This window comes from Onychostruthus taczanowskii, unplaced genomic scaffold, assembly GCF_017590055.1.
Source record: "Onychostruthus taczanowskii isolate IOZ18803 unplaced genomic scaffold, ASM1759005v1 scaffold10, whole genome shotgun sequence".
In the NCBI taxonomy this organism is placed as follows: domain Eukaryota; kingdom Metazoa; phylum Chordata; class Aves; order Passeriformes; family Passeridae; genus Onychostruthus; species Onychostruthus taczanowskii.
Window position 1 is genome coordinate 9119707 of NW_024496526.1, and position 70898 is coordinate 9190604.

Sequence of the window (70898 nt, forward strand, 5' to 3'; positions counted from 1 at the left end):
AACAAAAAGAAAAAGTTTATTTCATGTGGCAGCTGAAGATCCCATCTTTAATGCTGCCTGACTTTATCAACCCTCAATTTTCTTTCAGACAAACTGAAAACTCAGTTTTCTTTTAGCAGTTTTTATTGGGAGCACATTAAATGAACTTCCTCCTTTCATCAGTGACTCACTCCTAGAAAGGCTATTTCACAAATAGTATGTCCATTCCAAAGGAAACAAGCTGTTCCCTCTTACATTACTCAAGTAGCTGCAGACAAACTAAAATACATTAAGTTAAAAGATTTCAAAATGCATTAGAAACATAGCTCAGAGACAGTCAGCCTTATTTCAAGTAGTTTGCTGATGTAATTGCTGCCCTTTAATGAAATCAATCAAGCCAAATATTAAAATCAACTAGAAATTCTCAGGGCCTGGCTGGAGACACTTTACAACCCATGGAGTCTGTAAGTTCATAGATGTCTCAGAGTGTTTAATAGTGGTCACATAAAATATTTAGAGTCTATGTTAATCAGAATCAGGATATAAATCAGAACAACTCCAATCTGAGATTGCTAAAAGCCAGTGAGACATCTGTTCAAGTCAACAGCTGCAGTTTTTACATATATTAGAATCTGTTTCTTGTAATGTGAATTAAAGTCTTACCCTGGAGATGTGAATAATGTGATGATATAGGTGCTTTCATTAGGAATAACTATGGATGTGTCTAGAGTTGAGCTGCTGAAGCTAATTTAATGAAAGAAAACACACTAAAGAATTTCTCAAGCAAACAGTTAAATCCCCAAATAAACAGTTGAAAGTATGTTATCTTGAAGGCATGGGTCTGAGAAACAGTCAGGCTTTCCACACAGAAGAAAACCAGAAGTATAATCATATTTTCAAACAAAGATAAAAGACAGAGATTTTATAAAAATACTAAATATCTCTCTGACAGTTTAGTATAACACAAGAAAATGCAAAATCAGCATGTTACATGTCAGTCACAGGAAGAAGGTATTTGAAAAAGACACTTTTGGCGAATATTTGTAAAAGGCAACACTCCTTAAAGCATTCAGAGGTGCAAGTGTTACAAGTGACAAGGAATCTTTCTAGCTGAAGGACAGTCCGAGAAGCTGTCTCAGATTTGACTACATCAAAGGACTGGTAATTCTCCTATTACATTGAGTGATAAAAAATAAAACATTATTAGGTCTTCTCTATGAATCTCCAAGATTGTCCTGCTGTTGGCAGTGTAAGAATTTACCTCAGGTATACTACCTGTAAATAGGCTTTCCAAGATTGTTCCATGCCAAGGAACATTTGTACTCATGACACTGTTTCTGTTACACATTGGAAGTGCAACAAATACTCAAAGGGAACAAGATAAGAGGTAGGCAAATGTTGAAATTACAAAACCAAACAAGAGCCTGGACATATGCAAGACTTTCCAGTATTAAGCTATGTATAAATAACTTTAGGTTGATCTGAGTTCTGCCTGCAGGTTAAAAAAATAACAGCTCATGTAAATAGCTATTTTTGTCTGTGTCATTGTGTCTGGATTTCTTTATTTTCAGAGGCCTGAAATCAGATTGCAAACATCACCTCACATTTGCATATTTTAACAGGGACAGACTTGTATATGTTCCCTTGTCTTAATGATAAGAGACTGTCACAACTTCTTGCATGGTCAATGTGTTCAGTCTCATCCAGTAACTTCTGCATAAAGCCAAAAAATCCAATGGTCAAACACAGGCACCTTTTTCCATCACAGATGCTCCCTTTTGGTTTTCTTTATGAATGTTTTATCAGATTTGGATTATTTTGATTTGATGAAGAGACCTTTTGGGAAAATATTTTTCATATGGGCCACTCCTGTGGTCTTAATTTTTGCTTCATCCTTTTGGGAAGCACTTTCTACCACGACCTTGTTTTAATCTAGTATATAAACTCCACCTCAGCAGTGACATTCAATCTCCAACTCCTGAAACAGGCATTCACTTCAATAATAATCATAAGCACACCAGTAATTTATTACTTCTTTCCTCAGAGTACAAGAATAGTTTTACTTCTCCCATGTGAGATGTTAGCAGTACATAGAGTAGGGAATTTTGGTGTCCTTCAGGGTACTTAAAATTCTGTTACCATGTTTTGCTAAAAAGGACATTTTCACTGTGATGTGCTATATTTACAGGGGAGCAGATAGGATCATTGTGCTTTCCCACTGCCTCCTCCCTGATAATTTTCCACAGCTTTTTGGTTATTTTTAGAGTGATTAGTATAAATTAGTAATGTCCCTCTGTCCCTCTGGGAGTCTAGAACACTCCAGAGCAATAAGCACAAACAACCTGTGGGGTCTGAGAGACTGAAAGGAGGACTGTCCACAATCAGCAAGCTGCTGTAATGCCTGAGATTAAAGACTCCTTTGTTTGCACTCTGGCAGAGCTCTTACACTCAGATCTATGAAGATATTTGGATGCTTCATTGCCAGGGGCATCAGAGGGAGACAGGACTTGAACTCTTTGCCATCTGCTCCCTCAGCATATGATGCCATCTTAAACACACAAGATTTAACAGAGAACATTTAGCAGCATTTAACAGCAGAACAAAGTAAAGGCTTTCCAAGGGAAGCAAGCTATTGTGAGGCCCTTTCTGTGTAATTCCAGCCTAGCAGGATGAAGTCTCAGGAACCAAGTTCCAATCTATCACCTTAAATATAGGACTGTGTCCATGGCAAATGTTTAATGCAATGAGAAACATCCAAACCTGAAAGGGCTAATGCAAATGGCATTGATGCCAGTGACACAATGCCCTTTGTTTTCAGCCAAGGCACATCAGAACTGAAACTCAGAACTTCTGAAGGCACTGCAGTATGTGGCTTTTGCAAAGCTAACTTTCCTTTTATCTGTCTATTGGTATAAACAGTCTTCTAAATAATACATCAGGATAATGTATCCAATAATGACTAGAAATAGCCACAATGATCAAGATGTGACCAGGAACTTGTGACCAACAGTGCTAGAGTCTCCACAGGAAATGGCAGAAAAGCAGCTTTAATGTTGATAGAGCTCCTCTGTTTACAGTTGCTTTTAGAGTGAGAGCTGCTACTCCCTTACTGCACCTTCTTTGGACCAGAAAGCACCAAGGATGACAGCCAGTATTCTCAAACAACACTGACAGAAAGAAAGAACCTATATATGTAAACATAGTCATCCTTCAGAGACTCATTTATTTCCATAAAAATGGGATCTAATCCTAAACCACTCCTTGGCTGAAGCTTCATCTTGATTGATACTAGAAGAGAAATACCAGTTTTAGGACATCAGCAGTAACAGTGTCTGGTGTTGTTATAAATAACTGGTTTGCAGATGATTAAGCAATACATCTTTTAATATAAATTAAATCAAGGTTCTAGCTTTCACAACTTCAGGAAAGGCTTTGAAACATACCTGGAGCAGAACCTGCAGCTCAGAAACTAGAAGTGAAAGAGAAAGAAGTACAGATTGGTTAAATATAATTCCAACATTCTGAATATCTGTCTTGGCTTTAAATGTCTGCATTTGGCATTACTGAGCACATTGGCTAAGATATGGGCAGCAGTTTTGCCTTTTGACACTCATTCTTAGAGCTGAAGTCATGTGAACCTCCTTTTGCCTCACTTTCTAAATGTGAACTACACCAACACACAGAAAATCTGTGTTCTCCAGACGGCTGGATCAGTTTGCATCAGCTGAAGCTTCATGGTGATACCCAGGGGTGCTATTTCAGACCTCCTCTCTTTTTTCCTGCTGGTTAATCGAGTAGTCAGGATCACTCATTATGTATGTTATCAGCCACTGTTAACTTTTAATTCTGAAGAACTAGAGTTGCACTCCAAAATGCAGGAGTCTTCAAACATGTCTCTTCTAAGGTGGCAGGTATGACTGCAGCACAAAAAAAGCTGTTTATGCTTGTTTCATCCAAGGATGATTTAAATGTGAGCACCATGAGCCTTCTTGGATGCTGGACACTGGTGTTCATGACCAGTCTGCACTGAAGCCTGTCTTTGTTACTACCAGGATTGGAACTGTTCAGGTAGCTTGGATCACTCCTCTCAGCAAGTGTGTGAGTATCAGTACCATGAATAGAAGCTCACAGCCTCTATATCACCTGCTTTTAGCAAGGCTAGAATGTGACTATACTAATTTGAGTGATAGTAAAATGATGGGTGATGCATTGGGAACAGCACTGAAATTGCTCTGGTTCCATAAACCACTATTTCCAGTGGCACAGATTAAAAAGGAAGGTTGCAAACAGGAAAACCTTGCTGGATTAGGACCTCAGCACTATGAGGCAGGTTTGAAAGACAACTCATCAGTAGGATTTTCAGCTTTTTCCAGGAGGAAGGATGCACAGAGGAAGGGTTCATCCGGGCAGCTGGACAGGTGCTTGCAGAAAGGATAAATGAATGACCAAGGTGGATTTTGCTGTCATAGCAGACACAGCTGCTTTGTTCCCTTTCTGCTCTCTACAGTGTTACTAAGCAGCTACTGCAAATTATGCTGTGCTCCAGCACAGGATGGGAATACTCCTCACATTGACACAGAGGGGTTATTAGCAGGAGTATACAGAAATCTGAGATTCTCAGGTCTGTATCCTACAGAAGGAATCAGAAGATTTTCAGTCACTAGTTCTGCTGGTGGACATAGTTCAGCAACACTTTGCAGCATTCTGACTTTCCTGTACCAGTATGGAAAACAACTATCTGTGATTGCTGACAGTACCTGCACAGGGACATCTGTTCCTGCTGTGTCACCAGAAGCAGGAAGGAGGTTGAAATGTGATGCTGCCTGCAGGGAAAGGTACTTCAGAGGCAGGGAAGCAAAAAGAGAATTGTTTGAAAGCAATTCTCTCTTGATACTTGATGTCCATTTTCAGGATAACATACAGAGAAGTAATCATGCAAATCCAAACTCAAGGGAAATAAGCCTCGGTTTCTTCATCTGGTGCTCTGAAATTCAGCCAGTAACACATACAGCCAAAATCCCTGAGGTGACACAGTGCATTGTTGTTTTGTAGGCAATGCATATTGGATTACTGGAGACTCCACACTGTGAAATTATTATAAACCAGTAATTAGCTGGTGATGGTGATAATTTGGTTCAGAATTCTGAAGCCAAATAAAATGAACTGATTAAAAATAATGCACTGTTAACTTGGTCTCTTGTGCAATTAAAAACTCATAGAAACTGACTGAAGTATTTAGAAATATAAGGGAAAACTTATGGGTAACCATTTAAAAATGTGCTCAGCTAAAAATAGGTTTGGGTCCTGAACTGGAAATTTTAATTCTTTAAAGGCAGAAGGACATGTTATTGCTCTTCACCTTGGAGAGCTCTCACTCGCCTAAACACAGTTTAACCTTTGGATGGTAAAACATGAACATGCTGGAATTAAACTTGCCTGGCACAAGTGAGAAACTCATCAGAAGATGTTTTCTGATGTACCAGTGCTTTGGAAAAATACTTCCTGCAGGTGCTCTGAAATCACCTGGAGTTTTTCAGGAGCTGCTTGATTTAATTTTCAAGTCCCTGCTGTGGTCATACAGATATCATCTGGTAGGTCCCTCACGACCAATTACCTTCTGCAGGTGTTAAGTGGTAAAGATAGCCCTGTCAGATGTGCCTGGCTTCTTTTTTGGCAAAATTCAGCTTTCTTGCAGGACACAGAGGAACACAGCCAATGAATGGCTCAGTATAGCAATATTTATGGGAGACTTCTGACCAATTCCAGCTTTGGAGAAATGATAGATTATTTGAGAGGTCCATAAAAATGAAGACTCAGAAGACAATTTTGACCAAGTCCTTCAGTCTGTGGGAGTGGTATGAATGGAACTGCATTCCTGGGAATGACAGGAGGTCCTTCTCAGCAGCTCAAGAGACCCTGCTACTGACAATATCCCAAACCACAAGGCCCAGAGGAGGATTGTGTGACTGTAGCACTGTACTCCTGATGGATCTCCAGGCCCCACAGCAAAGCAGCTACCACCGACCGCACTCTGGCAGCAGGCAGAACTGGAGGATGTCAAGGAGGTTGCTCAGGCTGGAAGAGCTGATTCCATAGAAGACCAAACAGCTGCAGACACTGGTCACTGCTTAGATTCCTGTCTGAAGGCTTTTTATACTTCAGGAAAAAAATCCCAAAACAACAAAAATATTTTGAAGAAAAGAACTTATGCCAAGCAACTAGTGCTGGTACCCCGTGCACACACAGACTGACAACAGGAGAAGAAGAAAACAGAGGAGAAAACCACCAAATTTTAAACGAATTCTGCCTTAAAATAACTTCTATACAAAGCCTAGGTACATCAGTGAGAACTGTGATTTTCAAAGATCATAGAAGCCCTCACATGGGCTGTTTGTGTCTCTAAAGGAACCATAAGAATTATGCACTCACAGATTACAGAGCTGCACTTTACAATTACATTTGCAGAGAAATTTACCCACAGTTGTACACAGAGAAGTCCTTATTCTCTACCTTTATCCAGCCTCCTAAGGAAATGACCCCACTTGCCTATTACCCCATAAATTATAAACCTGTCTGCTGTTTTCAACTAAATGGAAAGAGCAAGAGAGGGCTCAGCAAGAGCTAAAAGTCTCCATGGCTAAACAGCTGGAGAGAAGCATCTGAGGTGTACCCATAAGGCAAAGGATGCAGTGTGAGCATAGACAGAAGAAAACCTGCAGAAAAAAGACCAGATGACAAAAAACCCTTCACCTGGACCTCAGAATAACTGAACCCTGCATTACAAATTCAAAGGTAACAGGGTTTCTTTAGTTTATTAAATATTCTTGTGAGCTGAGTATATAATTTTACCCATTTCTTTACATTGGACACATTGCTGTTTTTCTCCCAGCCTTCTAATAAAATATAATTAATTTGCATTTTAAAGACCTTGATGGGTTTTCTCATCATGGAACAGTAAATGAGATTAATAATCCTGTTACTGAGCACTTAAATTCATGGATCATTTCCACAGTAGCATTTTCTTAATTTTTAAAACATACCTTTTATTTGATTTAGAGGTTAGTGCTAATTTATGTAATAAGAGGGAGAAAAGCTGAAGAGTGAGTCAGTGTTTATTAACCTTGCTAATAGGACAGGTTTTTTCAGGCAAAATGGATATATCTCAATTAGTGAAACGGTTGCATTGTCATTTAGCCAATTAATCCTTTCCAAACAAGGGAAGCAGTAGCAATTTTACTTGAAGTGAATGGAAATAAACTTCTCTGCACATTCTGCACATCAATTTACACATTTTAACTTTCCCACTTGCATCAGTAAAAATGCAGCCCTTAGATTACCCAAATAAGGCATATTTTCCATTATATCACTCCTTCTTCTTCCAATTAATTTTCTGCAACATCTCACTCCTTTTCATCAAACACTGAACACAGAACTATGTAAAGCCACAAACTGCAGGTTATAATTCTTAAGGTTCATGTCCCATTTCTGGAAGTGTTCAGTAGTCAACCAGGGGTTGACTTAAGTGGTCTTATGAAAACCTAAGACTTCAGATAATTTAGCCAAATTTCATGTTTTTAGACACAGCTGGGCTGGCTCTGATGGTTTATCACCTCCATATCCTGGAGAGATATAAAGCAGACATCTGCACATTACCATCAGTCCCTTTGAATTTTAGGAAGATTTTAGTGCAAGGTAATGGATTTTCTTACCTTCTCTGCACACTGAAACTTGGCCCCTAAAAACCTTAAAATATAGAAAGGAGGATCACTTCTACAGAAAGGGAGTTGATTTCTTTGAAGGCTGGTGTCTATCGCTGGAGAATGGAGAAGCATGATTAATTTCCATTGGGATGACCAGGAAACTGTTCTGGAGAAGGGAGGCAGGGTGATACTGCTGTAAGAAAAAGAGATTAAGTTTGTTTAATCACTATTGTTTCTGGACACTTATTCCATCTGTACTAGACTAGATATTTAGCTGATAGATAACAGTTCCAAAGAATTATCTATGTTTGATTTACCTAAGCAGTGAATTATGAACTGTGAATGCTTTCACTGTAAACTCTGCTCATGTTTTTGATCATGTTAAAAGACATATTCAACTCTTAGCTCATCTCTTAAAAGATCAACTGCTTCCCTCAGGACTCCTAGAAGAAAAAAAACCCAATGTGTACAAGTTCAGGCAGTTGTTTGTAGTTAGAGAAATCTGCAGATATCCAGACCTGCATTCTGAACAATCCCTTGTCAATTAGACAGTTAGCAGAAACTTAGCCGCTTTTTGTTTCTTCTAAATGAGCAGAGATAGTTTGTAGCTAGTATAATACATGCTATTCTACAGTTTTTCACCCCGTTTTCTCATTGTCTGTCTCCCTGAGGTTTTTACAAGTTGTCTACACAGATCACTCTCTGAAATAAACTTCTTTTCTTAGGCATTTTAAGTATATCTGGAAAGAAGTATGGCTCCTAGGAATGTAGTGTGTATTGTTGCAACTTCCATGCCTTTTAGTACAGAAGATTTGTGCTTTTCAGCACAAACAGCCTGGATCACTCTGTAAAATGAGCAATCAATTCATTATGGATAAAAACAATTTTGTCTGAAGTCCAGCCTGCTGACAAGAAAGTAGGAGACATCTCAGCTGCAAGATGATATGCTGAGAAATCTCCTTTCCTAGGAAATACACCCAGAGCATTATAGGTTTCTCATGAGGCTCTGCTGTTCATTCACTCAACCCATGCATGCTTTTGCCAAGACCTGTGCACTTACTGAGTGAAATCCCTGAACAGCTATTGAGACTTGTTTGGACATTGTCTTTGTAGACAGTAATGGTGTCCAAGGCTTCCTTTTCCTTAAAAATATCAAATGTATGATTTACTGTAAAGTCTGAGATTTAGCAACTTACCTGCAAAAATTCAAGGACAGGTCATAACTAAAAAAAAACAAAATCAGAAGATTGTGGTCATGAGGTCTTTTCACATTTTATTTGAAAACTGTGGGCTGTAAACTAATTACCAAACTATTTACATGGTAGTACTGAGGTTTTCTGATCCTTCACACCATAAGAAAATAAGCAAGTGCAAGGCTGAGGTTTCTCACTGGAGTAAACTTTGTGTTTGGGATAGTGAGCACAGTGAGAGTCCTTGACAGAGGTGGCATTACTGGTGGTTCTCTTCTCTCTGCAGATGAAGTTGCTGACCTCACTGAACAAAAGTAGCTGAGGCAGGGGAGGCCTCATACATTAACAGGATAAGCAGGGCCAGGCCATGAACTTTGTAAAATTACTCTTATCCCAGAATAAGGGTTTTATTAACTGCTTTCAGCTTCAATGTCTCCAGATGTTTTCGAATCTTCTCTCCCATCTCACTGTTCTGGAGTTGAAAATGTCCATCTGGACCATTGTGTGGGTCTCTGCAAGAAATTTAAAGCATCATTTGTATTTATAATAATCAGGAATACTACTTAGGAATGTCTTTAAAATCCAGAGAAAGAGACACTCGCAATTTCTTTTCTCATAATGAACACAGGGTATTCCATCACTGATGCCGAACTGAAAAGGGAGTGAAACTATGGAAAGAAAACTTAACTCTTGGCTTGGCCAGTCAGGAAAGTTAACCATCTGACAGGTCAACACAAACTGACTATTACATTTTATCCATGTAGGGACACATGCTGTGATTGCCAGAGCAAGGGCAGCCACATTTGTCCTGGTTTGCCTTAAGGACAGAAATGCTGAAACTGCTGTAGAGGAGCAGTATGTTCTCTGTCACCCAGTGAAACACCACCACCTCAATAACAACAAAGAACCTTTCAGTGACAACATAAAGGATTGGGACTTCATTGTTTGCTGAGAAATTTTTGCTTCCCTCTTTACAAACCCAAAATAATAGAGAAGATTTCAACAAGTAAATATCAATACCCAGAGTTGTCTAATACTAAAAATTATTTTAATTTTTTTTTCTGAAAACGTCTAAGATTTAAGAAAAAAAGAAACTTAAGGTTATAAAATGACTCACCCAGGAACAGCACTGTCCAGCACTGTATCACTGTGGAGAAAAAAGGCCACTCTTTAGTTACTCAAGTTGTCCCAAATCCCCATGTTCTGTCAACCAGTGTCATAAAATGTAAAAACCAGTACTGAGTGCAACACATCTGCATTTTTATAGCAAATTCTTTTCAATCAGTGCTGTAGTAATCACTAGACAGCAATCAGTGTTTTGTCAGAGACCTCACAAAAGCGGTACTGTTTTAAATTTTAATAGCTGACAGCTGAATGGGATTTCAATGCCAATCAAATTACTCCCCTCTAATAGTAAAGCAGACATTCAAATCTCTTGATAGCTCTCAAAGATGAGGTTATCTTGAACATCCTGGTATCTAAGCCACATCATGACCACTTTAAAGAGGGGAGAACTGTTGGACAGAAAAGAATTCACTTGCCCCAAGGTTAAAACTCAGCGCTTTCACCTGTGGTGCTCTGTACTCACTGTCACCCACACTGCCTGCTGTGATGTGTGTTGGGGGAGTGTGAAGCTCAAGCAGAGCAAACATGAAACTCATAAGAAAAGCCAGAGAAAAAAGCACCATGCCAAAGGGAAATTCTAAGGGCCCTTTTCTCTGCCAGCATTAATAAATATCTAACCAAAAGGGTCAATGAAAAGCAAAAGTCACTGCTCCAAGAATGCTGAACATCTCTAAGAAAGCAAGCAAACCGCCTCAAGTGTTAGATCATGCTGATATAACCAAAATCAGAGATTCAGGCCAATGTATGACATTCACAGCCGCCTTCTGAAGTAAAACCCAGAGACTGAATTTGCAGTGCAAATTTGCTCAAAGTACTAGATCTGCTTTCCACTTGTGATGGAGTCCCTAGAGCATCTCAGTATGACTTTCTATGCAATTCTGAAAGGGATGCTTGACTTTAGATTCCATTTCTCTCTCCTAATTTCAAAATATACCTACCTTTCTATTTTTGCTGATTGTTCTTCATCTTCTTCTGAGAGTGCCCCCCCAATCTGTGGAAATTCAGCTTTCACCATCTCTGGAGTAAGAATCATGTTGAACTCAGCTTCATCTGTCTCACTGAAAATTAGTAAGATGATGAACAATTTGCCTTTGTCCTTTTGAAAGTATTTTTTTAGCCAACAAGAACAAAAGTATGTTTTATGCAAAAGACACTTTGTGCTTTTGCTTTTGAGGATCTCTTGGGACAGGTTTTGACACATCCGTACAAGTGGTTTACACAGATTCAATAACAGCATATACAGAACAGAGAAGAAACTTACAGGTCAATTATGTTCTCTTTGTCTCTCTCAGGTAAGTCATTCAGCAGTGGTGGTACATCTGCTGGAAGCATATCTGAACTGTAAGGGTCCCTGTGATGGAAATAGTATTAGTTTAATGTATTAATACTAATGGCATTTTCATATTTTGAAGCTTCACAGCAGTTGCAGTTACAATGAAGATGATGTACTTTTAAATATTTGTGGAAAATCTGGCTGCACCAGAAACTGCTGTGATATGAGGGAATGTGAGCCTGAGAGATGTTGTCTACCACTGGCTGCAAGTGTCCATAAATTAAAGGTTTTACAGACAGATAGAGTTGGTATCTCCTGGTGTCTTCTAGGACTGAGTCAACAAGCTTTCAGGAGAGATGTTATTGAAAGCCCAGACTGGAATTCTCCTTCCTGGGATAGGCATTTCTTTTAATGATACTGCTCTTAATCCACCCTTCTAGGAGCTCAGTTTCTGTTGGTTTTGGATTTCTGAGCAGCAATTAATTCCACCTCTAGGCCCACTTTCATTTGTGGGACTAGTGACTGATCAATTTAGTTACAGGCAGCAGAAACTAGTACAGGACAGAAGATTGGTATTTTCAAATTCTTTCTTACCTAATTGCTGTATTTGTCAGTGTGGGAATGTTAGAAAAAGTGGAATACTCCAGTGGTGAGAATTTTCTCCATTCCATTACACCACAAATCACTTCCTGAAATGACAATTGATATACAATCAGACCTCTAATACATAATGCTATAGGGAGAGAGGCTTGCAGGACAGAGCATCATGGCTGAGAATTGAATCTGGGGAGCTGAATATTTCGAAGATCCTCCCAAGGACATGAAAACACAACAGTGAACACATGGGAAGAGCAAAGAAACGAACGAAGGCATAAGAGACATGGATAAAGCCTAAGTAGAATTAGTCATCCTGACCTATGTCCTGACTATTTAGGTGCATGCATAATTTATATTTGAAAATATTTTCTATCTAGAATGACTCCACCTTCCATTTTGATTCCTTAGAGCAAGTTCTCAGGAAGAACATACCCAAGACACGTACCCATACAATAAACCCAAAAGGCCATACCTTGTGATCCAGAAACTTCTTTTGTGTGACTGGAATACTGGATCCTTTGGGGCATTCCTTGGTAACAATATATTTTGGATGAGGACAAAGATGATATTCAATATTTGATTCACAATAGGCCAAAGGAAGTAAAAATGGAACTAATCCTGGAGTGGGGTTCTAAAAACAATGAAGAGATTATTTTAATAAATTGTTCTGAGTACCATAACAAATCTAATTAATGAAAATTCAGTTCTTACAACTAATGTTGTACTCCCCAGATTCACAGTTTTGTCTTATTGTGACTGCTCTGTTTGGTATGATCCTTCACTTTCTGTACCTTACCCTCAGCCTACAATGTTGTCTGATTTATTCATGCTCCCTACTGTCTAAAATACAGCAATTTAGCTGTTGTCTCAAAGTCTGGAAGAAAAAACTATTGCCTAATTATTCTGAAATCCATTGATGATTCTCTGAATAGTTCAGAATCCAAGAAGAGAAAATGGACTTGCTGTGGTGGAAGGCACAGCACACATGGCTTCACATTTTGCTATCCATTTCCCTGCATTAGCATCTGTTTCTGGATAAAGCCCAGTGCTGGGTAGTGTGGGATCAAGCTGTGCCTGGCTCTCACACTGCTATGACAGAGGGATGAAAGAGATGCACAGAGGATCTCATCAGCACGTCCACCGGAGTCCTGGCTGCGTGTGAGGAGGACGAGTCTACATCCTAGATGTTATGCCAAGGTCACCAGACCAGCACAGTGGGCAGGGCTGGGAGCCAGAGCCACCCACAGCAGGCACAGTGCCATGCTGGTGGGAGATCTGCCTGTGCCCATGCACAGCCCTGCACTGAGCCCTGCAGCTGTCTCTGCCTGCTCAGAGGCACCTTGGGGTCTCCAGGCTGTGCTGCACTGTGGGAAATACCTCCTGCAGCTGGTGACACCCAGCACAATCTACATGACAACAGTAACAGAAAACCCTCCCATGCAAGTGGCAGTGATTTTTTGAATCTCTGTGCCTAACAACTTGGAAATGTGGTTTGGGATGCTGCGAGAACTCTTAGAAACTGTAAGGCAGCAGGATGCAATGTGAGCAGAATTTGACTTCACTTCTCTGTTTACCCAAGGATTAGGCAGATCTGTAGTCACCCAGCTGAACAGGAGGAAAACACTGCACCTATCCCACCTACCTGGGCAAGAATGTGAGGTTACAGATGGACTGAGATGCCAAGATCGTGGCCTTTCCTCTAATGTCCAAATGGGGAAACAAATGGAGAAGAAGAGAGGGATTCCATGGTGTTCCCAGAAACACCATGATCAATGATCATTTGTGGACTGTCAGACTGGAAGAGTCTCCAGTTCTCTGCTTTCTCTGCAATTTTGTCTTATCATCCCTCCCCTGAACTGATCAAAACCCACTCTAAACTGAAATGGTGCCTCTCTCAGTGGGATGAACTCTGTGATTCCTATCTACCAAAGCTTGCACCATGAAGGATTAGTCTCACTCTGGATAGTTTTAAAACCAGTCTGAGTAAGAAAACTTCCCACATATTCCACATCAGGCTTCTGATGAAACAAGCATGCTTCTGCTTCTTTCTTAAGTTCTTTATGGAAGCAAACTCCTACTTACAAAAATGCGAAGTGGGTTGCTCTCTCTTGGGTGGAATAAAGCTTGGGGAGGAACCAGGTGTAACAGGCTGATATCCCCTTCTGCTGCTTCTTTGCCAAAATCTCTCCTCTGAGAGGGCTGCCCCTCAGGAGAAGGAGCTACTTGAATCAATTCATCCTTGAAAAATACAGACATCAAAGATTTTTAGAGTGTAGTAAATCTTTCAGTATAAAACACTGAGACAAAATTAATCAAATAATTGTGGAAACGTAGGGTTGGGAGTGACTTTGTTACCTGGGCTCCCTGCCTCAGTGGTCGGGAAAGTTTTACAGGTTTGTAACTTGTAGCTGCATAGTGTGTACAAACTGGCTGATACTTCATAATGTTGCAATGCTGAGGAACCTAAGTGCAAAGAAAAAAGATGTGCTGCAGAAAGTGACAATAATCACTTTCAGTTAACTCATAAATGGAGTGGAACGCTTGGCTTTATCATGGACACATCATATCTCCATGGTAAAAGACACTTGGAGCGCTCTCCCAGGACAAGATACATAACCAAAACTTTAAGAAGCCATACTTCACCAGAACTTTGAGATACAATAATTTCAGCTGAGGTCTGGAGAGAGGGGAATATTGCTGGCTGTAAACTGGGTACTTATGGAAACTGGTGAGCTTTGGTTTTAATAAAAGCATGCTAATCATACAGCCTTATTAAGGCAACATTTTTACTGGGCTGTGCAAAGGCCATTTAACTGCACAGGTAAGAGAAACATGGGGGAGCTGTACTGACTCACCTTCAAGTCATAAAAAGGAAGAACATGTTCGACTTTCACGTCTGCAGATTCAATAGGAACTGGGCCAAGAGCATCAGGTGCCTGAAACAGAACAGTATTTAAAACCAGTAATATGGTGGGCATTTTGTTTTGTACTGGCAACAATCCATGAGCACAGCTAATTGAAAACATATGGAAATAATTATGCAAATATTTGTTTTATACAGTTTGATATTTCTGTTGTTCTTTCTTGGACTCCAGCATTTCAGTTATTTTTTTTTCTTTTGCTTCTGAAAAATGGGTGTTAACCTGAGCATTAATGTATTGTTCACAATTTTAGGATACAATTAAGAAAATGAAAAGATTTTTTTACTGTTTTCAGCAGAACCCTTAGTAAATCTGAAGTCCTGAATTAATTTGCCAGAACCCTGGAACACCAGTCACACTGTGAAATTTTAATAAAAGGACTATCAATCCTGGGGCCAATGTCTACAACAAAATTCTGTCTAGAGTGCTGACTAATATTTGAGTTACTGTACCTACCAAATAACTGTGTAGTTCATGGGACCTGTAAAAGGGGAATTCAAAAGGCAATATACGATCTTCAGATATTCTGGAAGAAAAGTCCTTATGTTCTTCACTCTTCTCTCCTTTGCTGAAACTCCTGCTTTCTGTCATGAGTGGAAACCAAATATTAAGATTTTGTAATGTATCTTAATACACTGTTTCAGAATAGAATCAAGCCACAAAATGTATTTAACATTTTCCTAAACCAGGATGTCTAGTAATTTAAATGTAAAAAGTAAGGTAATACTTCCTAAAGACTTCAAATGTCACATCTATAAGATATGGGCATAATACCTTGAATAGCAGACAGATTTAATTTCCTCTTTCCTAAAAAGACATCACAGCCCATTCCTTCCAACATGATTCATAGCAAGGCTGAGACAAGTTAGAGGCTTCTTCTCTCTTACACTACATGTCATTATACCTTCTATTTGCAGCATTCCTGCATCTCCTGCATCCTGGGCATTAAAAGTGCCTATCTGCAGAAGCACCTTAGGAAAAGGCCTAATACGGAACAGTGTGTCTCAGGAGCTGTCAAATTGTGTGTGTCTACAAGGGAGTGAGAAATAGGAGGCTCAAATTCTTCTCTGTCTCCTATTTACCCAACTGTGACTCCCATCCAAAGCCAGTTTTCTTCTATGATGTTAAATAACAAGTCACTTTTCCAGACCAGCACGTTAATTTCAGTGTAAAAAAAAATGCAATTGATTAAAAACTTCTGTGAGAAAACAATGAGGACAAAAACTCAACCCAGTACTGGCCACCTGGCAATGTGTCTCATGGTTTCTACTGCTCATTTCACTGAGTTCAGACATCTTGCCTTCATCACATTCAGGTGTCTTTCCCCCTTCCATCCCCCCTGCAGTAAGCTCCTCTCATCCTGGGACTCTCACCTCTTGGGCTCCACCTGATCTGTTCATCTCCCTGTCTCTCACACAGTCCCATCTGTCCTTTCATTGCTCCTCAGGCCTACACACAGAACCACAGAATGGTTTGGGTTAGAAGGAACCTTTAAAAACCACCTAGTCCAACCCTTCTGCCAGGGGCAGGGACATCTATCACTACATCAGGTTGCCCAAAGCCCCACCCAACCTGGCCTTGAACAGCTCCAATGATGGATGACCCACAGCTTCTGCCCTGTTATTAAGTAGATAAACTGCAAGGTTTCTAAGAATATTTAATCACATTTCTTAAACATGGTAAATAATGTGTATGGAAAATAGATGTATCTTGACTACAGCCATTTCCACCCCTTAGCAGGGCCTGTTGCCATAGGATAAGTGGCAATGGTTTTGAACTAAAATAAGGTCGTTTCAGACTAGATATAAGGAAGAAATTTTTTTGCAACAAGGATGGTAAAACACTGGAACAAGTTGCCCAAAGAGGTGATGGATGTCCCATCCCTGACAACATTTAAGGTCAGGCTGGACAGGGCTCTGAGCAACCTGCTCTCATTGAAGATGTCCCTGCCTATTGCAGGGAGGTTGGACAGGATGGCCTTTAAAAGCCATCCAATCCAAATCACTCTATGCCTCTACCTTGTCACACTTCTATTTCTTTCTGGAAAACTCCTTTCTAAGGACTCTATGTTTATACGTAATGCATCTGACACACTGCAACACAACCTGAATTATCATAGGCCATGGCCAAAATATCAACTTGTTCTTCTAATCCTTACCAGACACAGATCCTTCCTCCAGACCTCCAGCCTCCCTGGGCAGTCCACGGAACAGAAGCAATAAACGTTTTAGACGAATCTGAACCAAAATCTGAAAGAATGGTTTTTAAATTCAAGTCAAACACCCTAAGATTTACAGCCATAGAAATACTGTATATGTTGCACCTGTAGTTATTCTCCAGAGCTCACTCAGACACCTCTGCTTGAGAATTTTAATATAGTTTTCTGTTCAGAGAAAATGGGAAAGAAAGATGTAGAATGCATCTCAACTCTATAATGACATTTCACAATAAATACAGTTAAATTTTTAAATTTAGTCTTACAGGTTAATCAGACTTTCTTTTTTTTTTTTTTTTTTCTAGGTCCTAATCTTTCAGCTGTGTTTACTGGCATATACAGATGAAACAGAGGGTGAACAGTCAGTCAAGCAGGGCCATATGAATATTTGTAGCTCTGAGAATGAGGATAGCAAACAGTAACCTGCACTGTGGTTTTGCCCATACCCCACAGGGTAAAAATGAAGAATCCTAGGTTTTAATACCAGATGGGACCATTTGGTTGCCTCTTTATTTGTACAATAAAAAAGAGCATTTAATTTCAAGACCTCAGTATTATAAATAGATTGAAGAATATCCAAACTGGACACTAGAAGAGCAGGACATTTACATCTTTCTTGCTACATTAAGATTTACTGAAGAAAAAGTGTGGTCATGTAAGATAATATTTAAACCAAATGAAGTAAATTATTTTAGTGATTAGTTTTTAGCTTCCAGATCTCTACCTCTGTTATTTGAATTTCTACCTGTTGTTTCCACGTTCTCATCATGTACCATGGCTAAGATCCTCCATCATCAGTAACCTCAGAGGAGCTGGAAGGTGCTGTTCTCTCCCTCTACTTTCCCTCTCCAGATTAAATGACTCCTTACAGAGTAAGTGCTCTAAGCCCTGAACATCTTGGTGGCTCTACACAGAACTCACTCCACCTTATTAAAGTCTTTCTTGTGCTAGGAGCCCAAAACTGGTTGCAGTATTCTGTATGCATTTTCAAAGCTCTTTTGTACAGAAGTATTTTTTACTTTTAAAAAAATCTGAATTTATCTGCATTTGTTTAGTATCAATTGCAATACGAAAGATGAGTTGAATAGAAAACTTACTCCAGATCCTTATTTCCTGTGAGGTAGGGGCATATTTATCAAACTACCAAATCCCTAGCTAGCTGTGAACAGTTCTCACATGCTGGTTGCATGTTCTTTTGTGCTGTTTCCCAGGTGTCATGCCCTCACACTGCATTCTGGTTGTTTACTTTACCTTGTATGCTGCTTGTTGGAATTTTCTGAACATCCTCTTTCTGCTGTCCCAAGGGTCATTATGGAGCAAGTCGAATGTGGGATGGACACTTGGTTGCTGCACAGTGTATTTTTAAAAAAGGGAACAGAAAAGAAAAAGGACAACCCTTTTTACAACTAGATAAGGTAGAACTTTTCTCCATCCCAAGTCATACTTTGGCCTGAATTCGTATGTTATTTCTAAATACTGAAATTGGGCCAGTGAAAATATTTGCAGCATTGGCATTTAACCAGAAGCCTTCACTGCAAGGCTTAATGGGAGGTAATCACCAAGTTTGTGCAGATATAGTACAGAGAATGCAGAGATAATGTGGCATGGTCTGCATCCACACAAATTACCAGCACAGACTGGGACTTCAGTGCACTCCACGGGTATTTGGACAGCAGAGAGAATGGACAGGGGCTCTACCAAATACACAATTTATCTTGCATAGACATGAAGTTGAAACAGCTGTAAGGACTCAAATCAGGCACCCAGCAAAACAAGTATCCTTTCTCCAATAATAGCACATACCCAAAGAAGAGTGAAAGACACCAAAGAGAAGGGCAAAAACATCTAAGTACCAGAAAGGATCCTGTCAATCTGACCTGCAGGTAAAGGTTGGAAATCTTGTGATATGCTTAACTTTACAATGAGGAAGGAGAAAGCTTCTCCTGAGAGATCTTTCAAAAACAAGCAATGAAATCTCAGGTTAGGCCTGCAGATTTTCACTTGACTCTCATATTAGATCAAAACATTAGAAGATGAGTTGTGCATGTAGCATGGTGTTTGCCCTACCTAAAAGTAAAATGAGAAATAAGGCACTGACACAGAAATAGAAATATCAGGAGGAAAAGTATTCAGTGTCAAACATCTATGGCTATTTGTTAGCTTGGGAGGTGATAATTTAGTATGCACATAGCAGGCTCTAAAAACATATGAACAAACCTGGTCGACGTGCCGGGTAACACGTCTGAAGGAAACTTCTACTTCACCCCTCTGAAACTCCTGTTCTATGACAGGATCTCCTCTTTGGAGCTAATTTAAAGAAAAATCACATTAGCACAAAGCATCCAGTGAATTATTTCCTCCATTACAATTAGGGAAATACACCATGTAACACTCTGGAGGGGTTTAACAAAACACAGACTTCATTCCCTTTTAGGGTGTGATTATTGCAATGCTTAAGCAAGTCAAACAAAGTAAAGTAATGTCTTTTCAGGTCTGAGTTTCAATCAAATCTCTGTCCTAATGAAACATGGTTTGCTTTTCATAGCCAAATCAGCAGGATAGGAAATAAGTGCATCTAAAACTAATTCAGTAATACATCAATCTCACAATTTAGATTCTTTTCCACCCATTTCCTTCTTCTTAGTATTAACTATAATGTTTTATATTGTCTAATTCAGTGTACAAATCAAGCCTCTACCCTATGTATAAATAATTTCACTCCCACAAACAGCTGGAAGTCAGTGGGATGCCTGACTACTTGAATACCCAGGAGGCAGGATAAGAGGGACAGGCCCCACTTGTCCCTGAGGGCTGTGCCACACTGGGAAAAATATTTCCTGCCACCAAGTATTGCTTATTGCTCTTGTCACCTCTGTGGAAGAGGACCTGCAGTGACTGGAAGAAATCAAAGACAGAGAGGGTGAAAATGCAGAAGTACAACCTGATGAATTATCTCCCCATGGTTCTGTGTGGGAGTACTGACTGGATCTAGCTCTTTGAATGCAAGCCATTGAGCACAGCAGCTCCTCAGAGGTACAATACAAACAGAATGCTGGATGTGGCCTTGGTGCTGACAGGATTATGCTGGAATGTGGCACTCTGATGAGACTGGGTGGCTGGGTAGAAATCTGCTCACTTGGGCAAATGTTGTTACATTTCTGGTAACACCCTACTCTTCTCTCTGTCTACCTTCAAGATAAAAACACCCCCGAAACAGTGATGCACAGGCACAATAAAGATATGACTGCAGTTACAAGCACAACTAGCACAGGTTTGCATAATGAAGAAAAACTGAAGATGTAGAGAGCTCGATACAATTCACAGTGCACTACATAATCTTAAAGTATAAGATTTTAAATTTACAGAAAAACAATAAAAGGCTAACCTTGTATTGCTCTTCTTCCCTTTGACGGCTTTCAATAATCTCTTTTTTAAACTCCACAGAGATTGGATCACTTCCCTTATGAACTTGCCTGCATTTACAGTGGAGACAAGAAAAATGCTTTACTTAATGCACAGTTTGCTTCATTCAAAGGCTAACAGACTTACTCCCCTCTTCCTGAGGTGCCTAGGAGTCCATGACATTCCATGTATGAGATGACCTGTGGATTTCAAATGAAACCATCATGTGCTTGAAGATCCAACTGTGTTCTGCTTTGCACCACTTGATGTACAACAGAATAATGAAATCATTAAGGCTGGAAAAATCCTCTAAAATCTTTGAGTCCAGCCATTAACCCAACACTGCCTAACACTTCACTAAACTATGTCCACATCTATCAGCACTACATCTACATGTTTTTTGAACACTTTCAAGAGTAATTCTGCTCTTACTCCATTATTCATTTTAGCCTCAATTTATTGACAGCCATGACAAAATCTTCCTTTGGCCTTAAGGGCACAAGATGAGATGCCTGAGAACAAGGTAAGGCAAACCAGGTTTTCAGGAGGTTTCTTTTTGTATGGAACAATAAGGCAATCAAAGTCCTCATAGGGTACTACTATGGATTACTACTGAGTCTGCTCTTAGCAGGAGAGAAAAAAAAATAAAACAACAGTAATTTAGGCTTAAACCAAATATATTGAGACACAAAATGGCAGCATTCTGCACTAGTGAACATTGCATACATCATTCATAGAGGCCTTGGTTAAGCAAATCCCAGTCTTGTTATCATGGTTAATTAACATGGTTAACTAACACTTACCACTTTAGATGATTTGCTTCCTCTTCCTGAACATTTTGTTTAACTTTTAGTTGAAATACAGCATCCTTCATCTGTCTTGTTTTTTTCCCTTTGCCTTGGGACACGGCTGCAGGAACATCAGAAACCCAAATCACACCTTGGTCTAGATTGGATTTTTAATTGTGAAAAACATCCATTAAGATAACTGTACCCATTAATACATAAAGCTAAGGAGAGAGTTCTCACAGAAACAACAGTCACATCACATCAGCAATTCTGAAGCCAAGCTCCTCATCAGAGCTACAAATAATGCTAAGACCAAATTTATGCTGCTTAATTACTCTACCTTCTTTTATGTCCTTTAACTTCAATTTGCCTGGTTCCTGAATCAAAACAGTAGCTACAGCATACGGATTTGACAAGTCTGTGGGGAATCTGAGGTTCTGGTATTCAATTTCCTATGAGATATAAATTAATAGGAAGAAACTGAAACATGGAAGAGTTCCAGCCCAGAAAAGTACTTGTAAATATTATCTTTTCACACCTTTAGTTTTTGAGCAGGCTTCGACTGTAGTTGGCTGAACCGGTCTCTTCTCCACAACACAGGTTTTCTAGACACAGCTTTTTTCTCTGGATGACTTTGTTGTTCATCAAAATATTCTTTTCTAGATGTCAGAAGGACACATATTCCTTTCATAAGTATTCTCTAAATGGCAGATAAGTCAAAATTTTCCACAAAAAAAATTAAGTACAGTCCAAAAGGCTCAACCCCCCTGGCCCAGCATCTTGCAAGGCCTCAACAATAAGAATAATGAGTGGGAATGACAGAAGCTGAGGATGCTCAACATTTCTTTAGGGAAATGTAACTTCTCATTATATTTATTGTGTTTGTTACATTTCATGTAAATTAAGGATGTTCTAATCAAACTGTGTAAAAAAGCAGGTACATGTATCAATAGTAGAATTACTTCAGTGCATGGTAAGTCTCCAAAGAAACCAATGCTTAAAAAGATCATAGCAAAATTGTATGAAATCTTATTACATGAATATCTTTTAGAACTGGGCAAAACCACTCCAAGACCAGTCAGCCACACATACATCAGAGCCCCATGTGGTATTGATGTTCCTGTGAATACACACACATAGGGTTTTGAGTGAAACTCTGAAATCCGTAACTGCATTGCCATTTGTGCTGTTCCATACTCAAGTGGGGAATACTTCACAGTTACTTTGACTTTTCCATTGGCTGGAATGATTCCTGTGATTAGAGGAGAAAAACAGTAAGAGTCCATATCAGCCCACTTAAGTGTACTGGAACTCATTCTGGGCTACTTTTTTTTAAACAACTTAATTGTTTGAATGGATGGTAGTAGGCATGGAAAATCTTTCTGGTCTCAAAGCATCTTTCAAAAACTATGTCTTGCTGCCAGATAATAGAAGGTATTTTGCAATAGCAGAGAGATTTGACAGTAGGGCTATAATATTTCATACTGCTGTGAAAATGACTGCCTGTTTATATGTAGAAATTCTGCACCTGCATCTGCTGGTCTTAACTCTTTGGCACTTTCTGCTTTCATGGGCAAAGCATTTATAAACATATTCCTCTGTGCTTTTCCAAGCTAGGGGACTCATCTGGATTTGATGCATTACCTGTCTCTGCTTGACCTTATTTCCTTACTACCTATTCCATTATTTTCTCAAACACTTTAACCACTATTCACATCCCTAAACATTCAGGGCCTTTCCCAACCTAAGTGATTCTATGATACTGTGATTACTCTGAGCACAGTGGCTTTGAGTAGGAGCTGAGACTTTTTAGTGCTTTTCAGATGACCTTCAGCCATAGTTTCAGGTTACCAAAATTTCTGACTTAAGTTTTACTGGTATAACCCTATTTCAGGGCTATTCTTCTGGGAAAATAAAGGCTGCATGGACCATTTGGAACATCCCATATTTTGTCAAAGCTGGGCATTACCTAAAGAAACTTACAGCCAAGATGGCTATTTGGCACGAGGCTGAAAATGACTGGCAGCATTTACCTGCAAAAGCTTTGCCTGAGGCAACGATTTTTTTCTGTACAGCACTGAATACAATGTCACAAGTAACTACACTTAATAGATACAGATTTAACATTTACAATTTTAAAGAATTCAATCTACCAAATGTCGGCTGGACAGTGAAGGCTCTGTGAGGCTGAATAATATCAATGTGGAATTCAAAATCTATGGGACAGCTGCACTGCAGTGGGATAACATACTCCTTACTGAAAAGAGAGAAAGGAAAAATTATGTTAATCAAAGTACAGTTGGTCATCAATTACAAGCTGGGAAATTGTATTATACACACCATGCACTAAATTACCTGCATTCAGGGGGCTGGGTTACTTATTAATGTGAAAATCATAATTTCTCACTGTGCCAAAAGAGCGAAATATTTCAGATCTTTCATCCTCCCAGGAAATAAGAGCTAAATCTTGATTTGAATGCTGGACATTACTTTCTCCTACCCATACAAAATTTGCTTATATAAAAATTTTAAAAATTACTTTTTGGAAGTTATTTATGCAAATCCTCAAATTCCTACAGACTGTAATATCTAGCAAGTACAAACAATGCAAACTAGAGCAACAATGAGTACAGAACCAGAAATCAGCCTTTTCCCATGGCCCTCCTCATGAAAGACAACAAGAAAAGGAAGTGTTGAAAACTCCAACACATCAGAATGACTGAACTTTAACCATTGTAGAAATAATGGTGCTGGGGCTGAATTTTCAGAATAGTCTCATGCAGGTTATGTGAGGAGTATTAGCACACATCTTTTCAACCTGTCTTGCCTTTGCATGCAAGTGTTTTCACAGACCAAACTAAACACAAAAGCATTGGTGCACCACCATTCATCACCCTGCAAATCAAGATCCATTTACGCAGGCTTATTTCTGTTTTTTATCAGTTCTCTGAAATCCTACCCTGCTGATTAGCAAAGAATGCATGTTACACAGTGTTCCTCTGGAAAACACATTTTAAAATGCCTAAAGAAATAAGCAATAATAGCCACGTTCTTTTTTCTCTGCCTCACTATGGCCTGTTCACAAAGAAGATGCAATGGCAGACTGGGCAGGCAATTGGTTTTAGGGGATACTGCAGCTTGAACAGCAACCAAAGTGCCTTAAAAACAAGCCAAATATGCCACCTGTTACCTAATAAATCTTCTGTACCTAAGGAGAATGGTGGGTGGTAGAATATCGATTTTATCTTACATTTATGGAAGTAAAAGGCAGTTTTTCCACTGAATTCATGGGCTATGAATTGAGCCCAAATTTTATTGGGTTCTGTAAAGTACCAGCTACATCAGAAAGCTTTCATTTTAGAAACTTCTTCATAGTTTACTGCTGAAAAATACTGGTAAAAATTAAGGTTTGAAACGACAAGTTTTGTTTTCAGGAATTATTCCAAATTTCCTCAGGAGTATTTTTGGGCATCCCTGCTGTGTTAAAAAAAAATTCACATTATTTAAAATTATATTTTATTCTCTTTCTAATATCTTCTCTGTACTCTGAGAGATGAAAATTCTGTATACTCCAGCACTAAAATGGAGCAAATAACAGAATCCAATCATGCCTAGAGGCCCCAGAATATCAGGAGTTATGTTCAGTCCTGTGAAAAACTCGCAATGTTATGATTCACTGAAGTTCAACAGACTAAAGGGCATTAGAAAAACAAACAAACAAAAAGACACAAATGTTATTCTGCAGTGCTTGGCTCATTTTTACTACAGAATTTTGCATGTTTCTTGTATGTGCCTTTCCTATTAATATTTCTGTGCTTCAGTAAAATTCATGAGTCACTATCAACTCATAGGCTAAGACAAAACCACCTACTAAGACTTTTAGTTCCTAGAATTCACTCAAATCTTTACACTAACACAAATCACCATAACTACAACTAACATAGCAAATATACTGCACAACCGGGCCCTAATAAACAGAATCTGCCTTCTTTTCCCCTTCTCAGTTCCTATTAACAGCTATTATTGATTAGTTCAAGAGAACAGCCAGTGTTGTATCCATGCAATAGACAAAGTAAAATGAAGTCTACCTCATTAAATACTTTTAAATACAAGAAGCAAAAATAACCAGCCCCATCTTCATATATATTTAGTTCCCAGTTCCTATTAACAGCTATTATTGATTAGTTCAAGAGAACAGCCAGTGTTGTATCCATGCAATAGACAAAGTAAAATGAAGTCTAGCTCATTAAATACTTTTAAATACAAGAAGCAAAAATAACCAGCCCCATCTTCATATATATTTAGTATTTATGTTATGGTGAATGTGCACCTGAAACTGTTCATATACAGAATTATTTTGCAGTCCAGACGGTAGCTGAGTTTCTTAAAGGCTTTCAACATTATGTTTTATGAATAGAGGAAAATGGGATTGGGCATGTCTTGCAAAATGCAGACAAATGTCTGTCCTTAACTCACCTCTGACCAATTGATACATCAGACAGATTTATAAATGATGGAAATTCTACAACATTCACAGCAGGGTAAGCATGCATGGGAACAACAAAGGTATCATCTCCCTACAAACAAACAAGCAAACAAACAAGCAAACAAGTGCAAATATTTATATCTTACAATAAGTAAATCATAGAATCATATAATGTTAAGGGTTGGAAGGAAGCTTAAGGATCATCCAGTCCCAACACCCCCTGCCATTGGCAGGAACTCCTCACACTAGACTGGGCTGACCAAGGCCTTATCCAACCTGGCCTGGAACACTGCCAGGCTTGGGGCATCCCCATCTTCCTGGGCAACTGTTCCAGTGTCTCACCACCCTCACAGTAAAGAATTTCTTCCTAATATCTAACCTAAATTTCCTGTCTTTCAGATTTTACCCATTACTCCTTGTTCTATTACTACAGTTCCTGATGAAGAGTCCCTCTCCAGCTTCCTTGTAGTCCCTTTCAGATATTGGAAGGCTGCTATGAGGCCTCCATCCAACCTTCTCTTCCCCAGGCTGAACAGGCCCAACTTTCTCAGCCTGGTATGGAAATAAAAAGTTTCTCTAGTAGTTGGCCAGTAAGTGGGCATAAAGCATTTTCAAAATTATCACTGTGTTGTACCTCAGAACATTGATATTCTACTTGCTTTCAGTATCTTTCTGTCTTTCCATATTTTATGCAACTTTCTAGAGTTCTTCAGAGCTGCTCAGCTAAGTCATTACATCAGTGTGGCACAAAGACTGATCTACTGGCAAAGAACAGCAGAATCTATCACTATAGTTCCTGATGAAGAGTCCCTCTCCAGCTTCCTTGTAGTCCCTTTCAGATATTGGAAGGCTGCTATGAGGCCTCCATCCAACCTTCTCTTCCCCAGGCTGAACAGGCCCAACTTTCTCAGCCTGGTATGGAAATAAAAAGTTTCTCTAGTAGTTGGCCAGTAAGTGGGCATAAAGCATTTTCAAAATTATCACTGTGTTGTACCTCAGAACATTGATATTCTACTTGCTTTCAGTATCTTTCTGTCTTTCCATATTTTATGCAACTTTCTAGAGCTCTTCAGAGCTGCTCAGCTAAGTCATTACATCAGTGTGGCACAAAGACTGATCTACTGGCAAAGAACAGCAGAATAAGTCATATAATCTTGCCTACTGCTCTGGGATGTTTACAGAGAAAAATTTTTAATGCCTTAAGTTAAATATTCCAATCAAGACTCATTGGGAATAAATCTGTGTGACTCTAGAAGATTAACTATACCTTTATCATTATCATCATACTTGTTTTATTCTGTTACATCTCTGTGTTTTGCAATGAATCCTCACCTCACAGTGAATTCGGATGCAGTCATAGTAATACCTCCATTCATCAGGGCAAAAGTCAACAGTAACCACAAGGGACAGACCAGGGACAAGCCGGTGCTAGCAAATGACCCAAAACAAGACAGAAGCCATGTAAAAGCTGCTTATATGGCACAAAGCCTGTGCTGCATGCAAAGAGCAGCGTGAAGACTTTCTGGCACTTACTGTTTTGTTGTATTTGATCTGAAAATATATCGTCTGGGGTGGTATTATGTTAAGGTTTACTGCCTTGGTAGAAATATTTATCAGCTTCTGCAGAACAAAAGAAAACAAAAACCACAAAACACTTTACAATATAATAGGTCAGTTAAGAATGCCAACTATATTTTTTGTAAAACCTTCCATAGCAAGAAGTAATAATTTTTACTTTAGTAGACATAATTCTAAATATGGTCTGAATTTAAAATAAAATTATGCAAAACTTACATCCTGCATTTTTATTCTTTGGAAACAAGTCACAATTTTTAACCAAGGAATAACAGTTAGTCGTGCTACAAAGATGCTGCTATCAAATCAATTTCTGATGCTGTTTCGCTTATGTGCAAAAGGAACAAATATTTTATTTGGAACAAACAATTTATTGATCACTTTTAGGGACATCTGAAACAACAAGAATTAATAATACTTCATGGTTCTGTTTTGGTGTATAATCAACAGACTTTTGGACAGTGACAGTTCAGCCTGCAAAGCCTCCTGCATTTGTTTACTTTCATTACATTCAGAGAACCTAGTCCAATATAACTACCAACCTCTGTCTCAATACACTTAAAATATGAATAACAAAGGCACACAAAGGGAAAGCAGAGAGTAGAAAAGGAAATACCCAAACCATTCACAAGGAAAGGCAATCAAATCTATGCACAGAATTTCCTTTCTCAGAATAAATTGTTCTTGGCAAAAGACCAGAGGTGCTTTCAAAACTTTCCCACCAGTGAACATGTTTGCAGACACAGTGACAGTCCAAGGACATTTTGAAAACAAGTCTCTTGTGGAGTTAAAGGCCAAATCCTTCATTCATGATGTGCAAGTCACACACCACAAACACTGATGCAGACAAGGGAAACAGGGAGTATAAAGGATGGTGATGCTCACAGCCTGGTACTCATCTCTTTAGTTACCACAGGGCCACTGAATTTAAGTGCTGCTTTTTAGAGCACTCCACAGGGCAAAGGCCTCAAGACCACAAGGAGTCAACTCAGATTCTGCAGTCCTTTTATGAGCCCCAAGGGGATCTCTGCTCCAGAGCTTACCAGCATCTGTTGGTGATGTTTTCCAACTTCATACCCTCCATAGTGTAATACAGCAGGCTCAGCCTGTACAACCCCGCTCCTCTGACATTCTGAATAAATCTCTACAGATCACAAAACAGGGAGAAAAAGAGAGCAGAAGCACACATGAGTAGTACTTACATTGAAGCAATCTAGTTATGCTGTACTGATTTATTATCAACAAAAAATATATATATATATTATTTCTCCATTTAAGCAGGCATGAATTTATAAACGGAAAGTTATGGCACCATCCACTACCCAAGCAGATCCATGACCCTGCCACCAGCTCATCTCTTGGCATCATGGCTTCAACAAGCCACCCAAAGCTTTAGGGTCAGCCAGGATCAGCACAGCCACTATTTCTTTCCTGACTACCCCTCCCATGATTTAAGCTCTCAGGAAGCTGCAATTTAAGCAACAGGATGGGAGTTGCAAAGAAAATAACAGCCAAGTGTGTCCTAGTATTGCCACGAGGTTGGGAACAGTCAGGGAGCAGGAACTTACTTGATTCCAGCAGGTGACTGGGGACAGGTCTTTTTTTAGGTTCCTCCACGAGGCTGCTGAGGAGACTGGGTACTTTCTTCAAGGACCCCCGTGTGACAGTGATGTCTGGGGAGGCTGACTGAACCAGGTCCATGTTAGGACAGAAACAGGCTCTCACTGGCACTAAAATTCCTCAGTGCCTGTGGCCAAATGAAAACAACATAACAATCAAAATATCTTCTTTCACACTGGTACTACCTGTTGCCTAAAACTGCCTAAAAGCATTTAGGAGAGGGAGCTACTTTTTTTCCCCTGCTGAAGTAGATTACTCTGTGTGTGCAAAGTACAAGGAGAGAAGGATTCCAGAAAACCTCACTCCCACTGCAAGGCTCAGCACTTTGGGCATCTGTTCTAAGGCTTGCTGGGGACATTTGCTTTTCAGGTCTGTGTATAACACCTCTGTTCTCCTTCATGTCCCCCAGCAAAGAGGAAGAGAGCAGGTTCTGTTATTTCCACTATCTGAACTGATTTCTGCAGACATGTTCTTTCAATCTCTCCTAGGTGTTTGAGTTGTTAACTTGCAGATTAATTTTTAATTTTTAAATATTAATATGAGGCATAAGAAATCAGGCATTTGAATATTTTGTTTGGATAGCATCATCTGGGTCATTTGTTCAGTGAAGATAACTGTAAACACAAAAAGCCATGGGCATTACAGGTCCTGTGTTAAGTTATGCAGTTATCAGAATATAAACTTCTCTAATGACAAGTGCAAATTTTACATAATAAAGACACCAGGCATGAACTATCCACCAGAAATTATCTTCATAAATAGAGCACACAGAGCCCTTGGCTCTTTTAGGAAATGGAGAACTGCATGGAGACAAAGATACAATACTTTTGGAACAAATACTGAATTCAAAAGCCATGCTGGGATTTTCAGCCCTCAAGCAGGCAGCACTCAACAGTTTCAAAGCTGAACCATTACTCCACCTCCTCCATTACATTTTATGGTCTCATCTCTGGTATTTGTCTGATTTTCCAGTCTGCTTTAGATCTTTCAGGCACAACTTGAGAGGTGCTTCAAGCTCATAAAGTGCTGTTCTGATTTATGGTTTTGTGCAGTATTAAATAATAAATAAGCAAGAAGCTTAAAATAATGTGCTACCAGGACCCTGGCCTTCATAATATTTTCCACTCAATAACACCAAGCACAAATTTTCCACTCACAACAGAAAACCTGTAAGAGGAGCTGCATTATTGTGCACAAGAGTAAATTTCTTCTGATGTAGCAAGACCAAACTCAGACAAAAAACACTGCAAAAAAAATTCTAAACATAAGGATAAGGCTTACATTTTTTCCACTTGTGTTCTTCAACTTTAATTTATATCACTGCCACCCTCTTCCTCCTGGTCAGCATTCCACATCAGGAATGCAAGGTTGGAAAAGGTGTAGGCAGACATAAGTCTCCTCAAAGGATTCCTGGTATAACCTTTTCAGTAATTTACAGTGATGATGCCATCATGGCTCACCAACTTCAATAACACGCTGCGTGCTGCTCAAAGGGCTAATACAGGACAAATCCTTAAGGTCCTGGAATGTCAGAATACCTGATGTTCTTAAATTTTCCAGACAGCTGTGTCTATGGAGAATTCGTGCGCGTGTGTGAAGCCACCAACAGAGCTGTGAAACCCTGGGAGCCCGTGGCGAAACTCACCCCAAGCGCCCTCAGACCAGCTTATCGCCCTTCTCCTTCCTTGCCAGCGCTCGGGCTTTCTAATCCCTTCTAGCGCCTCGGAACTTCTCGCACACTTCACCACAACGAAGGGTGAGCTGCAAAGCCATCACAGCTGCGAGAGGCTGGAAAAGGCATCGCTGTGCACAACCCGTACCTGCCGCGGCCACAGCCCGAGAGAGATCCGGCACAGCCCGGTTGCCCCGGTCAGCCCTCCCGGAGCCCCGGCACAGCCCGGTTGCCTCTGTCAGCCCTACCGGAGCCCCGGCACAGCCCGGTTGCCTCTGTCAGCCCTCTCCGAGCCCCGCGGCCCGGCCCGGCCCGGCCCTCACGGCGGCCCCGCGGCGGTCGCTCGGCAACGGGGCAGCCGCGCTGGGCCGTACTATTCAGCGGCTGGGCAGGATCCCAACAGCGGCACTCCGGATCCTCTGCCGGCGAAAAGTACAAAAAAAGAATAAAAAACACCCCCCACTTTTTTTTTTTTTTTTTTTTTTTTTTTTTTTTTTTTTTTTTTTTCCCCAATAAGCATCATTTTCAGTACTCCCAGTGTGGCCTCAGACAGAGCACAGGCACTTCTTTCCCTTTAAAAACTGTCATCTGTTAACAACTCAGTTGTACTTACTTGGTTTAAAACAGATTTTGAAAGGTTTATTGCAATATTATTTTAAAAAATACACCATCTTTTTCTCTTTCCTTCCCCTCACCTTTCCCCACTTTGATGTTCTTGCTTTCAGGATTAAAGGACCATCCCTTGGAAAGAACTCCTGGAAACCTTTCTTCAGTGTATTTTTATATTACCCACAAATTATGAAGATTTTTTCCTAAATGGATACAGGGGAGAAGAGAAAGCAAAGAAAGCAAAGTTTTCTTCCTTCCCCCCCGCCCTTAAGACAGGTGATCTGGACTAAGAATAAAATAATTCACTTTCAGTTTTTCTAACACAGGGTAAAATGTGTCCAAAAGTAGTGCAACATTCATTTTGGATAAAAATGTAAGCAAGAAAAGCTTCAGATAAAATTCAGATCCCAGAACATAGTTCCCATACTTAGCAAGATGTAATTGCTTGTGGTTAGAAAAAACTATTCCTAACCCTTGACATGATGTCTTAAATATAGGCTTAATATAGAAAGCCAGAATTATTTCCACGAGTTTTTTCCTTACAAATTCTAAAAATGAAATTGTTCACTTTCAGTTTTTCTAACATAGAGGTAAAATAGAGTATATTTCTCCTCACAATTCACAAGTACATTTGTCTGTTCAGACAGCGAGAGCTGAGTGCAAACCAAAAACCATGTCTGCTTCCACATCAGAGGGTCTAAACATGATGCACCTCTGGAGAAGCACTCTGTAAAGTTTCCTGGGAACAGCAAATGAGTGGAAAAGGTAGGTGAAAAGAGTGCCAACAAACCTGCAGATTTCCTTGGGAAGGCTGATATAAATAAAGAATGTTAACCAGGGTTTAAATAGGTGATTCTTGCCTCAATTTTATCTCTATTCCAAATGTCAGATGAAAAATGTTCGGACTGATTGTCAAGCTGTAGTAAAGTCATTGCAAACAATTTAATTATTTAGCAAAGGGAGGAGAAAATTTAGTTGTTTCAAGCACTAATGGAATTTTTAAGTATTAATAAAGAAATATTTACAATCAAAGTTGGTTAGTGTTTGATAAGTAAACAATCAGAATAGTACAAAGCAATTTCTTCTATTTACTCCTAAAGTTAAAGTGAAAAGTCTTTTGAAATGGTGTGAACAAAGTCAGATGTTTCTTTCCTGGTTTAGATATCAGACTTGAAAGAAATTCCAGCTGTGACAAATTTACAAGGGGTATACATAGCAGGTATAAAAGCAAATGCACACAGCTATTGCTTAATTAAACAAACATATAATTTGGGGCTCTGTGAATTCTTGGTAGTAATTCTTTGTAGTCTGCTGCTGCTGTTAGGTTTCCCAGCTCTCTCTGTCTGTCCCGCTGGGCTGACATCTGCTGTGAGTAAACCAATGGTTTGCACAGGTGAGAATCTCCCAGGTTTAATTTTGCATACATCTTTCAAACAGCCTGCATGTGAATAAAATGGGAGGATCACAAAATATTAATCCACACCGTTGGCATTTAAATCCAACGTTGACGCTCCAGACTCCTGGGCCTGTTTCGGAAAAAGCGCCACACTCCAAAGTACATTCAGAAGCAAAGCTCTCTCAATTACATAAATGAAAGAAAGAGTGCTGGCTTTCAGGGGAAGATGCTGCAATATGAATGGAATAATAAAATATTCCTTCAGCCAAAGGAAGAGAGAGAAGGACTTGGCGCCCCACCGAGATGATGCAGCGTTGTCAGTGTGGTTTCTTCAGACTACTACAGCGACCATTGTCTGTCTGCCTCTCAGACCCCCTCTCAACAGTTTGTTTAACCCTTTGATATTTTCAACCAAACTCTGTGGGGAAGCAGACGTCTTCAAGAAATGAAAATCACTACAAGTTTAGTGTGGACTGGGGCAAGGAAGACTGAAGCATTTGCCATTTGAGGGGGAAAGGAAGCTGTGTGAGTGTGCTGGATGAGCAGGACAGAGCCAGTGTGGGGTTAAGCAAATGCTGCTGCTTTCCTGACTGCTGCTCTGGGACTGTGGGGAGAGATGAGGGTGGCGTGCAGGGAAAGAGGGAGCATTGCAACTCAGTGATCTTCATGAGCACATATAGAGGTGAGCTGGAGTCAGGGTGGGCATGGAAAGGGCAGCACTTGCTAGGCAACCCAAATTCCTTCATTGTGCTGCTCAGTGGATAACTTGTTTAATCCAATTGCAGGATTTTCAGTGCACAGGCAATTAGCCATATATTTTTTCCTAGTCATTGACTTTACTAGTAAACCTGGAGCTCATCTGTGTTCTGGGCAGCCATTGATTAAATTTGACCTGTCTGATGATGGAAAATTGGAATAGGTGGTAAAAGATATTTTGAGACAAGCTGAGGACTGCCGTGCTTTGAGAAAGAGCATTGGTCTACAGTGCAAACTTTGGCTCTTTTTTGAAGCTGTATTCAGCTTGTTCTAGAAGTGAATGTGACCATCAAGGGCTTGGAGTGCTTGCCTTGGCAGCTGGGAGCTCACACCCAGCTAAGCACACAGTCCCTTTACAATAGTTTTGCCTCAGAAACAAAACCAGGAACACCAAAGAGTGCTCTGCTGACAGGCGAGGGGACTGCCAAGGAACTGTCTTTGGGAAATCCCAGATGTCTGAAATCTACAATCCAGCAACAAGGTACCAGTGGGATCCAAATGCAATGACACCTTGCAGCCTATAGCATTTGGATGAAATGCAGACTGGCTGTTTCTTCAGATGCTGGATAAGAGGATGAAATCTAGGGAGTACTTGGAGTCCTCTCTGGAAGGGAAGAGCAGATTCCCTGTTTATCCCAGACTAGAAGTTGTCTTTGGGTCTGACAGCTGTGCTCAGCTGGGCTTGGTGGGACATGCAGGCAGCTGGCTCACCTGCAGCAGACTCTGCCAGCTTACTGATTTCTGCCTCTCAGGGATGTGTGCTCCCTGTGGGAAGCATGTGCAGAGCTATCAAGAGCCGAAGCAGTGCAGGCAGCCTGAAGCACATTCCTCCAACTCGGTTTCTCAGCAGAGCACTTATTCCAGGGCTCTACTTCCCCTTGATTGTTTGCTCCTGCCATTGTGGAGCTGACATCTTACAGGGGAGTCCTGCTTGGTCCCTTATCGTGGGAGCATGAGGAATGATCATTGCCCAGCGACACCCATCGATAACAGTGAATAATAGCCAGGAAGGGAGGCAGACAACAGTAGGAACATGCTCAAGAGAGGGGCTGTAATTCTTGGGACAGGGCACTTCTGCAGAGGAGGAGAAGAGTTGCAGCGTGGACGGGAGGGGGGGGTCCTGTCACTGTTGATGCTGTCTAGAGCTCAGCAGCTGGAGAGAAACATTGGCTAAGGATGGTCAAAGCTGGGAAGGGAAAAAGGCAAGGAGGGAAAAGGATGAAGTGAAAAGAGCTAGGAGCCACGCTGGAGAGCATACAAACAGCCTGCTGACCTGTGATGCATGAGGGATGAAGAAAACAGACCGTGATTGACTATGTGGACCATCTGGGTGATCTTCTGGATTTCAACTGTCCCGGTAGGTGCTGAGATCTATTTATTCGCGTTTGCATGGAATCACATGTTATCTGAGTAATGCTGAGCACCTCTATTCCATGAAGTTGTGGTGTCTCTGTTTAAAAATACCTGTGTAGAACCTGAGATATTTAAATTTTCTTCTTGCTTCTGCTGCTTCCTGCACTAATTGACAGTGGCCAGATGACTAGATGCTGGATGCCTCAGTTTCCCCACCTTTATAAAGACAGAAGTGTTACTAACCCACTTTGACAAACGCAGCAGGTGCTGTAATGAAGGAGAAAAAATTTAACTCAATTCAGAGAAGTTTTACTGATTTACACAGCAATCAAGCCCTTAAGGGGCAATGCCCACAAACAGCAGTGCCTCCCAGGACTCATTGAAGGAATGTGAAGCGATGTTTATACCACAATGTTTGTCTTATTTTTTTTTAGCTTTATCACTTTACTGAGATTTATGTGGCAGATTGTCACTGCTGAGCTCCAGGTGCTTGGATCAGTCAGAAAGGGGAGTGGAACCTGGGCTGTGATCTCCAGGTGCTGCTCAGGTTATTCAGATTTTGAATGCATATAAAACAAGGGGTGAAATGTGTCTAGCTTGGGTGTGAGAAGTTAGGAAAGGATCAAATCATTGTTTCATTGCAACAAATGGAAAAATCAAGTTATTTGTCCTAGTAGGGAATTTGGCTCCAGCTGTGAGAAAACCTGAGCTCTGCCTAGACATTTTAATTGCAGAGTGAATGCAATCTTCAAACCTTTTGCCTTTTGATTGTCTGCAATAAAAAATGTGACTGTGACGGTTTTCTTGTAATTTTGGTTTCTTATTCTTAGTACTACCTAAAGGACTCTGTAAATAGATGTCATTGCTCAGTGTGTTCCCAAGAGCATCTATTTCTATTGTTTCTTCTAATCTTTCAAAATACCTGTCTTGATTTTGCCAGGCATCTTTTGCTCCTTAAATCCTCTCATTACACTAAATCCACTTATTTTAAAATGAAATGGCTTTGAATTCTGGATAATGTTTAGATCCACTCATTTCACACTTTAAAAACTGTTTTGGCTGTTGCTGTCAATATTGCAGCATTTTTCCCATTCTGGAGATCTATTTATAACAGTTATCTCTGTTTGGAATGGGATTGGTATCTTGTCTTTAAACAAAATATGAGGATGTCTTTCTCTCTGTCCTGGATGCAGTTGGGATAGCGTTAATTATCCTTTTAGTAGCTGGTGAAGTGTCGAGAAGATCACAACTGTTTCAGGAAACTGTTTAGGAATAGACATAGAAACAGCACGTAGAGGAGCCCCTTTTGCTCCTTGTTCTCAAGCAGCAGGGGCAGGCTGTTTGCTCCCACTTGTGGATGGTAAACACGAGTGAGACTGAGCACAGCTGGTGGCAGAGTGGGGTTATCCGGCCGCGCCATGGGAAGCGGATTTCGCCTTGCTCCGCAAACATCCCAGCGCTCACACCCAGCCTGCTCCCTTGGATGCCTGTGTTGGCACAGACTGGCTCAGGGACAGGGTTGGTAGAAAACAAGGTCTTTAAAACCCGCACCTGGAAGCTCTCGGCTTTCCCTGGGCTTAAATTCCTGTTAGTTGCACATCTGTTCCCAGGAAGTGGTATCCAGCTGATTAGAAGAGTAGGGTGGACATCACTTTGTGGGGCAAAATAGTAATTGTAAGGCACTACCTATGCTTGAAGAACACATTTAGTGTAAGAAAGTAATGCTGTATCAGATCAACAGGATGGTCTTCACAACTGGGTGTGCTAAAAGTGTGTGGCCTCACTCTAGCCATAAAGAAATAACACAGAATTTAAATCTTTGTAAAACAAAAACTTTCTTAGGACCCACATTTCTTAAAGGAAAACAGTGCCCACACAATGTAGAGGCTTTTTTAAGATGGAGTATTCCCCTGTTTCTGAGATCATTGTTAACATGTTTCCTAGTATTTATTTTTACCTATGTTCAGTATCATCTTAACAACTCAGCCTGGTTATGTTGGCCACTTCAAATGCTCGGCATCCAAATCCTGGCATCAGAAGAGAGTTTCTTTCATATAAAGTCTTTGCATGTGTGATTCCAGAAAATTTATTACATTGTGCAAAACCGGGTGATTTCTAGTTCATTTATTTCATGATACACAAAGGCAAGGGAGAAGGATACTGAAATTAAACACAAGTTTACACACTAAACCAATTAGATGAGGTATGATACACTGCTGAAAACATCAAACTTTGTTCAGAAATACAATACTCAAAAAATTTCCAGCCAAAACAGTGGGAATATGGTCTTTAATGTCTGGTATGCTAAAATTTAATTGTAGAAAAGTAATAGTTCTCATTACAAGGTTTTAAGGGATTGTTCTTTCTCCCAAATCTAATCTGAAAGTGATCAGCAATCCTACAAGATTTATTAGGTTGAGCAGTAATGTGATGCTACTGATTTAACTTTCTTGAACAAAGAACATAAACAAATTCTATCTGATATTTTTCAACTAATAGAGCCTGATGACTGGCTTCTAATCTCTTCATTATGTGTGTACATACATATGCATTTTTATATATGTACATAAAGGTTCCATGGTGAGAATTTATAGAGATTTTGTGTTTATCCAATAGAGAGAAATTATCTAATTCATTATAATGGGCAGCCACTTATATTCAGGTTTCTTATGTCAAAAATAACAGACACTGGTAAAAATAACTTTTACCCTGCAAAGGGTAAAAATACTTTTTTTCTGAACAACATAATTGTAAAGACCTTGTCCTGCAAATAATTTTGTAATTATTTTCAATATTTGTCATTTTAATGGCCCATAAATGTTTGGTTTTTTCACTGATTTTGGTCCAGCTGCATAAAACATAAACACACATTTAATTGCTACATCAGAATTGAGTGAACATTAACATTTCCACATGGTTTTATGAGAAAGCTGGCTGGGAAGATGAGAAAATGACCTTAGGACAAATTCACATCTAGGTTCTCACGAAAATCTGGGTGAGATTCTGCTTTCAGGTGGGCTCCTGCAGCTACCAGATGGTAGCAGGGAAACAGGCTTGGGTGGTCTGCAACCAGTGGGCATATTTGGATCACTTGTGCTCAGGAAAATGACCTGCCAGGTGTATGATTTAACACAGCCATGGGTGAGTGATTGATTCTCTGTTACTCTAGGAGACTCCAGCAGTGTCCTGGATGTTTCTGCAGTCTTTTGGAAGAGCATCCTGTTCATGTACTTAATTTAGCAGAATAACACATTTTTCTCAATGTCAGTAATGTCAGCAAAAGGGAGAAGACATAAACTCAGTCTGTGCTTGCCTGCTGCTACTACAAAAATGCAGACTTAGCTGGGAAAACTGTCTGTATTTAAAGAAAATATTGCCCACAATCAAGTGATAGATTTACATGGGTAATATGAGCATAAAAAGGATAGATTCTGTTGAGATTTTATAAGTTTTAAGAGGAAAAGTGATTCCACTGCTTTTAAAATTTGTAGATCAAAGCTATTCCACCTGTCTGTGACCTTCTGAGCGTCCTGAAAAGGGAGGAAGAAAAGTGTGTGGAGACTCTGTCCCTGGAGGCAAGGAACAGAACGACTGAAAATTATCTGCTCCTGAGCTCAGGTAAAGGCTGCACAAATGCACATGATAAAAGCTGCTCTCACATGAACTGGGTGCCTCAAATTCAGACACCCCAGCATCCCTTCCCGTAGGAGGTATGCACTTAGAATACATCTCTCCTTTAGGAGCAGAAAAACAGGTAAGATCTGTTACAAGTCTTTGAGAGTGGGATTTTGACCTTGCTGTGACAGGAAGAGTTGTGGAAACCTTCTAACCCAGTTGCTTGACTGCAATCCTCACAACTAGGGAACACACCAGCAACAAAATCTTGCAAATTGCAATCATGTCTTCTTGTAAAAGGATAATTTAAAAAGTCACCCCAGCAACTGCAAATTTACTTAACTATATTTACCTTAAAAATCAATGAAGACCAGCAGCCAACATTTAAATCACATGACTTGAAGGTCTTCATTGCTTCCTCCTTGTTCCAAGTTACTGTCACCTCACAAGAGTTCTTGAATTTCAGCGAGGATTTATCATCATACAAAGGAGCTTTTTGGCCTGGGAAAGTTGTGGTACTGAGTCCTCATCATGTAGACAGCTTTGCTTTCACAGCTGAGCAACTGGGGTCACGTGCAAGAGATTATTAAACCTTGCCTGTGAACTGTGTGTTATTTCCCCCATGCAGCTGCTGGGTCAGCATCTCAGAGAGAACACTGGGTGTAGGCAACACATGTGACTATTTTTAGTGCGTGACCAACCATCACCACTAAGGATGGGGTTGTGTCATTCACAGCATCTCACAGACTGAACTGATTCCGGGTGACTTTTGTGCACTGTAATATGGGCAAGGTTCTTACCAGCATGAGAAGGGAAGGAGCTCCCATAGATGTGCTGTGTGCAGTCTATCCTGGCCACAGATAGGCTACCATGTGGAGCTGGAGTTAAGGTGTTTGCTTAGTTTCAAAGCCTTCCTCTCTAACAGAGAGTGTTGGAGATGCAGAACAGCCTCACTATGACCTGGCCCAAGGACAGAACTCAGAGGGAAGATCTATTTCCTCGTTTCTGAGGATGCCTTGCATTTTTCTCTGTTACTGTTTTATCCCTGTCCCTTGCAGACTGATGGGTGTGATCACAGCTTCAGGGCAGTACAGCCACATGGCAGTGACAGGATACCTTATGGCAGCTTCCAGGTACTCCACAAGGCAGATCTGTCTCATTGCATGTAAGAAGTTTGATGATATGAATAAATCAATATAGTTTGTTTCCTTCAGTGAAGAGCAGGGTGGTATTTCTTTTTCTGCTTTGATCCTGTGCTATGACTCTAATGTTCAGCTCTGTGTTTCCTTGGCACCAGAGCTCCACAGCAGATGCAGACAAGTAAAACTCCACAGGACCGTGCAGGTGTGGACCTGCACTAGCATTAGCAAGCAGTACCATTTTACTGATGGTCTTGCTTTATCTCAGTCAAATAGTAGCTTCTCAGCAGAGATTTAATACACTTTTAAACTGGTCCACATCTTAAAATTCACCCAAGGCCTTTTGTTATTGGAATTTTTAAATGGGGTAGTTCGGCCTAAAATTATACCAAAATCTGAGAGGGGTTTTTTTACCTTGGTAAATTAGGGAGTAATGCTTCTATTCTGGGGAATAACACACCTGAAAATGCCTCCAGCCTTTAAGGGGTCTGCATGCCTGAAGTCCATGTGGAGAAAACCCCATACAAGGATTTCAGTTTGAAGAAGAGAGAAACAAAGCTGAGGAATTGTGCATACCCTTGGTGGGTCATGCAGGGAGGAATCAAGGCGGCTTTGTAGAGTGTGGGGCACCTTCCACACCTCCTTCCTGCACCTGCCCCAGAAGCTTTGACTGGCACAGGCAGGAAAAAAGACAAAGCAGGGAACAAGCTCCCACCATGCCATCTCTGCTGCAGTGCTCACATCTCTGTGAAGATGGCACAAACAAAGGAATTCATTGCTGGGGAATTAGGCACCAAGTACCTGAGCAGTGAGTGTTTCTTATCCTCCAGCAGTAAAAAGGAAAAGGGACTCTGCCCTTATGATAACATTAGCTTGGGAAAGCGAGCAGTGTAATATTAACATAACCCAAATCACAGTTATGCTCTTTTTAGTGCATGAGTGAAGACAAGGAAATTCTCTCGGGAGCAAGAAGCAGGGCAGGGAAGCTACTGGAGACCTGGAACACCTGATCATGGTGACACCGTGTATTGCTGCTGGGAGAATGCTCTGAGTGCTACTGGAGAGAGATCCCAAAGAGCACAGGGCTGTGTGAGGGAGATGTTGCTGTGCTTTGTCTCCACCCTGAGGCTCTTTGTCTAGCTGGGGGTGGGAGACGCTGGTGTTAGCCATGAGGAGTGGCAAGAAGCCCACCTGCAGTAGAAATAGCTCGGCTGGTTTTTGTTTTCTCTTCCTTCATGGAAACCACCCAACATCATAATTTTACCAGGTTTTTCTGTGCATTGGGTCTGATTTTGGGGTTTTATGCCTGTGGTGTTGGCATGACAGTTCGATAAACCAAACAATGCAGCATGTTAAGTCATAAATATCACCCAAGGTGAAGTTTTGCTTGCCTTTAAACTTTTGCTTTGAAGTAAATCCTTTCCAAGACTTATAAACATTGGCACAGGGAGGACACCAGGGCTGAGGTGCCACCCTGGCTGTGAACAGCTCTACATTTTCAGGCACTAGGCCTGTCGCACAGAAGGAAATCAATACATTTCTAGAAATGTAAACATTTTTGTCAGGCTAATGGAGGCTGGCCTTATAAAGCATGAAGTGTTTGAGAAGAGTGCTTGGTCAGCACTTCCTCCCCTCAGCTTTCAGGGAGCATGCAGGGCAGACGGCACACGCCCGGATACAGCAGGCACAGGGGAGTCCTGACACACCACAGTGGCCTTTTTTCCCCCTGTTTTGTTGCAGAAACTGCAAAGAAGGCTGTGCTAAAACCATTGTCAGGGAGTGGAGGCAAAAGGGAATGAATCTGAATGATTTCAGCCTGTATCTGGAGAAGAGCAAAATAAGAAATGGTAGGATTGCAGTTTCTCTTTGGTACAAAGAGCATCAAATGGAGGTCTTCTCCATTAACATTCTGCACCTCAGGCCTAAGCAACATGTCTAAGTAGAGATCACCATCATACTCTACTCCATCGGCCACCAGATGAGCTCCCTGATGCATCTCTACCAGCCCTGCCCAAAGGCAAAACAGTCAGGGGTGCAGCTGGAAAAGTCTCCCTCCCTCCCTGACTGTGAGAGGGGACAATGACAAGCCCATCCTTAAAATAAGCAGCCCTTGCACCTAACTGAAATGGGGTGAGTCTGAGCAGCCACGCTCAGTGAGCGATCTGTTGTCATTTTTCACTTCATTGCAGCCTGAGCACAGTGAAAGAGAGGAGTGTTTATGGTGATAAAAGGAAGACATTGATGCTGTTCATCTCTATCCCTTCCCCAGCGTCATGAGATTAGCATAGTGCTGATAATGTCTATGTTGTGGGTGTGATCCCCAAATGGGCCATTCACTTAGAATTGTACTCTCTTTGTGGGTTCCTTACAACTCAGAATAGTCTGTGATTTAAGTGATCTGTGGTTTAAGTACCATCCTGAAACTTTTTAAACTCCTAGTCACAGAATCACAGATTGGGTGAGGCTGGAATGGACCTATGGATCATCTGGTCAAACCTCCCTGCTCGAGCAGGGTCATCTAGTTGCATTTTTTTATATTTACAAAAATATTATGTAAGGAAAACATTAGGATGACTCAAGGTGAAAGCTTTAGAAAGACTGAAAATAAGTTTAAAAATTCCCATCTGATTTCCTTCATCTTTCCAGGGCCATTCAGTAGTTACCAGCAAACAGGTAGCAAAAGGCCTGATGTGAAGTTCAGAATTACTCTAATTGTGCTTTGTGTGCCTAGTAGAGACCAAGGGGATCAATGACAAGAATGGGACAGGTCTGGGAGCTTGCTGAGGCTGGTTTGAAACAATCAGGATCTGCTCTGTCCTATCCAAGTCTCAGCAGACTTGCTCTGTCTCACCCAGCTTGCTTTTCAGAGCACTGAGCATCTTTGTTCCTGTAGCTGCCTTGGTCCATGGGAGATGTTGGATGGTGTTGTGCTACTTGGAGATGTCTCCCAGTGTTTCATTGTTGGAAGAAGTTTCATGGTGTTATGTCACTGGGAGATGCTGTATGGTATTTCCTTGTTGCCCCCCCAGGCAGATGTGCTGGAATGTGGGACAACATGAGCTGCTGGCCTTCATCCACTGTGGGACAGACTGTCAATGCTCACTGCCCTGAATTCTTTCAGATGCTGACTGGGAAAAAAGGTAATACTAAAATGATGCTTTTCTCACCCAGGTATTTTTAAAAAACACTTATTTATTAAACACTTTATTTTTTATTTCTTTACAAACGTGCCACTCTCAGGTCTGAACTTGAAATGAATATTTTTCCCTCCTTCTTTTAAAGAACAATAGTTACTTAGCAGATCTGTTTCCACCTCTGAGCTGACCATGGAAAAGCCTGGAATTAAAGTAGCAAGATCTTTTAAGTGCATGTGTTTTCTAGCCAGATGGAAAAAAGTGCAGGAATTAAATGTTATCCTGAAAAGCAGGGTTTTAGCATGGTTTCTTAAGGAAAAGGGTTTTCTCCACTCAGGTTCTGTGTTTATTTCTGTCTTTCCCTTTTAATAACTCCTAGAGCCAGTGGCTGGTCCCAGACGAGCTTGATGGGGACAAAACTTCACACAGCATTAGGTTCACACGAGTTTTGGCAAAAACATCCAGCTAGGCAGGCAGAGAAGATCCCCTTTTTTGCCTTCATTAAGAGGAAATCTGCTCTGGGGATTTCTCTTTTGTCTGTGACAGTATCCATACAAGTGACACAATCTCATGGAAATTCAGGATTTATGGCTCACCAAACAATTCACTCAAAGAGAGGTGAGCTAAAGAAATGCTTTTTGTCCTTTTTTCTGGGTTATCTAAGCTAGAAATGAAGTGAAATTTACTCCCAGTAGACTACAGTAATCATGTATTAAGTAAGCCTGCTTTCTGTTCATTTCTGCTTTTCAGTAATGCCTAAGAAATGTGTTTACGTTTCTCTTTAGGGAGTTAATGATTCAAATGGGAAGAGGGTTTTGCATTCTTCAGTTATAGGGCACAGATTAATGAGGTCCAGTACTTACAGAAAAGCAGACAGATTCATTTTATGAAGGGAGGAACAGGAGACAAAGTATTAGATTGTCTAATAAAGATTACATAACTCAAAGGAGAAGCACTTAGTGCTCTTTAAATGAAATCAGACATGAGCCACTCAGATTAAAATAAAAACCTTGCTACTTACTGTACACACGAACATTATCTGCCCTTTGAGCCCTTTAAGCTGGTTTAAAGCCAAAGGATAAACTACACAAAGGCTTAGATCGCTGAAGAAACCGTGCGTCTGGCATCTACTTCTTCAGCACAGTGCTCCCGGCCCTCAAATACAGGAATTAAAATCCCTGCTGGTCCAGCCACTAGAGGGAACTGCTCCCTGCCTCTGGCCTTCTCACCAGGGAGGAAAGCAGGAATTTGTACATCCAAAGGTCATAATTACATCTGAGATGTTCACTCCCTTATCTTGGAGGTAGTCAGCTTAAACTTCAGTTGCCCTCCTTATCGAGAAGCTGATAAACAGTAATCAGAGTGACAGTGTTCAAAACAGAACCCCAAGACCTGGTCCATCATCATTAGCACCTTATTTCTGTCTCTGCATCTGGCATTTTGGGTCAAAGTCAGCAATAGTTTAACCTCATTCTCATGGCCACCTTCTTTGGGTTTATACTGTGGTTGGCTTGTGACTCCAGAGTTTATTTACTGCTACAGTCTTTGCCCTGTTTGAAACAATTTTGAAAAAGAAAAACAAAGATGTGCTTGCTTCAAAAGAAAAGCAAAGGTTTTCTCTCCTCACCACTTACAAAGCAGATGGGCAGCCACAAATGCCAAAGGCCCATATGTTAAGCCATGTGGATGGCTCTGAGCTCTGCCCAAACCCTGGTCTCTGTGCTCACTTCTAGACTTGAATTTGCAGCCCAGACTTTCTGGTCCCTTTCAACATAGCAGACTAAAGAAACAAAATTATCTGGAACCAAGTAACAGAACTGAGCATGGTACCTTAGGCAAGGAATGAAGAAAGGTGTGACAATGCTGAGGATTCAGAGGCAAAGGCCACATCAGGTGGCTGCAGTGCCACAGCCATCCCTTTAGTCAGAGTTCCTTTTTTCCTAGGCAATTCCATAGCACCAGTAAACACCAAGCCAAATCCTTAGACTGCAGACTCCCAGTCTGCTCCGAGTGGGGCAGGCTGCAGTTTCCCCAGCCTGTGTGTCACCCATAGCTCAGGAGCATTGGTACAATTTTCCTTGTGCCCATCCATATGATGTGCCTGGCACAATCTCCTGTGCTTTGCATGTAGTGCAATAGTATGTGCACACCAGCACAGAACTTCACCTCCTCTTGTCTGATCTGCTTTGACAGCCTGGAGCACAAAACAGTCACAGGCATGTTTACAAGCACAGTGCTTAGCTCCAAGTTAAGTAAGTGTGTCTTAATAGCTGACGCTGAAGTAGAGAACCTGCCACCACACCACCCCCTTGCTGGGTCCAAGACAGGCTGGGGAGAACATTTTGGGAGAGCTACCTCTTTCCTGTTGTTGCTGCACTGCGGCAAAACATAAAAAACCTTATAAAGCAAGCCTGGCCCTTTCAAAGATGCTAAGCTGGAACAAGACGTTCAAAAAAGCATCAGAATAATGGTCTGATAAGGACACACCCAGAGCTCTTTCCACTCAGGGTTCTAAGCCTGTTTGCTGTGCCTTGCAGGTTTACAGAGGTGAGTTCAGATCAAGTGCAGACATGCTGTCAGGTCACCAGCATTAGCCCAGAGGTAGCAGGAGCTCTGGCTCTGTCCTGACAATTCCAGCAGGGCTCCAAAGGGGATAAACCATCACCATACACTGCTGGATATGCATCTCGCTCACTTCCCTCAGCACTGCAGGGATGTTTTGAAAGAGCCAGACACCCTAAGGTCCTCATGCCTAAATGTGTGGGGGGAAAATGGACTTTTATGGTGCCCTCTGGCAAGGCTTGTACTAGGAAGGACTGCTGGTTTCATGTCCCCTTTAAATACCTGCTAGCATTGCCATCACTGCAAGAAAGCCAGGATTTCACTCCATGTTTCTGAAGTATGATTCTTACCAGAGAGATCAATGTGATTAGGACAGAGGGAAGTTGTTTTACTTCTTTGTAAAAGTTTCTCTTCAGTACATAACAAACATGCCTGCTAGGGCCACTGTCTTCCAGTGACATTGTAAGTGGCATTGGGCAGGATTTCCCACTTCCACTTTAGAGCCAAACATTAATGTGGACAAGTTCAAAACCATCCTATTCAGCCATGTGCAGCTTGCTGGGCATTCATCTCACTCAGCATTAGGAGTCTAAGAGTCAGACATCCCAGCAGAAAAGGGTCAGACAAGCTGTCCTCTGTGGATACCAGTCCAAAAAGTGAGTTGAATTCTGCAAGTGTATATTTTTCTCCAAAGACAGTCCCAAGGGACACAGTTGGACTTGAGTACTCAGCTTTCCAGAAGTTGAGCTTAAGTGAGGTGAATTTCTTCCTAACTTTTAATTTGCAAGTTAGCAAGGAAATCAACTGTGTAAAATAATGCCAAGCGTGGGAAAAAGACTTTTAGCATCAATTTAAATCTTACTGAAAATCTGTGACCATCTACAGTTTTGTGTTCTATTTGGAGCATGACAAACCACAGTAAGGAGGTGGGAGCATTCAGCAGAGTATCAGGTTTGCATGGAGCTTGAATCTGTGGCTGAACAAATCATGTGTTTGCTGATCTTGGAATAGAGGCCAAGAAACACCAGATGTACTGAGCAGTATTATTTATGTTGCAATTAATAAAAACACATCCATCACAGTCATCACTGAGTGGGCAAACAATATTATGACCCACACAAGTACACTGGCAAGTATCAACAGAATCAGCTCAGCTGCATTTTGCCTCCAGCTATGCAGAGTGCACTGCCTGGGGCAACACACTCTCCTGGCTCTTGGAGCAACCCTACATGGTGACTGAACCCCGAGGACAGAAAAGCTAAAACTGGAAATGGTCATACCCCATTCTGTCTTTTTGACTTTTACCACACAGGTTTTGTGTACCGAAACTGTACAAGTGAGGGCTGGTCAGAGCCGTACCCGAGACCTGACATTGCTTGTGGCTACAATGTCAACGACACAACCAACGAGGCCAGGGTGAGTCTGAGTGCCCCTGACCACAGATCTGCTGCTCTGGGGCCCTGAGGAGAAACACTTTTGGGAGAGACTGATTGATGTTGTGATTTAACCCAGGTGGGGTTATTGCTATTGGTGGTTTTCAGCATGAATACTTCCTGCAAGTGGTTGCTCAGGGTGAAATTTCAGTAGCTGATTTTACCAGAAAATTTATTCATTAAATAGGAGGAGGAATCTTTCTTTTGGTGTGGGCTGATCTCTACCAGGCAGGCAAGGTAAAGATGTGATTATATGTTCCCCTGCAGCGTTCCTATTTCATGACCCTGAAGACCATGTACACCATCGGATACTGCACCTCCCTTGTGACATTGATGATAGCCTTGGTGGTCCTGGCCTCCTTCAGGTGAGGAGGAGCATCTCTGGTTTGTGTTTGGTCAGGACTTCTGGTCATCTCAGCTGACACAAATCCTTCTATTGACTTTCTGGGCAAGCTAAAAATTGAAGTATATCTGAAAACCTTTGCAGAAATCAGTGACAAAATGTCTGTCTGAATCTTGTCTCCCAGAAAATGTCAGGGCTGCTCATTATATTTTGCTCTCCTTTTCTTTCCAAATCACAGCTGGATGCATGTTGCAAATGGCATTTGCACCAACTCCCTGATGAGGTTTTCCTGTGATTTCAGTGTCCCTTGGGCAGAGTGTCTTTCCCCCTGCTGCTCTTTTCCCCACTTGAGACTGTGGCTGAAACTTTGTTCTAAGCGTCACTGCACTGACTTGTAGTAAAGTTTCTATTAGCAATCTGACATGCAGCTTATCTTCACTCATCCCTGTAACCTGGAATTTGTACTGTGCTGCTTATTCAGTGAAATTAATTTCCCTTACAGTAAATGTCAGGGCGGCACCTCTGGGCAAAAGGAAACCCAACTACTTTGCAAATTTATATTCAGACTGCACGGCCTCTGGACACAGACTATGTGAAGATTTAATACAGAAAACACTGCAGGCACAAGTGCAGTGTGCTGGCAGAATAAATAAATTCAGCCGGGTGTGAATAAACACCTTGGGTTCATGTTACTACAGAAAGGAGGGAGGGAGGGATGCTAGAACAAGCATATTGGCATGAAATCACAATTTTCCTGGCAACATTCAGCTTGTTTTAGTACCTGAGTGGAGCAGATATGACTGTAGCTTTTTAAGGTCTTCTCTAGGATATCCCTTTTGGGAAATGCATCAGTCTTCCTTTCATAGACAGAGCTACATTGTTCTTCATTTGTCCATTTATCACTACTAAGGATTGAAACCTGTTGTTTACAGCCACAGGTTCCTTACATTGGTGAGGAATGTCACTTCACTGGATTTCTCTCTCTCTCTCTTTTGTATTTGCAGAAGGCTTCGCTGCACAAGGAACTACATCCACATGCATCTCTTCACATCGTTCATTTTGCGAGCCTCATCCAACTTCATCAAGGATGCGGTCTTGTTTTCCTCTGAGGACACAAATTACTGTGGGGCATACACGGTAACCCTCTGCTCATCAGCTTGCTCCACCCTCAATTTCCCAGCAGATCCTAGCAGGATTTAGTGTACAGGGAAGGAAATCTCCATCCGAGATTTATGTTCATCATGAGGGGTTATGGGAGAAGAGAGGTATGCTCTGCCCCATCTCTGAGAACACATTAAATATTGCTGATTTACACTGCAGTGTAAAACCTGATAGTAAGATAAGGGCTTGCACTCAGACAGATTGGGACCTCCCAGATTTTGAAATGTTTTTTGCCTTTTTCTTTTTATTGGCAGCAAACTATTTTGAAAAGTTGGGTGTGAGGAGGGGTAAGCTACACTGGAGATGATGGTCACTGCTTTAAACTAAAAGATAAGAATTAGGGAGAGGATCAAAAATAGGCTTGTTTTGTTTTATCCCACTGGTTTTGCTGGATATTTGTTGCAGAAAAAATAACATTTTGAGGACATTTTAATTTGTCTTTATCATCTGCTTTTCTTGGGAAAAAAGGATTGACATATGCTTCTCTAAGGTGATATTTGTGTTACTCCTACTGGGAAGGTAGTAATTACGAAATTCCCCTGAGACAGTAACCTGAATCCAAGTGTCCATGACACATTCAGTTCTTCTAGTGAGGCAGTTGATTAATGCATTTAGGAGTGCCAGCTCTGCTTTCTTGTCATGTGAACCCCTGTCTCGAGGACACCCATTTAGTCCCCTAATTGCTATAAAATCTCTATTTGCCAAGATTAATTTACGGCTCGCTGTCTCTGCTAGAAGGTAGGAACAAACCCAGGCAGGAGCTAATTATCCTCTCTTTCCCCAGGCTGGCTGTAAGCTCACCATGGTCTTCTTTCAGTATTGCATCATGTCTAACTACAGCTGGCTCCTTGTGGAAGGACTGTACCTCCACACTCTCCTGGTGATTTCCTTCTTCTCGGAAAGGAAGTTCCTCTGGTGGTTCATCGCCCTCGGATGGGGTACTGGCTCTCCCTTCAGTGAGAACAACTGGGTTTTTTCTGCCTTTGGCATGGACTTGTGAAGGAGTAACTGGTTTTTCCAATTGCAGGTGCCCCAATGGTGTTTGTGGCAGCATGGGCGACTGCTCGGCAGCTCCATGAAAATATTGGGTAAGTGGCGTGGAGTGGGGGAAGCCAGGGGGAGCATGCAGCCCCTGTGCAGGCTGTTCCATGGGGTCCTGCTCATTTCTAATTGCTGGGAGCAAGTAAATCAATCAACATCCTGCTGTGAATCCTAGTGTGGCTGTGAGTAGAGGCACAGCTGAGCAACACCAGAAAAGGCTTCCAATTCCATTTGAGCATTTTCAAGGGTAGGAGGTAGCCTTCAGCTATGAATTCAGACCACATGTTTTCAGTATCTGTCTTTAACTTTCTAAACAGTGAAACTTTGTTTCTTTCTCCTCCCTTTCAAAATTTTGAACAGCGTTTGTACTTTAAGGGAAGGACTTGTCGCTATCCAGTGCAGGTGGGCAGTTTTCTGTCAGACACACTGTACCACTCAGTGAGAACAGAAAATTAGTTTTGTAGAAAAGAAAATAGGGGCCTATCTAAGGTGCAAAACAGACTAAACCTGTTTGAAAAGATACCAATGTTTTGATAACTGACTGCATCTTCTATTTTTACAGGTGTTGGGACATTAACACTGATGCCAATATCTGGTGGATCATTAGAGGCCCCATAGTTGTGTCTATATTTGTAAGTCCTTTCTGGAACAAGCAGGTTCAATCTGTATTTTCAAATACTGTGAAGTCACAGCTCATCTACTCAACATGCTTTAGAAGTGTGTTAATGAACTGATCTTAGGCATGTGTCTGAACTGGTGTGACCCATGAGTTACTGCTTAAGCAACTTCTGCTCAGCAGGACTTAGTCAGTAACTAATGCCCCAAAGCTAAGTTCACAAGGAAAGCTAGAGTGTCCTCCCAAGAAGCAAGAGCCTGAAGAAGATCAGGTTTCCACATCCTGTTGATTTCACATGAACTTGGCTGTTTTGTGGAAGCTTGTTTTGGACTGTTTCAAGGAAAGCTCTGGAGGAGAAATGAGTGGCTGTACATTTCAGTACAATTACTTTTGTGTCTGCTGGTCAATGCCTCTCTCAGCAAAGCCAAAACCAACTTGCCTTACATGACCACCGGCTTTTGTTTTCAGGAATAAAAACAGTTCACAGGCTGCATGCACCACATATTAGTAGACAGCACTGAGGCACTGCTCAGTGAATTAAGGCACAGGCATCATTGAAACTCAGAGTGAGCCTGCCCAGTGCAAGGCAGTAATGATGATAAGAGCAGTTTGGTGTGTGTAATACTCAGCGTCTGTGTTTTGAGCATTTGCTGGTACTCTCCTTCAGAGCCTTAGGTACCAGGGGGCTGGAGCTGCTGCCTGGGATAATTGTTCTGTCCGATGAAGATGCTCTGGGTCAGACCATGCTGCAATGACCTGCCTGAAACCCTAGCCCAGAAATGCGAACTGCTGGTTATTCTCAAGTAACCTGCTGACACTCCAAACGAAACCCCAAGAGCTGGTTGAGGTTTTCACGTTTCCAGTAAGAACCATTTTGTTTGCAAAACACAAACTGCAACACTTGCACACTTCTCAGAAACCCAGGCAGCAGAGATGGTGGGTTAAAGTTCTGCTCCTATTGACCAGTGAGCAATACTGCATCCCCACAAGACAAGCAGCAAACCGCACGAGTGATTTAGGATCAACTTACCGAGGTCATGGCATTTATTTTTCTTTATGAAACTACCCTCATGCTAGAAGCCACTCAGCAATATAGAAAAGCCAACGAGCCCCAGGCAAGACAAAAAGCACAATCTTAGTTTATCTTTTGGTGGCCCCCATCCACTATCGCCTTCCAAGTGTCCTCAGAATACTGATCCTGTCTTGTTTAGCTACTGAAGGCAGAAGCCGCCTGCATGACTCTGCAGGTTTTCCTCAAGGGAGGCTTTACTCAAGCCCAAAACCAAACAAACAGCCAGATCTTAAAACCCAGATCTAATCTCTGTATTCCTCACAGCCTTCAGCAGTTGAAAAGGCAGAAAATCAGCACCGATAAACACCTTTGTGTTCCCAGGCTCTCGCTCATTGCTGCGCTGCCCGCGGGCAATTCCTCCGGGCAGGAATCCCGCCGCTCCCCCTTCCCTGTGGTTTTTATCAGTGAAAAGTCCTGCTCAGCCTACACGGCTCTTCCCTGGCCTAATGGGTTAAAAATCCCAGAACACCCAGACCTGAACCTCCTTTGCTCCCCACCACCCCTAAAATATTTCTTGCCTTTATGCTCTAACTTCCCCCAGCTCTACTCCTTTCCTCCTCCCTCCCCAGCTTCCCCAAACTTCCAGCCCTCTCCAGACTCCCTCAGAGGCCACAGCTGCTCCCCTTCCATCCGATAACTTTAAAGAACTCAGGGACTTGCTGTGTCTGTCCCATCTCCAGGAGACCCGGTTCTTTTAGGGACACCCACCACCCCCGAGCCCTGCTGCACGTTTAACCCACCATGAAGAGGATGCACCTCTGCCATGGTGTTTCCCGGCTCAGGGAAGGGTTAAGGGCCAGCCACGGCCAGGGTGCAGCAGGAGGGGTGCAGGGTGCTCCAGGAGGGGTGCAGGGTGCAGCAGAAGGGGTGCAGACTGTGCAAGCCAAGGGCAGATCAGCCCGAGGTCGCTCCCCACGGGGTGCGAGGCTCTGGCCGAGGGACAGACAGACAGACAGACACGCTCAGGCGGCTCTACCTCCCCTGCAACTCCCACTCTTTGCCTGAGGGTCAAACGAGCAGAAACAGCTATTGCTTCATCTGCACCCAAACTGAGCAGATCAGCATTTTTATCTGATATCCACCCTTCCAGAGGGGGGAAAATGCAAAAGGAAGAACTCCAGAGTCGACTCTCTTCTCTCCCCACTTTTAACTACTTTGCCTCGTGATCCCAAACCACACGGAGTGTTTTTAGCAGGGAACAAAGAGCACTTGTAGTCCCAGTCAGCAAGAGATGGCTCCAGCGCTGCCCCTTTGCTGGCATCCAAAGTGGGGCCAGACTTTGCAGAGGCTGTCAGAGCCCCACAGCCAGAGCCGATGCTCCTGGTTTCCCTGCCCTTTGGTGATTTGTCTGGATAACAAGCCCTGACCATCTCCGTAACTAAAGCTGCAGCAAACCAGCAGAGAAAGCAGCCAGCATCCAAGCCCAGGGTGGCCAAGCAGGCTGGAGAAGCAGGAACAGAGAACGGAATAGCAACATGGACACAGGCAGGCCAGCCCCGACCCCTCTGTTCTTTCTGCTCGGTCCAAACCTCCCAAAGTGGCTCTGCTGATACCTGCCAGTTACATACTTGGATACTGGTGGGTTGTTTGTTGTTTGGTGGGCTGCTTTTGCATTCTTACTTTGTTTTCTTTGGTTTTGGTTTTTTCCAGATTAATTTCATTCTCTTTGTCAACATTTTAAGAATCCTGATGAGGAAGCTCAGATCTCCTGAGAAACGGAGCAGTGATTTCAACCAATACAAGTATGTCCCTTACATCCCTTATAAGACATTCAAGGTCACCTGAGCATCTCTTGCTCCTTCTACACCAGCTTTCCCTCTGTTTTCATTCTCAGGAGACTTGCAAAATCAACACTCCTCCTCATCCCTCTCTTTGGGGTCCACTATATCATCTTTGCTTTTTTCCCTGAGGATGCAAGCACTGGTACAATGGAAATTCAGCTGTTTTTTGAATTGGCTCTTGGATCATTCCAGGTAATATTTGACAAGCTATTATTTCTTTAAAATAAGAAAAAGAGGTAGAACATAGAACTCTGCAACAGACTTGAGTTTCCAATGGCAAAGCCAAGCTGTCTGATTTCCCTTGAGATACCTCATCCCCATTCAAAAGCTGAAACTGCAATCTTGTGACCATGGTTCTTTTATCTTTTAGGGCTTTGTTGTGGCTGTACTTTATTGTTTTCTTAATGGTGAGGTGAGTTACGTGTCTATAACATTCTGTTTTATTGCTGAAGCATGCCTCGTTAATCAGTGGGATACATCCCCCAATGAATTACACCTTTTGTCTGAGGGTTTTCTTCCCAGCTACCTAACATCACTCTTGAAATTCCTCCTAGACCAGGCAAGCCTAGGTAATTGTATGCCAGATGCAAACTTCACCTCTCAACTACTGCAACCCTTTCATAAATCAGATAACATTATTACTGTCTGGGAACTGAGGGTGGGAGCACCATCCCTCTCACAGTCACACTGGCAGCCCACTGGTTCTGACGTATGACACCATTATCTGCCACCTCATCCATGGCTGCTTTATTTACTCAATCCTGAGGAGGGAATTTATCAAAAGCTATACCCAGTCCAAGTTTATTAGGATTCTCATAAGGTAAAGCTTTTGGTAGAGGGATCGTTTCCTTCGTAGCTGCAGGACAACTCCCAGGCTTCTGGGCTAGAACTTGCACTCTGAAATGCTGCTGCTGGTAGAGGTGGGGGGAAACACACAAACCTGGAAGATCTCAAGCAAATTGGAAGGGGGAAAGAAAGCAAGCCAGTGCCTAAGAAAAAGTCACTTTGAAATAAAGGACGGTTTTGAAATACTCTGACTGATCTGTCAAGAGGGTTCAGAAAAAATGGCTTTGAAAAGAAAATCTGCCTTTTTGAGTGCCAAAATGTCCTGGTTTTATATCTAAAATTTAAATTCTGGAAAAATCTAAACCAAGCCCTTCCTAAGGCCAGCTAGATTCCGTGAACAGTTTCACCTGCAATTAAATAGCAAGTTGTGCGGCTGCAACAACAGCATCACTAGAAGTGTCAAGAAACAGGCCCTACCTCAACCCCTTAAACTGGGATTTAAATAAATAAACCCGAGCCTTGGCAAAGGTAACCCACTCTCATTTTCCTGTTACGCTGCTCTCTGCAGCGCAGGGTTCCAACATAAACTAGCCGAACTAAGTATTTTGTGACCTTTCTACCTAGGTTCAGCTGGAAGTTCAGAGAAAGTGGAGGCAGTGGCATTTAAGCAAGCACTGGCGACAGCACCTCAGCACCTCAGCCAGTAACGGGGGAAGCGGCTTGACTCAAGAGATGCAGATGGTGAGGTCCAGCCCAGCAGAGCACAGGAGAGGAACCCTCCAAAGGTCAAGTGTGCTTTAGCCCTGTGCACCTGAGGGTGCCTCCACGCTCAGACACACGTGGCTGAGTCGCGTGCACTGAGCTGGCAGTGCTGTGTCCATGTCCAAAGCGGGGCTTGGCTGTGGATCAGCGGTTCTTGGAGCACATCTGTTCGTGTATATGCTGTGCAGCACCATGGTTATTTTGCAAAGCAAAATGGGCCAAAATATTATGCTCTTCCTTGAGTTTCTGCCCGCAGTAATTTGTGTTTCTTTCCACACCTGCTGCTAGTTCTACCTTAAATGTGACCTTCCATTTTCCATGTGGCTCTCCAGAATGTTTCAGGCTAAGTCAGTCTGGTGGTTTTTGTTTTTTTTTGTTTTTTTTTTTTTTTGTGTTCTTTATTTTTCTGCTGCAGAAGCTGGGAGGACAGTGAATTTTACATGATGAAGGTTACATGCCAGCTTCCATGGGTTTGAAATGCAAACTTAATTAATCCCTAGAATTTATCAAGGTTCAAAGCCTTTCTGTTGTGGTGATGGATGAATGGATGATGGACACTGAAAACATAAGTCACAGCTGAGCTCCAGTTTCCTCTCATATCCTCCTCATATCCATTGCTCCAGTGACAGTGGCAGGCTCAGACAGGTTTTTACCTTTGCCTCTTTTAGCGGTGGAGACCTTGGAAACAATGATGGTTCAATTTGGATATTTGCATCATATTTTGAAATGGTATCAAAGCTATTACAACATATTCCAAGGGTGATCAAAAAACTTCACTAAGATAGCTCATCCCTATTGTGTCTGTACCTCTGAGACTTGACCAGCTTGTATTTGAAGAGAAGAAATGAAAGTCTTGAGACATCTGAAGGTCAGTTGAACTGGACAGTAGAAACTATCTGGTGAAAAACAATACCACAGTGGCTACCAAAAATCTCTTTAGAGTCTACAGTCCCTCTGTGTACTGAAATTTGCAAGGCTGTGCACTGTAATATGCTGTCAAAAAGTATCTGAGCTATCACAGCTTTATGCTCTTAAGGACATAATTAAGCACATTTCTCTGTTTTGAGTGGGAAAGGGATAAAATAATTCATCTGACAAATGAAATCAAATCTCCTACTTGATTTTGTATCCACATTTCCCTAGCTGGGGTGATTTTTGGCTGGGTTTCTTCAAGGGCAAAGATGCTTGAACTGAAAGCAAATGGTGTTTATCACTTCTCCCTCCTCCCAATCACCTACAAGACATTGGCAAAACATGCATGGCATGTCAAATGCTGCCCGAGCAGCATTCCCCAACCCCCTCTGCCAAAACTGCTCCAACGAGCTTTTAATCACACCAAATGCCTACATGGTAGGCTTCTGCCATTTTATCAAAGACAAACATGCAGAGAAGTTCGAAGGATACATTCAAGCTTAAATTACCTGTACTGAAGCAGGTTTTTGAGTGATGTTAGCTGTGTTTGAAACTCTGAGATTCAGGGAAAATAATCTTTTTTTTCACTGGCAGTGCTGACAGCTATCCCACACCCTGCCTGGTGCAGCAGGTGCTGCAGGCAGCAGCACACGGAGGGCAGCAGGAGAGGAAGGGCACTCAGCAGCAGGGAGAGCTCCGTGGCTGCTCCAGCCTGCCCTCCTGGTTGGCTTCCTTGGCTCATGCAGGTCACCCAGCTGTAGGAGAGTTGAACCTTTTTAGGACCAGGAAAAAAATAAGGAGATGTAAAGCTGTAAACTGGCAAGTGTTTCAAGGAATTACTTTAACCTTATATTTTTGGAAATAGCAAGGTTTGCAGTTGGCTTTGTCCTTTAAAAATCAGCCAAAACAAGTGGAAGGAAGAACAGAAGCAGGAGTCCCATGACCAAAGGAGAAGTGAAAGCCCCTCCCTGAAGGTTGGAATGAAAGATCTCACTCCTTGCTGACTCACCCCAAGCCAAGCAGAGCCTCCAAACTTGTCAGGGGTTTGCTCTGTCCCAGTGCATTTAGCAAGTCAGATACTTCAAAAAAAAATGTAACCTTAATTTCTCTCTGGCCTATGAATGAGACCAAGAAGGGTGAAACAACTTGCATGTTCCCTCTCTGAGAATTAAACATTCATCCTTCAAGCCAAAGCAGCTGTTTGTTTTAAATGCAAGTGCCTCCGTCCAGCATAAATGAAGAAATACAGATTCAGAGATACAATAACATGTAATTAATTAGATCTGATGCAATTATTGGCTCTCACATGAACCAGTGTAAGAGCTCAGCCCTGCAGTGCATAGCTAGGACCAGCACAAGATTGGGAGGAACCCAGGCTGAGCATAACACCTATTTGTACAGGGGCCTGCCACATACCCCAGAAAAAAATACTGCTTGTTTTTATATTTAAAAACCCCCAGTGCTAGCATAAATTATTGTTTTACGTGGCCATTTTGGTTTTATTTTTCTTGCCTGAAATAACCAAGAAAAATGAATTATTCCCAGATTCTGTATAACATGTTCACTCCGGGCATCAAGCACAAGCCTTGTGTGTATGAAGAGCTGAGTTACTCCATAAAAACTCCTGGATGTGAGCTGGAATTTGGAGTCCTTAGCTCTAGGGGAAGAGCACATCCACTCGGGAAGATACCAGAAGCAGGCAGGTCCTGGAGTTATGATGCTGTGACCTTGTCCTGGTTCCTGCTGGCCGTAGGAAGCTGCTGCCAGCCACCACCACAGGGGAATGGGTTCTTTCCTCCCCCATCTCCTGGGCTCCCTGCGCTGCTGGGGATTTTGCTTGTTCAGCTGTGCTGAAGGATGCTAGAGAAAAGAGCTGCTTAGCTCTGGGGACATTGACGTGTTTGTAAGCACATGAAGAGGAACAGGAAAGCCGATCTCAGGGAGCAATGCAAAAGCAGGAGATGAAGGCACAGAGGGTGAACACAAACTCCATATTCATAGAGCCCACCCACTTTCCTTTCATTGCACTTGCTCTTGGGTATTCAGTGTAATACGGTGGCTTTACCAGTAAGTAAGACCTGAGTACCACCTTTCACACAAGTAATTGTCATCGTTCAGGGACTCTGGTGACAGCCTCTGGCTATTCAGCCCAGGTGCCCTGAGGGGCCTGTTCTTCTGCAAGCCAGCAGGAGCATCGGCAGCCTGAGAGCTGATGAATTTAAGAGGAAGCCATTAATGGATTTCCTCTCCAACACTGGCAACAAGGAAGTTCCTAGCAAAACTATCAGAAGCAAAAACCAGTAGTTGTTCAGTGAATAATTACATTGTGCAATGCCAGGGGAGCTGAAAGGGGCTGTTTCAGAAGGGTTGGTACCGATTCGGTGGGGTGGGGGCCAGTGAAGCTGAGAGGCCGCAGGAATTCAGGCAACACCCCTTCCAGGACACTGCCTGGGGCAGACTTTGTTTACCCAGAAGTGAGGCCCTTCTTGCATGTGCCAGCTGTCTTGGAAGGTTGAGAAGAAGGGCCATTATCAGCTCAGCATAGGCCCCAGCAGAGGGAAAGAGAAAGCAGGTGAGGAGAGTCACGTGAAATATCTTTGTAATCACCTTCCTGAGGCTTGCAAAAGCAAGCAAGGCTTAACCCCAATCCTGGTGTCCCTACAAGCACAGCTGATGAATATACTGGAGACAAAATCAAAATAACATGCTCTAGAGGACCGTGCTGGAGCAGGGAGGCTGGACTAGATGACCTCCAGTGCACCCATCCAACCATAACCATTCTGTGATTCTGGAAAAACACAGTCCAGGCAGGAAATTTCCCTAGCTAGCATGCCCTGTACAACATTTCCTTATTCTTATCCACAGGCAATGGCTTGTGTACAAGTGTCTAATTAAAGTTAGTAGCTAAGTCTAAACGGCTCATTAACAAGAAGTGATGTTCATTACCCTGCTTTTAAGAGATGTTAAACTGAGACCAACGACCTCTCCAGTTGGAAAGGGAACACCAGGTGCTAATTAACTTGAGATTACATAAACTAATTCAGTGGTGTAGCTGGGAAGCTCTTTTCCTGACACTTAACTAAACCTGCCAATACAGTGAGCTCTGAGAAAAACACAAATACATTTGTACTCAGATACCACTTCTTGCAGGCCAAACAATCAGAGCTGAGGAAAAGAGCAAGGATGCTTCAGACACGGGGTGCAGTGTGGGAACAGGAAGGAGAAGGACACAGGAAAGAGCTCTTTAGCTGGTAAACAGAGCACATGCAACAGCAGGAAGTCATTAAAGCGCCTACAAGGTTATCTCAAATTCCCACGAAGCAACACAGCTGACTGCCCTTCTTGTTTTGCAAGACAAGAAAGCAGTGCTGGCTTCTTGGGCTGGTGCAGACACTCTGGAGGGAAAAGGAGAGGGGACTGTGTAGTGGCCTCAGTTCCCTTGGTCAGAGCTTGGGAAAGTGCCAAGCAGTCATTTCTTCATCAGTTTAGCTGGGTAGACACACGGAATGGTGCCTGGGAGATTATGTAAAACCTCCCTCATCCCCTTACATCTGTACCCCAATATCGAAAGATAAAAAGAGTGAATTAAAGCTCTTATTTAAAATCAATTTATTTAACAAACTTCAGGAATATTGCTTGACACTTCCAAACGCTTCAGAAAATGAACAGTGACCCACTGCTGCACAGGTTGCTCTATATAAGAATCTCCAAGACAATCAACTCTATTTTGTAATATTTAGCTGTCAAAATGCCTCTTTTCCCAGCATAATTGAGCAGTACTATAGAAAAAACAGTTGGGAAAAAAAGTTACTCCGTTTTCCCCAGAGGACTCCCTACCCCCAACAAAAGGCCTCTTCTTCAGCTGGCAGAGGGCATCCTAAAAATCATTCACAATTGCACCACGTCTAGGGTGAACTCAATGGCCAATTGTCCAGTCTCCCTCTAACCCGAGCAGGAGGCACCAGCCTGGAACCCAGTCTGGCTGTGGCTGCCTTCCAAGGAAAGAGATGGAGGCACAGGCTCCTGCTAGCATGAGGGAGAGTACACACAGAAGTGATTTCCAAGTTTGGATGCCACCAAAGTGTCACTCTGAAGTTACATTCATGTTTCTAGACAAGCCATAAACACCCTTACATGTCGGGGAACTGTCCTGTCTGACATGGGCACGCCGCGGCACCACAGCTGAGTCACTGGTTAGTTAAGGTACTCATGGTACACCTGGTAACACCAAAGTGCAACTGTTTGGGACCAGAACTTGCAGGGTCTCTTTGGCCTCAATGGCTCTGCTAAAGCCAGCAGCACCAGCTCACACAAGCAGGTGCAAGTTCAGCCCAGCAGTGTCTTCAACAGTGCCATTCAGCAAATGAAAGGCACCTTCACACAAAGACACAGTCACAGGGCAGTTTTCCAGAGGCACAGGTACAAGTCCTTGTCCTTGAGAACGGGCCAAGGAGCCCCATCAAAGCTCCAGACATCACAAGAGCTTCAGGAGCTGTCTGGGTGGCACAGCTCTGCATCATGCTGACAGGGAGGTGAGCAGATTCATGTGCAAAAGTACAACTGGCACTGTCCAGAGCAAGCCAAGTCTGAACCTGCATTGCAAAACGGGCTTAGAAGTGTTGTCTGAAGAAGTTACAGAAGTCCAAGAAGGAACGGAGACTGTCCTGAAAGCGAGTCCATGGGAGCACATTTATCAAAGTGTGGTACATTCCAGCTCAGGCACAGCTTGAGATTCTTAGCTTTCAAAGACAAAGCTGTTTACTCATGGCTCGCACACACAGGCTTTTTGACCTCTGTGCTATGATGCATTTGTTTCAGGTGAAAAACTGTGTCAAACTTGTTGCACAGGAAACTAAAACCTTGCTCCACAGATAAGGTACAGGGATGAAACATGTAGAAACATTCATTGGAAAACAAGGATATAAGCAGATTTACCAGTGGATACAAAGCAAACAGTAAACCAGAAACCCTGAAATACTCTGAAGACATTTTTAACTGAGCAACTGAGTCCTGTGTGTTGGACAGGGAGAACATGTGTAGGGCAATCTACTCTACAAATGAGGTCTTCTCTCCTTTTACATAACACACCATGTAGAACTTCAAAACTGTAGCAGTTTTAGAGATCTTGACTCAGACATTGGCAGGAGGAAGGCCAGCCTTAGTATAATAATAAGGTCTTCTCTCCTTTTACATAAGACACCATGCAGTTTTAGAGATATTGACTCAGACATTGGCAGGAGGAAGGCCAGCCTTAGTATAATAATTCTGGCCAGGTCTCTCAACATTTCTACCAGCGGTGACAGATTAGAGCTGCACCCATCAGCCCCTCCTTAGGCAATCACGGGCTGCTTCTCCTCCCAGGCTCACTGTTAAGTCAGAGGAAGAAAAGGACCTGATCTGGTCAGGAGGATCTGGGGCTTTCTCCTCCCATAAGAAATGCTACAGGAGATTCAGCTACAGGATAAGCACTGCCCCAGTGGAAACCGTGATAACCAAAACACATCCCAGAAGCTGTGGTGGTCTCTGCATAGCCTGCCCAGCCACCACAGCCCATGAAGCCTCTGCAGAGCTTGTCCCTCTTGCCCCAAAAAACAAAAAAACCCAAGAGCAATGCCCTGTTACCATAAACTGTGCAAGGCACGTGAGACAGCCAATTTGGTTGACCAGTTGGCACATGTCCTTCAGGGGTGGCAGGAGAGTGGTAACACTGGGAAAGAGGCCACAGACACAGGGATATGCACTGCTGCCTGAGGAAAACAGCACATCTCTTCCCTCTACACCTGCATCACCCAACACCTACCCCTGACCCCAGGTCAGCAACTCTGTCTGAAATGTCCCCAAAAAACTGACCAAGAACAGAACAGATAAAGGGAACATGCCTGAAGGAAACAAAACCTGTGACCAGATCAAGTTCTGTGTGCCTTATCTTTTGAAAGAAAAATGAAGAAGTAAGATCCAGTAAAGAGTTTCAATACTCCACACCAGTGAGCATGGCCAGGCAGAAATCGTCTGTCCCTGAGCCAGAACAAACCCATGAGACACACCAAAGCTGTTATCACAGGCTCCAGAATATAAGGAAAAGCACAGCAACACCAAACCCACAGCAGTACCAGTGTTGTGCAAGCCTCAGGTCAACGTGTGGGATAGATTGCAGTCTTCCAGATCTCTGCAGGTTTAGCAGGACACCCTCTGCTTTAATCCACTTCTCCAGAAAACCATATTGCAGTAGCAGCCAGTCCCAGTCTCTGCTTGGCTGGTGTTGCTCAGCTCTCCATGCTGACCAGTGGGTGGGTACTTCTTCTACAGGCATGAAGACTGACTCACGCTTCCCCTCCTTGCACACAAATTAAAGACAGGGCATCCTTTTCAAACTTCATTAGACTCTCTTTCTTCCAGTCTAATTGGCAAAGCTGATTACACAAAGGCAGAGGTTCATCCTTTGTGCCTAGATTTTGCCTACCCCATTCCTGAGGTGTGTGAGGCTGTTGATGTGAAGTCCGCTGATCCCGTTGAGGAAGAAGAGAAAGGCAGCAATGAACTCACACCAGTATGTCAGTGTGAAGCCTGTGAAGGTGAGGTGATCCTTCACCAGGATGGAGAAGCTCAGAACACCAGTGGCTGACAGCAAAAAGGAGACGAGGATGAGAACGGAGCCCATTGCCCATTTCCGCCTTGCGTTGGCGTCATCGCAGACCTGGGACACCATCAGCAGCTCCAACCCGAATATGGCAACCACAACAGCAAAGGACACCATGCTCCTGATGGGAATCACCCCCACGCTCAGCCCCTCCACCCGGGCCAGGCTGAGGTCTGTGACACACTTCAGGACACTGTCGTTGCTAAGGGTGCAGAAGTGCCACAGTCCAAAGAGCTGCCCCCTCGCAAAGAGCCAGCGGCCATCGCAGATGGAGATGGACGACAGGACCACGGCTATGGCCACGCACAGGATGATCAGGCTCCTGATGAGTGTCTCAAAGAAGGATTTCTGTGGTCTCCGGTGTGCCAGCAGCTGCTGCACCTGAGAGCGGGAGGAAAAAATGTAACAGAGTTAAGAGTGTTACTTCAGGGTGAAATGAAGCCAGAGGGACAAAGCTGCAGGATTCAGTATTTGAAAATATTTACTTGTGCACATCAAACCCGTTCTCGCAGGGAAAGGCAGTACACAGGAGAAAGGAAGGGTGGGTGAAGCTCTCCCAGTTCCCTGGCTGCACAAACAATGCTCCCACGTCAAGGCCTGGGACAGGGATCACAAAAGCTCTTGGCTGAACCGGGTCCCTGCCCCACGGTCTTGCGGCACAGCGTCCTGCTGCGGCAGGGCTGGAGGAAGCCACCGGCCCCTGGGAGGATGGAGGCCGGTGCCTGGGACGGGGGAGGCGGCAGCACCGGCTGGCAGGGGGGTTCCCAGCACTGCCCTCCCGAGCTGCAGCCAGCCGGTCTCTCCTCCTCCGGCCGGCAGCAGCAGCGGCCCGGACCTCGGTCCTCACCCCGGGGTCGCACGGCTCAGCTACCCCGGGGGATGGGGGGGAGAAAGGGGGGAAAAAAAGGGGGCAATCTTCTGCAGCCCCCGCGGACCCGCCTGGGCAACGCGCCTCCCCTCCTCGCGACACCCTCCAAGTGACAGGAGATGTAAAGGAAAGTCGATCCAAGAGCCCCCAGCCCCCTCGGAGAGCCACGTGCGGCGGGGAGGGGGAGCCGCGGCCCCGGGGAGCTGCCGCCGGCCGGAGGAGGCGGGAAAGAGAATCCGGCCGGCTGCGCCCCGCTGCTGCGGGAAGGGTCGGAGCTGCTCCGGGAAGGGTGGGAGCGACCCTGGCGGCGCAGGGCCAGGCTGGGGCAGCGGGGCCAGGCTGGGGCAGCAGCCCCGCGGCGGGGCGATGCGCGGCCCGGCGGCGGGAGGCAGCGGCGGACGTACCTGCGCCCCGATGGCCGTCATGCTGCCGGGCGGCGAGAGGCGCGGGCGGGCTGCGGCCGCCGCTCTTTATCTCCCCGGAGGGCGGAGGGCAGCCCCCCCGCCCGCCACGCCCGCGGGGCCGGGGCGCCCTCCGGGCCCCCCCGCGGCTGAGTCAGCAGCGCGGCTCCGACGGGCGGAGCTGGGCTGCGCCGAACCGAACTGAACCGAGCGGAGGGAGGCTGCTCCCGCACGGCCCGGCAGCGCGGGGGGCAGCGCAGCTCCGGCCCGGGGCACGGACTCGCCCCAGCCCGCTGCAGAGCACGGGCGGCCGGGCCGGAGGTGTGCTGGGCGGTGGCGATGCCTCTCGCCGCGCTGCAGCCTCGCCCTGCCCCGTGTCCCCGCGTGTTCCCGCTCCCGGGGGCTCGAGGTGTGTTCTGCCGCCAGGAGCGGTTTGTGCGGCAGTGCCGGTGCCCAGCCCTGGTGCACGGGGGGCTGCCCCAGCGCTGCCCGCTCGCCCGGGCCCCGCAGAGCCCCCGGAGCGTCTCTGGGGCTGCAGCGACGGCTGCGGTGACGGCCGGCCCCGGAGTCGCCGTGAGTACGGGAACAGCCCGTCCTGCCCTCGCTGCCCGCTCCCCGCGGTGTTTCGGTGTTTGCTCCCGAAGCCGTTCGGCACCGGCCCCGGCGCGGCCATGGCCTCGCACCTCGGGCTGTGCGCGCTCTTATCTGCCACAGCCTGCGCTACCCTACCTATCTCCACCTGTACTGTCAGCAAAAACCTCTCTGCTCATAAAGTTTTACTCCTTAGCTCTGTTTCTCAGTCATGTTTTGCCATCTTCTAATGAATTACTGACTGCCTGACTGCTGTACTTTTTTTTTTTTTCTGTCTGGAACAGCTTTTAAAAAGCCCAAGAAAGCTGGGTGTTGCTGTGTCATCAGAAACTCTTGTTTTACTGCCAAAATCTGATTTTGACTCCAGCAGTCTGAGGTCCAGTGGGCAGCCCCACGGGTCGTTGTTCTGGGCCTCCCTCATATTCACAGGGGTCAGAATTTGGCCATTCCCTTTCTAGCCAGAAGCCGTTGGAAGGATCTCCTTCTCCAATATAGAGTGGTAGAAGTTATTGTTACTTTACCCTTCTTGCAACTTCCATTTCTGAACTAATCATCTGTCTATACAGATTGTCTCATTATTTCAGTCTCTATGCAATTTCATAAGGGTTTACTGTGCTTCCTTTAAAACCATTTATGTCTGCTGTGATCTGTCTGGGGTGGTTTCTGTAACACTTTCTAGCAAGAGTGAGTGTTCTGAACATTTACTTTAGTTTTCATATTTTAATTTTAAGGATAAACACTGACCTTTTTATTTCTCCTGCAGAATCTTTTGTTTAAATGTTTCTCTACAAAGTTATATACAATGTTAGATTATATTTCTGTCAGACACAGAATTGAGATTTTCTCCTTTTGCAACTCACGGCAAATCTTTGCAAGGTCTGTTGTCAAAACTTTTTTTTTTTTGTGGTCAATGACATATTTTGTTTTCTGAATGTGCTATCCAAGCTAGAAAACTTGATGCTTGCCACTTGATGCTTGATGATCCCTTTCATCTTCCGTTCACCAGTTGATAGAAGATCTTTGTGAACATCCTGGGCTCTTTATTCCAAAGATTAAACAGCATTTCTGCATTGCATTGTGCAGACTGATTACATGCATTTGCTGTTATACCCTTCCACTTCAAAGTTCAAAATTCAACAATATATATGTATTTTTGCCTCAAAAAGCACAAACAGATCTTCTTGTCTCATTTGTTGCATAAGCTGAATAAATGCTGCTTGTATGCAACCATGCTGAGCAACCTGACAAAATATTCCAACTCTTATCTGGCAGAAACCTCACTAACCTATTCTTTCTGTAACATTGGCTCAGTCCTGCAAAGCATTAGGGAATTTGGCCCACAATTAGCAAAGTCGTTAAGCATAGATCTGCATTTAAAACTTGTGAGTCATCCTAATGACATCAGCAGTTAAAAATCTTAACGGTGAGGGGTATTCTGGTGGGCAAGACTTTTTTTTTTTTTTTTTTCTGTATAAGCCCACGGTAAGGCTCACATGCATAAAAAGCTTTGAAGAATGAGGAAATTAAAGTGGTTACTTTTGGAACCTAAACTGCTCTTCTGTCTTGGATTCTTTAGTAAATATATAGTTACGTGCCAAGCCTGTTCTTCGAGGAAAAAGGGTGGTAGGGGATGGTACCTTTTCTACAAAGGAGAAATTGCTTTAATGTTTTGTATTTAATTTAGTTTCCCAAAATATAAATGAGAATGAAACTGGGCCTGGAATTTTAATGAGCATTATTCAGTGGCACTTTCAGATTCACTTTCCTGAAGTCACTCTGGAGAGGATGGTTCTAACAGTGAGTGCTTCATTTCTGCACTTGCCTGACTGGAGATACCTTCTGGTAAAGCTGTCTGGGTTTAGAAAGCCTGTAAGAATTCTGCACCTTTTTCAAAAGTCATGAGTTTATCTTCATTTCTCATTACAAAATACTATATTACTAATTACAATACTACGTGACTTTCAAAGACAAAAAAAAAAAAAAAAAAGCCTCTATGCTATTTTTGAAAAAAGCATCATATGTGAAAATGGTATTTTGCAATAAAAAGAGCTCAGTGCTGTAAAAGAAAAAAAAACAACCAATTTTTGTCTGAAAAATACATCACCTATGTAATAAAAACAGAATAAAAATGACCTTTAAAGCACTTTAGAAGTATTTTTGTCTGTGTTACTGTAGAGTTCTTGGTATATTGCCAGTTTCATTATTTTGTTTAGAAAGTCCCTTTTCTCTATTGTTTAAGTAGGCATTTCACATCCTATCCCTGGAGAGAAAGTTTTCGGGGAAATGTGTTCATAAATAATGGAAATTACCAGAGACTGTTGTACAACAGAAATAGGTTCATCTGGTTCATTTAAAACCATGAGAAGTTTGATACTGAAGAATCTGTTCCAGCTTTTGTCCTGCAGAAGCCTGGAGAAGGTTCAGGACCGAAATCTGAGCGTCACCAGGGGCTTAGGGAGCAATTGCCCAGTTAAGTGAAATCACTTAGAGGTGAAGCAGAACACGAGTGACTGAGGCACCACCAGTCCAGCCTCATCTGACCTTGAAGCCAGTTACTTCTGTAAATACATTTTACTGTTTAATAAAATTATTTCTGATCACATCTTTAATTCTAGGCACAGCAACTCACCTGATGAGGCATTTAAACCCTCATTTTTGTCAGATCCCCAGTTCAAAGTATCTCTGCAGAGAGACGTGGACCTGATCTTTGAAACAAATAGATCTTGAGTATCTTGCAGAGTGAGACTTTGGGAGGTGTCCAAGGCCTGTATGGGGGAAAAATGTTACTTATTTTTCCTGTATCTTCCCAAAGCAGTGAGCATGTAGAAAGCGTTATGAGAAAGAAGGAAGAGGCTAATTGTCTCCTGTCACTGTTCTATTGCCTTGTGTTTTTTTCTGGTAGTAGACTGAAAATCCAGGTTGAAGAAGCTGCATTCAGCTCAGGCTGGGCTCAGCCTAGCTGGGCTGAAACAGAGCTTCTGGAATGGGGCAAAAAGTCAGCAAGTTGCTGGCAGGCTGCTCAAGCCCAGCAGCTTCTGGGAACTCAGGCAGTCATCCTAGGTGAATTGTGCCCCAGGCAGCAGCACGCAGACCAAGAGGGGGTTTGGGTTGTGCCAAAGCCCACGCAGCTCAGACCAGCCCCTTATCACAACCACTTTACCTCAGGATTTCCCTCCCATCGCTGCAAGTTACTGCAGCCGAGCGCACAAACTCATCCTGGCATGTAAAAGCACTAAAGAGGAGAAAGCTCCTGGGCCAGATGGTTTCACTTTGCCTCCTGCCTGGACACCTCTGCTGTGCCACAGGAAGGCAGACTGGCCACCAGCCAGGGGCTACCACGTGTCCCTGCAGCCCCAGGCTCTCCCACTCTCTGCTGGCTGTGCGTGAGAGCCATGGGCTGCTCCCCATGGTGACAATGCCCAGCTGTACCCAGAGCCAGCCCTGGTTCCTCCTGCCCATGGTGACAATGCCCAGCTGTACCCAGAGCCAGCCCTGGTTCCTCCTGCCCATGGTGACAATGCCCAGCTGTACCCAGCAGCCAGCTCTACACATCAAGCAGAGCTGGGTTAGAAACATGCTGATAATACGGGACTCCATCACAGTGATTTTATCCCCCGCCTCAGTTAAGTCTAAGAAGAGAGACTTTAAGTGGGACAGGCTTAAAGGAATAGGTGTATCACAGCAAGAAGTGTGTTTTCACCTCTGGTGAGTTTTTGGACCTACCTCAGCATCACATTGCAGAGGTCCAGCGCTCACTCATTCTGCTTCACAATCAGCCTTCATCAGGGACCCCTGGCAATACTTACACTGGCTTAGGAAATACCTCAAAATATTTGCATCTGACCATTCTGACAAATCTCCTTTGAAATATACATTCAATAAAAAAAAAAAAACAAACCCAAAAAATCAAATTATCAAATTTAAAAAAAACCCAACCCAATTTTAAGTCTTTAGCACTGCTAGAAAAATTTGGGTCCATATTTCAATACTACGTAAGTTGGGGGAAATCATTCAGTTTCTCTTCTGTCACATACACATTTCTTCTACCAGTAAAAAGTCACATGAGGAGATTTAAAAGTAGCAAGAACATTGACCTGGTTAGTCTGGTTAGTATCCCAGGTTCAGAACTTGCTCAAAGGAGCAGTGTTTGTTAGGAGATGACATACCATTACCTCAGCCTTTTGGGAAACACAAGTTGGTGCCTTGCACATTTGGTGGGACAAACAAGGTGTCTGCCTGGCTGCCTTGGCCAAGTAATGTAATTGTTTTTCTTTCCAGGGTGTAGAAAGAAAGCATGTGGCGATGCTTCTTTTGATGCAGCTCATAAATGTACGTGTACTGGGAGTAGCTGGGAATGAAAGTCAAAAGATCACTGCAGACAAGCTCCATGTGAATTCTGTATTCTAAAGATAACACAAGCTGTTTAACTTTCACAGATACCCTGATTCTAGAAGAAATATAAGCTCGTTCTACAAATTACAAAGACCCATCTAAAATGGGTTGATGGTATTTGCACTTTAAATGAGCACCTGACTGGCTAATTCATAGATTGGAAGGTACTTAATAGATTTGTAGGGGGGAGATAAAAATTAGATTCTATTTTTGTTCCATTAACTTTTACCCTTTTGAGTTTATTACTGTGAATGCAGTCAAATGTCTTCTATCAATGTAGTATGAACTTGTCTTACTTCTACACAGCTTTGACAACTTGGAAGTCTGTGTAACCTACTTCTGGGGTGACAGCTGTGGTATTTAGAAAACTGTCCCAACCAAAATACATTTCTGTCTCCCTAATTTACAATCAATCTCACAAGATGGCTTAGATGGCCAGTCACCCCAAAGCAGTATTGCCCAATACTGGTTGCTCTGAGCACTTGGGGGAAGAGCAAATATTTTGAACAGCAGCAAATGCAATTGTCATTTATTTTTAGTATCATCAGGTCAAATAAGTTCAAAGGTTAAAATGCTTCCATCATGAAACAGGATCATTCCAGATGAGTACTGAAGAATCTTGAGTCAGTTGCACACTGCAGTCAGCCTTGGAGGGCCTTTTAACTAAAGTGAAAAATTTACTTCACAGGGTTGAAAAATCTGTTATGGACCTTAAGCAACACACCAATACTGATTTGTTAAATCTGTGCTATGAGTGTTACACCTTCACATGTTTGTTAAAAGCAAGCAAAACCCATCAGAAACAGATTGCCAAGGAAAACATCATCCCCTTTCTTATCTCTGCCTGCAGTGGGTGTCAATCAGCTCTGCGTTGCTCTGTGCAAGAGCTAATCACAGAAGCGTGATAGAAGGAACACTGTCTTATCACACACAGAGTTAACATTTATTATTGCCATATCCAAAGTCCAGGCTCTGTCCTGCACACTGCAGACTCAGCAGAGCAGAGCTGAGTGTGTGTGTGCCAGCTGGCCTCTGACCTCCTGCGTGTGGCGCTGGCTTCAGCGCACGTCTCTGCCTCTCCTCCTTCCCAAGGCTGCAAGCATCAGGATGTAGCTGGCCTTTCTTTGATCTAACCAAGAGGAAATAGCAGCACCTCCCTGAGCGGGTGTCAGAACAATCCCCTGTTTTGCAGCACTGCCCAGCCATCAAAAGCATCTGATCCTCCAGCACAAGTACCTCACTGCATGCAGTGCAATGGCTCTGGGCTGTGGTTTGAGGATTGCTGCTTCTGTTTCTGATCTCAAGGCTGTATACAATAATGGTTGTCTATTTTTACCACCTTATTAGTTTAATAAAAGCAATTACCTCTATCTACAAATGTGTTTGTAGATGCCCTTAAACCACCACTGCCCTGGTGTCACTGCTGCCCAGGTTATTTATGCAGCCCAGGTGCCTCACACCCCTTACCTGCAAGCACTAGGCAGTCACTAGGTCAGCAATGTTTTCAGGCAGCCCAGCATCCTTACACATTTACAGACATTCATCCTGCTGCTAGACAACCACAACGAGCCCCTTAGCTCAGTCTACTTCAACTCTCAGTCTATTTCAACAACTACTACCCATCCAGCCAAATTTTGTGTTGCTGCTTCTTGTCACAAACACTGTGCACAGCGACCACCAGTGCCTTTGCTTCTGCCTTCGTGCCTTTTGTAGCCACTTACTGCAGAGCTATTTCCACATCTTGAAGTTTTCAGCTTGCTCCTGAAAGACACAGTTTATTGCCAAAGGGCAAGCTAAATAGTAAGACCACTGATGTTACTTTCTCAAGGACGGTGAAGCTGCAAGCAGAAAGGTGTTACTAAAGTAAAAAAATTAAGTGTCCAAATAAAGACAGAATTCTCAGTCACCTGTATTCCTTTGCAAATAGCATGGAACTGTAGAAGATGTGGAATTTAGGGCTAGAAAACTGGTAAAAGCATTTCTTACAGTGAACATCTACTCTTACCTCTCTTGCAAAGTGAATTTGAGACAACCTCAAGTAACAGGATAGAAGAGCAGTAAAAGCCCCCAAATGCTTTTTACTTCTCCAGAAGAACAAGGAGGAACAAGAATAAACTGCCTTTTTTTTTTCCTCTTTATCCAAACACATTTTAAAGGACAAAAAGCAGCTCTAAGAGCATTTCCCATTAAAAGTAGTAAAGGGGGAAGTTAAAATTTTTGAAAGCATGTGAAGTAATCACTAAATCTACTACTCACCATGTATAACTAGCTACAAAACTGTATTTATCTAGACAGATACATAGTGATGGTTTTCATCCCTATGTAGTTCCATAAATCAATTGCTTATCTGAAGAGTGCTTGAAGTCCTCACCTATTCAGATGCTAACCAGTACAGCAGGAATGCCCTATTCCTGTATAAGGTTGTGATTTCATTCTCAAATGCTCTATCCTAGAATAGTTCAAATTCACATTTTAAAAGCAAAATCTTCCCTTTCCATCATCAGCAGTTCCAAGAGACTACACCAGGCAGACCCAAACTATGAGCCTACTAGAGACAGTCACAACTGTGTGTTTTGTGATTGAACTTTTGCTGTAATCTTCCTCTTTGAGCAGCCCTGCCAGTGTTCAGCCAGTCTATAGGGACTCACCCCTCACTGCAGCCAACTGCATGGCAACATCAAGTTGATTCTCTTGCTTTTACAGCATCAGGAGGATCAACTCCACTGCCTCTGGAATCTCTCCTTGCCCAGGGAAGGCTTTGTGTTCAGCATTTGCCTTTACTCTAGAAGCCCAACATCGTTGTTGGGAAATAACATGTCCCAGAAGTGTTTTATGAAAGATGATTTGGCAGCTGTTGACTAAGTCTCTGAAGGCTCCAGGCAACAAGTATCAAGCAGCTCGTTCTTAGCACACACAGCATTAGGGCTAACCTTTTCCAGAGAAGCTCGGGGGTGCTCCAGCTTCTCTGGGCTGTCACTCAGCGTCCTGCAGGGAG

General features: G+C 42.8%; 3 protein-coding genes across 3 annotated transcripts; 1 reads left to right on the plus strand and 2 right to left on the minus strand.

Moving 5' to 3' along the window:
* Positions 1 to 8964: 8964 nt before the first annotated feature.
* On the minus strand, positions 8965 to 30824 carry CFAP221 (cilia and flagella associated protein 221). Its single transcript, XM_041407661.1, has 25 exons — positions 30517 to 30824; positions 28820 to 28998; positions 28295 to 28395; positions 27210 to 27296; positions 27009 to 27104; positions 25667 to 25767; positions 23344 to 23447; positions 22283 to 22442; positions 21729 to 21849; positions 21531 to 21642; positions 21206 to 21311; positions 20386 to 20473; positions 19218 to 19307; positions 18252 to 18347; positions 16944 to 17034; positions 15242 to 15369; positions 14720 to 14800; positions 14220 to 14327; positions 13947 to 14102; positions 12337 to 12495; positions 11862 to 11956; positions 11256 to 11345; positions 10933 to 11052; positions 9987 to 10016; positions 8965 to 9381 (listed from the first exon to the last, which is right to left on the minus strand). The coding sequence occupies exons 2-25, from the start codon at positions 28950 to 28952 to the stop codon at positions 9258 to 9260; spliced, it is 2577 nt and encodes an 858-aa protein (XP_041263595.1). The 5' UTR covers positions 28953 to 28998; positions 30517 to 30824; the 3' UTR covers positions 8965 to 9257.
* A 3676-nt stretch (positions 30825 to 34500) lies between these two features.
* Positions 34501 to 54421, plus strand: SCTR (secretin receptor). Its single transcript, XM_041406488.1, has 13 exons — positions 34501 to 34661; positions 38149 to 38275; positions 42441 to 42551; positions 46420 to 46523; positions 46808 to 46905; positions 47888 to 48020; positions 48829 to 48982; positions 49072 to 49132; positions 49648 to 49717; positions 52424 to 52515; positions 52608 to 52746; positions 52925 to 52966; positions 53965 to 54421. Exons 1-13 carry the CDS (start codon positions 34620 to 34622, stop codon positions 54139 to 54141), a joined length of 1350 nt encoding a protein of 449 aa, XP_041262422.1. The 5' UTR covers positions 34501 to 34619; the 3' UTR covers positions 54142 to 54421.
* A 5800-nt stretch (positions 54422 to 60221) lies between these two features.
* TMEM37 (transmembrane protein 37) lies at positions 60222 to 63429 on the minus strand. The gene is made up of 2 exons (XM_041409143.1): positions 62924 to 63429; positions 60222 to 62032 (listed from the first exon to the last, which is right to left on the minus strand). Exons 1-2 carry the CDS (start codon positions 62942 to 62944, stop codon positions 61460 to 61462), a joined length of 594 nt encoding a protein of 197 aa, XP_041265077.1. The 5' UTR covers positions 62945 to 63429; the 3' UTR covers positions 60222 to 61459.
* Between the last annotated feature and the right edge of the window lie 7469 nt (positions 63430 to 70898).

Coding starts and splice junctions, on each gene's coding strand:
- CFAP221 (XM_041407661.1), bottom strand. CDS start 28,952: ATGGACCTGGTTCAGTCAGCCTCCCCAGACATCACTGTCACACGGGGG. Junction 27,297..28,294: donor AACATCACCAACAGATGCTG/GTAAGCTCTGGA, acceptor TTTGTTCTGCAG/AAGCTGATAAATATTTCTAC. Junction 11,053..11,255: donor AAAGAGAACATAATTGACCT/GTAAGTTTCTTC, acceptor ACTAATTTTCAG/TGAGACAGATGAAGCTGAGT.
- SCTR (XM_041406488.1), top strand. CDS start 34,620: ATGTGGACCATCTGGGTGATCTTCTGGATTTCAACTGTCCCG. Junction 34,662..38,148: donor TCTGGATTTCAACTGTCCCG/GTAGGTGCTGAG, acceptor TAAAATTTGTAG/ATCAAAGCTATTCCACCTGT. Junction 42,552..46,419: donor GATGCTGACTGGGAAAAAAG/GTAATACTAAAA, acceptor TTTACCACACAG/GTTTTGTGTACCGAAACTGT.
- TMEM37 (XM_041409143.1), bottom strand. CDS start 62,944: ATGACGGCCATCGGGGCGCAG. Junction 62,033..62,923: donor TGACGGCCATCGGGGCGCAG/GTACGTCCGCCG, acceptor TCCCGCTCTCAG/GTGCAGCAGCTGCTGGCACA.